The 60,948-nt window shown below is 41.8% G+C and overlaps 1 protein-coding gene across 2 annotated transcripts; it reads right to left on the reverse strand.

The window, feature by feature from the left end:
• Window positions 1-32,853: 32,853 nt before the first annotated feature.
• On the reverse strand, window positions 32,854-59,683 carry mmp23bb (matrix metallopeptidase 23bb). Of its 2 annotated transcripts, XM_060834597.1 has the most exons (8): window positions 59,336-59,683; window positions 56,412-56,554; window positions 50,907-51,043; window positions 49,232-49,399; window positions 41,899-42,063; window positions 39,847-39,957; window positions 36,974-37,103; window positions 32,854-34,938 (listed from the first exon to the last, which is right to left on the reverse strand). In XM_060834597.1, the coding sequence occupies exons 1-8, from the start codon at window positions 59,483-59,485 to the stop codon at window positions 34,719-34,721; spliced, it is 1,224 nt and encodes a 407-aa protein (XP_060690580.1). In that variant the 5' UTR covers window positions 59,486-59,683; the 3' UTR covers window positions 32,854-34,718. The 2 variants fall into 2 exon arrangements, with proteins under 2 accessions (XP_060690580.1, XP_060690582.1); XM_060834599.1 differs by lacking the exon at window positions 39,847-39,957.
• Window positions 59,684-60,948: the final 1,265 nt, after the last annotated feature.

Raw genomic sequence — 60,948 nt, forward strand, 5'->3', positions numbered from 1 at the left:
TATCTTTCCCCTCTCACCCTAAACCTATGCCCTCTAGTTCTGCACTCCATGACCCCAGGGAAAAGACTCTGCTTATTTACCCTATCCATGCCCCTCATAATTTTGTAAACCTCTATGAGGTCACCCCTCAGCCTCCGACACTCCAAGGAAAACAGCCCCAGCCTGTTCAGCCTCTCCCTTTAGCTCAAATCCTCCAACTCTGGCAACATCCTTGTAATTCTTTTCTGAACCCTTTCAAGTTTCACAACGTCTTTCTGATAGGAAGGAGACCAGAATTGCACACAATATTCCAACAGTGGCCTAACCAATGTCCTATACAGTCTCAACATGACCTCCCAGTTCCTGTACTCAATACTCTGACCAATAAAAGAAAGCATACCAAACACCTTCTTCATATCCTATCTACCTGCGACTCCACTTTCAAGGAGCTATGAACCTGCACTCCCAAGTGCCTTTGTTCAGCAACACTCCCCAGGACTTTACCATTATGTGTATAAGTCCTGCTAAGATTTGCTTTCCCAAAATGCAGCACCTCGCATGAATCTGAATTAAACTCCATCTGCCACTTCTCAACCCATTGGGCCATCTGGTCAAGATCTTGTTGTAATCTGAGGTAACCCTCTTCACCTCCAATTTTGGTATCATCTGCAAATGTACTAACTGCACCTTTTATGCTTGCATCCAAATCATTTATGTAAATGATAAAAAATAGTGGACCCAGCACTGATCCTTGTGGCACTCCACTAGTCACAGGCCTCCAGTCTGAAAAACAACCCTCCACCACCACCCTCTGTCTTCTACATTTGAGCCAGTTCTGTATCCAAATGGCTAGTTCTCCCTGTATTCCGTGAGATCTAACCTTGCTAATCTGTCTCCCATGGGAAATCTTGTTGAATGCCTTACTGAAGTCCATATAGATCACATCTACCGCTCTGCCCCCATCAATCCTCTTCGGTACTTCTTCAAAAAACTCAATCAAGTTTTTGAGGCACAAAGCCATGTTGACTATCCCTGATCAGCCCTTGTCTTTCCAAATACATGTACTTCCTGTCCCTCAGGATTCCCTCCAACAACTTGCCCAGCACCGACATCAGGCTCACCAGTCTATAGTTCCCTGGCTTGTCCTTACCACCCTTCTTAAACAGTGGCACCATGTTAGCCAACCTCCAGTCTTCCAGCACCTCACCTGTGACTATCGATGATACAAATATTTCAGCAAGAGGCCCAGCAATCACTTCACTAACTTCCCACAGAAGTTTGAGAAAGGACCTTCTCTGACATGTCCCAAATGTAAAATCAGCAAAAGGCACCCTCATATGTTGCTTTTGATCCTGCAACAAGATTCGCAGATACTGGGGTGCCATAGTGAATCAGCTGGAGAGGATCCTGGGAATTGAAGTTAAGGAGGATCCGATATCCTTTCATTTGGGATTACCGAATCCGCCCTCTTTGGGTGAGCACGGGTAGAGGTTATTTAACATTCTAACATACTGTGCCAGGAAGAACATTCTGATGAACTGGATATCAGAAATACCTCCAGATCTTATGGGGTGGCACAGACTTGTGATGGAGCACATCCCCCAAGATTATCTGACAAGTATGGTGCACTACGGAACAGAGCAATTTTATAAGATATTGCAGTTCTTCCTAAATTACATAGATATGGACCTATCGGCGGTACTGGTTAGGGCCATTATATAGCCACGAGGTGGCTGGGGACTCCAGGGGAGGAGGCCTGGTAAATACGGATATAATTACTGTTACTCCTGTGGATGTGAGCTTCGGTGGAGGTGCGGCAAGTGGAATAATGTAATATAGTGTAATGTAATTTAATTTTATTGGATTGTAATTTAATTTGATACTATTTTATTTAATTTGAGTTTATTTTAATTTGAGTTAAGTAAAGTAAATATGAGACGATTGTATCTTGAAGAGTAGTAGGCAGTTTATTGTTCATGTTACTGTAATATAATAATGTAATATTATTTCTACTTTTCTGTATTTCTGTACTTTTATAACTTTTCATTTTCTTTTGTAAAAGAAAAAAACATTTTTCAATAAATATTTTTATGAAGAAAGGTGCTGTTTTCATTCCAAACAACAACAGCATTTATAAAGTTCATTCAATGTTACATAAGCTGATGATTTTCTATTCATTCAGGATATGTGGGTGTCACTGGCTGGATTTGGAACTTCAGGAGCCATTCATAAAAGTTTGTAACAATTCTCAGATGATGGACCATTGCCATTCCTCATTAACTGGTGTTTGGGTTACTTTGGACACTTCAACTAATTTATGTATTAAAAACATTTTATCCAAGCGCTGTTGTTAGTAAAGGGACACAGAATTTGGCTACAACTCAATTTGATTTTGTTAGTAAAACATTCCTTATTAAAAACACTGTGTGAGCAGTTCCCAAATTCCCGCAATATTTACTCTGTATCTAGCTCCATCAGGCTGCGAAAGGATATTACCTGCAATGATTCGTGTTTAAACCAGGAATCCCCTTCCTCTCCGAGGTAGAGCTGATTCTTTTCCATAAAGGTGGGTCTCAAGGTCAGAATGGGTCTTCTCCTGCATCATCCTGGTTTGCAGCATGGTTTCTCACCATGAAAATCTTCACTGAGAGGTTGGCTTCCAGGTATGTTTTTATCCCCCTCGCCTCAAATAGGAGTGGATCAGATTGGGGTATCTAATCAATATGGATGAGTTGGACTGAAGAGTCTGTTTCCACACTGTGTCACTCTTGGGGTGACATGGTTACTCAATGGTTAGCACTGCTGCCTCACAGCACATGGGGCCTGAGTTTTATTCCACTTTTGGGTAACTGTCTGTGTGGAGTTTGCACATTCTCCCTGTATCTGCATGGGTGTGCTCCAGTTCCCACCCACAGTTCATAGATGTGTAAGTTAGGTGGATTGGCCACGGGAAATGTAGGGTTATAGGGAGGGTTGGTGTGCATTCAATGGGCCGGATGACCTACTTCCACACTGCAGGAATTTGTCTTCTATGACTCTATTTATTGATGATTTCATTCATGGGATATATGCATTGCTAGCCCACATAACAACAATCAACATGCTTTCTTTGCATGTGCTAGAGCATTTAGGTAAGATGTAAAAAGATGCTGTACAAATTGGCATGTATTTCTGGGACTGTCATAGACTGACTGATTGATTCATCAACAATTTTGTTACTTTTGGAAAGAAAAATAAGACTTGCATTTATATAAAGTTTATTATGCCCGCAGGTGTCCTAGACATTTTTTTGTTATGCAGTCATTGTCACCACAGAAGTCCCCTCACATATTATAATCTTTCTGTGTCTGTGAAATGTAGCAAACAATAGCAGCCAATTTGCATATAGCAAAGCCCCACAAATTACTAAGTGATAATATAGAAAACAATGAATGTAGGAACAGGAGTAGGCCATTCGATCTCTTGTGGCTGCTATATCATTCATTATAACTTTGGCTGAACACTGAGCTCAAAACCCTAATTGTGCCCTGCCCCCCATATCCCTTAATCCCTTTAGTCATAAGAGTTATATGCTACTTGAAATCATGTAAGGTTTTGGCCTCAGTCACTTTCTGTGATAGTGAATTCCACAGGATCATCACTCTTTGGGTGAATGCATTTCTCCTGATCTCAGTTCTAAAAGGTTTATCCCCCTTCTCCTTAAACTACCAACTCCAGTTCTGGACCTGCTCACCGTCAGAAACATCCTCCCTACATCTAACCAGATCCGTCCTGTTAGAATTTTATTAGTTTCTATGAGATCCCCCTTCATTCTTCTACATTCCAGTGAATAAAATAACCAACTCAATCTCTTCTCATATGTCAGCCCTGCCATCCCAGGAATCAATCTGATCAATCTTCACTGCACTCCCTCTTTAACAAGATCATTCTTCTTCTGATTAGGAGACCAAAATGATTCACAATATTCCAGATGTGTGGCCTCACCAATGTCACAGTCTGTATAAATGCAGCAAAACAATCCTGTTTTTGAACTCAAACTCTTTCGCTAAGAAGGCCACCATACAGTTTGCCTGCTGCACCTGTGCATTTACTTTCAGCAACTGGTGCACAAGGATATCGAACATTCTTGAACATTCCCCTCCCTCAATTTGCACTCATTCAAATAATAATCAGCCTTTCTATCTTGCTACCAAAGTGAATAACCTCACATTTATCTACAGTGCAATTTTCCCATTCATTCAGTCTGTCCAAATCATATTGCACATCTCTGCATCCTACTCACAGCTTACACTTCCACCCAGCTTTGTGTCATCTGCAACGTTTGTGATGTAAAGTATTTTGTTCCCGCATTTAAATCAGTAACATATATTGTGCCTAGCTGGGATTCTAGTACCAATGATTGCAGTACCCCACAAGTCACTGCCTGCCATTCAGAAAAGACCCATTTATTCCTACTCTTTGTTTCCTGTCTGCTAACCAACTTTCTATCCATTTCAATACATTATCCCAATCCCATGCACTTTAATTTTACATTTGATTCTATCATTGTTTTCTAACTGCTGTGTTATAAAATCCTCGATAATGGACTCTAAAATCTTCCTTACTACTATACATCAGATTGACTGGTCTCTAATTCTTTGTTTTCTCTCTTTATAAATATTGGGGCTACATTAGCTACCCTCCACTGGTAGGAACTGTACCAGACCATCTCCATTTTGGTAGGAATAGCAGCAAAATGGACTATTATTTGAATGTTGAAAAATGCAGCATGCTGCTGTGCAAATGGACCTGGATGCTATTGTGCATGAATCACAAAAAGTTGGTTTGCAGGTGCAGCAGGTAATTAAAAAGCAAATTGAATTTTGTCCTTCATTGCTTGAGGGATGGAGTTTAAAAACAGGAAGATGATGCTGCAGCTGTACAGGGTGTTGGTGAGGCAAGAGTGCTGTATACAGTTTTGATTTCCTTACTTGAGAAAGGATGTTCTTTCTCTGGAAGGGGTGCAGAGGATGTTTACTGAGTTGATTCCAAAGTTGAGAGTGCTGACGTATGAGGACAGATTGAGTAGATTAGGACAATACTCATTGGAATTTAGAAGAATGAGGGAGGATTTTATAGAAGCACGTAATATTATGAAGGGAATATATAATCTAGAAGTAGAGAGGTTGTTTCCTCTGGCGGATAAAACTAGAACTAGGGGGGCATAGCCTCAAAATAAGGGAGAGCTGTTTTAGGACTGAGTTCAGTAGGAACCTCTTCACCCAAAGGGTTGTGAATCAGTGGAATTCCTTGCCTCAGCGAAGCAGTTGAGGCTATCTTGTTGAATGTTTTTAAGGCAAGGATAGATTTTTTGAAAAGTAAAGGAATTAAGTGTTATGGTGGGCAGGCAGGTGGAGCTGAGTCCATGAGAAGATCAGCCATGATCTTATGGAATGGTAGATAGGCCAGATGGCCTACTCCTGCTCCAGTTTCTGATGTTCTTACGTTCTTGTGATTTTCTTTTCATTAAGTTAATTCAGGGATAAATATTGGTCTGGTAGAACCTCTACTTGTATTTAAAGTAGTGTCATGGGATCTCTTATATTGACCCAAACGAGCAGTGAAGTCTTGATTTAATATCTTATCCAAACGATAGCATCTCTGTCAGTGCAGCATCTTTTCAGTATTGCAACTAAGTATCAATTTTGATTTTTGTACACAAACCTTAGACTTGGACATGAACCCAGAGGCTAATGTTCCCAAATCAGGAAAGGCTACTATGTGTACAATGTGATGCTGAGATTATAGGGAGTGAGATGGACAGTTCTTGTTTGTTTTTGTGCAGCAGTTTCCACACTGTCTGTGACAAAGAGCCACATCTAATCCCCAGTAGCTGCCCCTTTCACCTGGATCCTCTAATCCATGCAAACAACACAGCCTATCCAATGTTTCGACATAGCAATAATTTTCCAGCCCTTAGAAATCTCCTCCGCATTCTCTTCAATTCAATCAAGTCTTTCCTGTAATGTAATAACCAGAACTAGGTCACTACCCAGACTTATTGTAAACAGTATTAAATGCAGTTCATTTAATAACTTTCTTGCTGTTAGGTTTTGTACCTCAGCTAACACAGGAAGTGTGCCATTTGCCTTCTTAACCGTCTTATTGGCTGGTGCTGCTAACTTCTGGAATCTGTCACCCAATATTAAATATCCTCTAATTTATTAGATAATTCCTTGCCTTGTTGCTGCTCCCAAAATGCAGTCCCTCATTTCTTCAGATTGAAATTCATTTTTCACTTTTCTGGCCAATTCATGAGACTATCTATGTTTTTCCTCAGTCGCAAACTTTCTTCCATACACTTAGTTACCTGGCCAACCACTATAGTATCTGAAACCACCTTTATCATGGCTCCCATGTTGGTCACCTGTTAATTTGATGAAAAGACTCATCATTGCAACCTGGCCTCATGATTTAACCTTTTAGCCATGATGGGATTCTGTTGAACCTATATTACAGTCCTGAAGAGTGGTGTTCAAACTGAACACAATTAAGAAATATAGAACCTAATTGAGTATAGGAGTTGGGATGTCATGTTGAGGTTATATAGGATGGTGGTGAGGCCACGATGAAAGTACAGTTCTGGTCGCTCTGAAAAAAGGATATTACTAAATTGAAGAGGGTTTAGAAAGATTTATTGGGATATTGTTGGGACTAGTGGGTTTGAGCTATAAGATTAGATTAGACTTACAGTGTGGAAACAGGCCCTTCGGCCCAACAAGTCCACACCGACCCGCCGAAGCGCAACCCACCCATACCCCTACATTTACCCCTTACCTAACACTACGGGCAATTTAGCTTGGCCAATTCACCTGACCCGCACATCTTTGGACTGTGGGAGGAAACCGGAGCACCCGGAGGAAACCCACGCAGACACGGGGAGAACGTGCAAACTCCACACAGTCAGTCGCCTGAGTCGGGAATTGAACCCGGGTCTACAGGCGCTGTGAGGCAGCAGTGCTAACCACTGTGCCACCGTGCCGCCCAAAGAATAGGCTGGAACTTTTTTCCCCGGAGCATAGGTATATAAAATCATGCAGGGCATAGATAAAGTGAACAGCAAAGGTCTTTTTTCTTTCTGTAGCAGGGAGCTTTGTAAACTAGGGGCATATTTTTATGGTGAAAGGAGAAAGATTTAAAAGGGACCTGAGGGCAACTTTTTTCACACAGAGGATGGTTCACATATGGAATAATCTGCCAGAGGAAGTGGTAGGTCAAGTACAGTTTCAACATTTAAATGACATTTGGATATGCACATGAATAGGAAAGCTTTAGGGGGACATGGGCCAAGTGCAGGCAAGTGAGACTAATTTAGTTTCGGAAACTTGGTCAGTCTGGACAAGTTGGAATGAAAGGTATGTTTCCGTGCTGTATGATTCTATAATCAAAAGTTCATCTCAGTGCAAACAAAAAGTAAAATGCTGGAGGTCTGAAATAAAAGCAGAAGACTTTGGATAATCTCAGCAAGTTAGGCTGCACCCATGGAGAAAGACAGAATCAGTGTCTCAGGTTGATGATGGTCCTTCATCAGAAAGGAAAGCTGATACCTAGAAGGACCACAGGAGAGGTTAAGTGTCAACAGTCTTTATGATAATGTCAAGAAAATGTTTTAAAATTACTTTGGATGAAGTAAAGAGTCAAAAGATGTGTCCAGGAGAGATGTGAATGGCAGGAAATAGCCCATTTAAATGCAAAATGAAGGAATAAATAAAGATACATATGAACTTACAAATTTGGTGAAGGAGTAGGCCACTCAATCCCTCAATCCTCATCCAATATTCAACAAAATCATGACTAACCTGATCATTCTATATTCCCCTCAAATAAAATTCAAGGTCTCTGCTTTCACCACCTTTTGTGTTTCAAATACTCATGACCATGTGTGAATATATTTTTCATAAACTCTATCTTAAATAAGTGACTGGTGATGTTTAAATAGTTACTACTAGTTCTATGTTCTCTCATGAAAGGAAACAGCCTTTCCATGTGCACCCTGTCAAGACATCTCAGGAACTTGAATGTTTCAAACCAGTGAATACAAGCTTAACCTGTCCAACCTTTCACCATAAGACACCTTGCCCCTTCCAGGTGTTAGTCTGATAGACCTTCCCTGAACTTCCAGGAAAGTTATAGTCTATCTTAAAGAAAGAGACTAATACTGTACACAACACACCGGATGTGGTCTCACAAGAAACCCTTTTAACTGAAGCATGACCTCTCTGCTTTTGTATTCAGTTCCTCTTACAATAAACAATAACATTCCAGTAGCTTTCCTAATTACTTGCTACATCTGGATGTCAGCTTTTTTTGATTCATGAATGGGGACACCCAGATGCCTCTGTGCCCCTGATCTCTGCAATATCTCACCATTTAGATAAAATGCTTGTTTTTATTCTACCTGCTAAAATAGACAATTTCCTATTTTCCCACTCGGTATTCCATTTGCCGTATTTTTGTCCAATCACTTAACTTATCAATATTACTTTGTAGGTTCCTTGTGTCTTCTGCATGAATTACTTTGTAATGATCTATGTGTCATCAGCAAATTTAGCAACCATACTTTCCATCTCTTTGTCTAAGTAATTTCTACAATTGAGGTCCTGTTGCTGACCCCTTTAGCACACATCTAGCCAACTAGAAAAGGTCCCATTTATGCCAATTGTCTGTTACCTGTTAGCCAACTAATGTGTATATGTTTAATCCATGTATGTATATATCCATGTCAATATGCCAATCCCTGCAGCATAAGTTTTTATTTTCTGCAATGGCTTTGCGATGGGAACCTTAGCAATTGCTGTTGGATATTGAAACAGCAATAAAAACAGAATAAAATAAGATGGAGGTTGAGGATATGATCTAAAATTGCTAAGTCCAGAAGCCCATGGAGTGCCCAATTGATAGACGTTGTCCTGCTCCTTGAGCTTACATGGTGTTTCAGTGGAAAATAGCAGCAGGCCAAGGACAGACAGGCCAGAGTGGGAGCAAGCTGGAGAATTAAAATGATGGCTGGCTGGAAGCTTGGGATCATTTATTTGTCCTAGGCTGCTCCGGGAAGCGAGAAAGGAGGTTGCTAAGCTGCTGGCGAGGATATTTGTCTCCTCACTCTCCAAGGAGTCGTACCGGAGGATTGGAAGGAGGTGAATGTTGTTTCTCTTTTCAAGAAGGGTAATCGGTAAATCCCTGGCAATTATAGACCTGTCAGTCTTACGTCTGTGGTCAGCAAAGTTTTGGAAAGAATTCTGAGGGATAGGATTTATGACTTTTTGGCAAAGTATAGTGTGATTAAAGGCAGTCAGCATGGCTTTGTGAGGGGCAGGTCATGCCTCACAAATCTTATTGAGTTATTTGAGGAGGTGTCAAGACAGGTCAATGACGGTTGAGCAATGGATGTGGTGTATATGGACTTCGGCAAGACATTTGATAGGGTTCCCCATGGTAGGCTAATTCATAAAGTCAGGAAGTATAGGATACAGGGAGATATCTGGATTCAGAATTGGTTGGCTGACAGAAGGCAGAGAGGGGTTCTAGATGGAAAGTATTCTGCCTGGAGGTCAGTATTGAGTGGGGTCCCACACGGCTCTGTACTTGGGCTTCTGCTCTTTTTTATAAATGACTTGGATGAGGAGGTTGAGGAGTGGGTTAGTAAATTTGCAGATGTCACAAAGATTGGAGGTGTCGTCGATAGTATCGAGGGCTACTGCAGGCTGAAACGTGACATAGACAGAATGCAGAGCTGGGCTGAGAAATGGCAGATGGAGTTCAACCTGGATAAATGCAAAGTGATGCATTTTGGAAGGTCAAACTCGAATGCTGAATATAGGATTAAAGACAGGATTCTTGGCAGTGTGGAGGGACAGAGGGATCTGGTGTGCAAGTACATAGATCCCTCAAAGTTGCCACCGAAGTGGATAGGGCTGTTGAGAAAGCATTTGGTGTTTTGGTTTTCATTAACAGGGGGATCGTGTTTAAGAGTCGCGAGGTTTTGCTACAGCTCTACAAATCCCGGGTGAGACCACACTTGGAATATTGTGTCCAGTTCTGGTCGCCCTACTATAGGAAAGATACAGAGGCTTTGGAGAGGGTGCAAAGAAGGTTTACCAGGATGCTGCCTGGACTGGAAGGCTTGCCTTATGAAGGAGGGTTGAATAGGCTTGGACTTTTCTCTCTAGAGAGAAGGAGGAAGAGAGGAGACCTGATAGAGGTGTACAAAATAATGAGAGGAATAGGTAGAGTCAATAGCCAGAGACTTTTCCCCAGGGCAGGATTGACTGTACGAGAAGTCATATTTTGAAGATATTAGGAGGAAGGTACAAAGGAGATATCAGAGGTAGGTTTTTTACATAGAGAGTTGTGAATGCATGGAATGCATTGCCAGCTGTGGTGGTGGAAGCAGAGTCATTGGGGACATTTAAGCGACTGCTGGACATGCACATGGATAGTAGTGAGTTGAGGGGTGCAGAGGTTGTTACTATATTTTACATTAGGATTAAATCTCGGCACAACATTGTGGGCCAAAGGGCCTGTTCTGTGCTGTAATTTTCTATGTTCTATTTAACTTCAACATGTCTTCCACCTCATGTATTGTGATCTCATTAAGAAAAAGCTCAATATTGCATTCAATTATCGTTTGAAACTTGTCGCAGTCTTTTTACTTAATTCTATAGATGAATTCCTCATAAATCTCTCCAAATGTGCTTGAGATAGGCAATATTTTCTCAAATGATAATGCATCTCTCTTTTCTGAATAGATGCAGTATCCTGTATGAAGTGTCCACTGGAATACTGGCCGAATCAATACAGAAATGAATGCTTACTGAAGGAGATTGAATTCCTTTCCTTTCAAGACGGTATAGGTGTAGCTTTGACTACCTTCACAGGAGGCGGAGCCTGTTTAACAATTGCAATGGCTTTCATTTTCTTTAAGTACAGACACACACCGCTTGTCCGGGCTAATAATTCTGAACTGAGTTTCTCCATGCTGTTATCCTTGTTTCTCTGCTTCCTAAGTGCTCTGACATTTATCGCGCACCCATCCCCCTGGTCTTGTGGACTGCGTTACACAATATTTGGTGTGACCTTTGCTCTATGCCTCTCGAGTATTCTGGGAAAAACAATGGTTGTACTGTTGGCCTTTAAGACTCTAGCTCCCAACAAGCACTTTGTGAAATGGTTCAACCCCAAATGCCAGCGAATATTTGTTTTAATCCTGACCTCGGTCCAGTGTGTAATTTGTATTCTCTGGATCATATTGTCTCCCCCTTATACCTTCAAAAGTTTGAAGTATTATCAAAATGTCATCAGCTTGGAATGTCAAGTAGGATCCATCCCTTATTTTTGTATCGTTTTCACCTACATTTTCTTGTTGGCAGGTGTAACTTTGGTTCTTGCATTTTTGGCTCGAAAACTCCCAGACAGCTTCAACGAAGCGACACACATAACTTTTAGCCTTCTGGTCTTCTTTGCAGTTTGGATCACCTTATTCCCTGTTTATATATGCTCCCCGGAAAAATATGCTGCTGCTGTACATGCATTTGCTATTTTATCATCTAGCTATGGCCTGTTACTGTGTATCTTTGCCCCCAAGTGTTACATTATCCTATTGAAACCCGAAAAGAACACACGAAAGAGGCTCATGACCTTCTCATCTAATTAGGTGGAAATTTTGAAAACTCCTAATATTACAAGAACAATAAAATGTGCAGCACGTGAATTTTCAATGGCATAAATCATTTTGTAGGATCATCCAGCTCAAAAGGAGGCCTTTTTTAAATAGGTAAACATTTCCTTTCCTCATATTTATTCAATTAATATTTGAATGTTATTATTGAATCCGTTTCCATGAGAGCCCAGAACAGAATATTGCTCCCACACCTAGTATTTGGGGATATAGAGGACACACAGGAACCACTCTGAGGGCTGTGATTTCTGTCCTTGCCCCTAGCTTCCACCGTGTCCAGAGAGTGAAATTCAGAAATTTAACTTGATATCTTGACCAATTTCTCCTTGTCATCTTGAGGACTCTTTTGCCAATTATTGTAAATCTGTATCTTCCGCTTATCAACTCACCCAATTTTGTAAACAATTTCCCACTAACTATTTTATATTAAAATTTTTCATCATTTTGAATCTGATTATTGAGTTCCATAAAGGCCTACCCAAAATTATAAATAATTTGGCATAATTTCCTTGTTATTGTAGCCCATGCCTCCATTTTTAAATGGCAAAGACCCTGTATACATTTTTAAGAGCCTTCTCAATTTGCATTGATAAAATATATATTGTGTGTGTGTGTGTGTGTGTGTGTGTGTGTAGATTACGCACATGAATGACAAATTTATATCCTGAATGATTGGTGGTACTCTCCTTCCACACAGACATGGTCTGGCTTCAAGTCTTAAAATAAAAGTTTGAACTTCAGCCCTTAAAGCCCAGAGCTGGCTAAGAGACTAGTTTTGATCTTGGGTTTGTGCATTTTGCCAGGGTTAATCAATCATCTCATTGTTAGGAATACTCTGGAAATGAAGGTTTTCAGTAAATTTGCTTTCATTGAGTACAAGAGTTGGGATGTCTTGTTGTAGCTGTACAAGCATTGATGAGGCCACATTTGGAGTATTGTGTACAGTTATGGTCGCCCTATTATAGAAAGGATATCAGTAAACCAGAAAGGTTGCAGAAAAGATTTCCTACCTGGACTGGAGGTTTTGTGCTATAAGGAGTAGCTGGATAGTCTGGGATCTTTTTCCCTATAGCATAAGAGAATGAGAGTTGATCTTGTAGAGGTCTATAAACACATGAGAGGCACAGGTAAGGTAGGTAGCCAACAGCTTTTCCCCATGGTAGAGATGTCCAAAATTAGAGGGCATAGATTTAAGGTGAGAGGGGAAACATACAAAAGAGTCCGGGGAACAACTTTTTCAAACAGTTGGATGGTGAGTATCTGGAATGACCTGTAGTGTTGCCTGTAAAAGCAAGCAACTTTATTATAATGAAGACTTAAAACTCTGTACTATATTCCAACCATCAAAACACCAATATGATTTTAAACATTTATACCATTATCTTCAACTAGGAGATGGTCAGATAAATCTTAGTTCAATCAAGCAAACAAGAAAAAGAAGCAACTATGTAATCCAATAGGCTCTTAAAAGGTTAGAAAGTACCAGCTTCTCTATTCTATCCTTAGTCCATGGTCATCTGTTGGCATCAGCCCTGTGACTTTTCTCAGAATTGCTTCATGTCTTTGTTAAGAATTATCTGAGGACTATAATTAGATACAGTCTGACCAGGACACTGTACACTAATTAATTACTTACTCAATATTTGATTATCATGCAGTCTTAGTGCAGCATTTTGTTATAGATACCCCTCTTAACAGTTTAAGAGATTCTAACCTGCAAAGAAGGGTCACTCAACCCGAAACATTAACTCTGATTGCTCTCTATAGATGCTACCACACCTGCTGCGCTTTTCCAGCAATTTCCATTGTTGTCATGTTACCTGTGAGATCAGCTCTCTTGCCATTTGAAACATTTTCATAATGATTAGTTGCAAAAACTACCTACTGCCACAAATCTCTTACAATGTTAACAAATTAGTATTTAACATGTCAATGTATTGCTTTAATTACATTGCAGTTATTTGAATTTATGTAAATATTGTCTGCATCCGTATTGTACTAAATAAACTAAACCATTGCATTCTACTGTAGACCTAAATACATTATGATAATTAGCAATCTTTGTGCAACTAATGATAATAAGCAATGTTTGTGCATTTAATAGACAAAATGAAATTAAGAACAAATAAACAGTGAAGTAAGGAAAAGATTTTAAAGATTATAACAATTCACTCCTGCACTATCATTACGATTTTTCTTTCTGCATTAGGCACACCGCACTGCATTGCCATTTTTCAGATGAGACATGAAACCAAGACCTCATTTGTTCTTTCAAGTAGACATAAAAGATACAGTTTTGAAAGGAGGCAAGCCAAGTTCTTTTGGCTGATGTTAATTCATGGGTTATTCATTCTTATTTAAGGATGCTTGTGGGTGCAGTGCCAATCAAGGGGGCTGCTTTGTCTTGGGTAGTATCAAACTTCCTGAGTATTGTTAGAGCTGCACCCATCCAGGCAAGTTGTGAATATTTCATTATACACCTGACTTGTGCATTGTCGATGGTGAACAGACTTTGGGGCATCCAGAAATGAGTTACTCGCTGCAGCATTCCTAGCCTCTGACCTATTCTTGAATTTATATGATGAGTCCAGTTTAGTTTCTGGTAATGGTAACCCTCAGGCATTAATATTAGGGATTCAGCAATGATAATACCATTGAGGTCAAGGGGTGGTGATTTTTTTTCTTAATTGAGATAGTTATGGCCTAGCATTTGTGTGGTGGGAATGTTACTTTCCAACTGTCAGTAGCCCAAGGCTGGATATTGTCCAGATCTTGTTGTATCTGAACATGGACTGCTTCAGTTTCTGATGAGTTGTGAATGCTGCTTAACAATGTGCAAACATCTGCACTTCTGACCTTATGGTAGAGCCATGGGTATTGATGAAGCAACCAAAGATGGTTAGGCCTAGGACACTGCTCTGAGAAACTCCTACACAGACATCCTGGAGCTGAGCTGACTGAGTTCCAACAACCACAACCATCTTCCTTTGTGCCAGGTAACCATCCAACCAGTGGAGAGTTTGCCCCCTTATTCCCATTGACTCCAGTTTTTCTCAGGCTCTGTGATGCCACGCTCAGTCGAATGCAGCCTTGGTGTCAAGGGCCGTCACTCTCACCCCACCTCTGGAACTCAGCTCCTTTGACCATATTTAAATCAAGGTAGAAATGACATCAGTCGCTGAATGGCCCCAAACTGGGCATCATTGAGCAGGTTGTTGCTAAAAAGGTGCTTCTTGATAGCACTGATAACATTTTCCATTACAAATCTTTTCTTCTTTGAACTGAAAACTATAGAATATAGCACATGCAGCAAAATGAAACCTTTCCAATATAAAGCGAGGAATCGACACGGGCCAAGAGACAGGAAACAGGAGGAGCTGTCATTCAGTTGGTCAAAAGTGAGACTTTTGAAAGAGGGAGGCTAGACAGAGGGCTTTAGGGAGACAATACATGGACTGGAACAGTTCAAGAAGGCAGCTCACCACCTTCTCAAAGAGAAATAGGGACGGGCAATAAATGCTGGCCTAGTCAGCAATTTGCATGTCTCATGACTGAATTTTAAAATGTGACTTAAGCCATAGCAGTCAGTAGTACATTAGAAGAAGAAAAAATGCACAAGTGATCAGAGACTGAAAATAAAAAGTTCAGGAGTAGAATTGAAAGAGATTGCGTAATGGGTGAAGAGCAGGAACTTCACAGGACTCAAACCTGAAGAAGATATTTTTAATGTGAAGTATTACTGAGCTGAGGGCCAGTATCAGACAAGCATGGAATTGACTTGTGTGCATCTCTGGATAAAAACAAAGAACCCCTGGCCCCAGAATCAGATGTGTGTGCTTGTCATCTTACGCTAAAACAAACTAAGGAATTTCCAGGGCATGAATAAGGATTGACATTAAGTCTCATTCCAAGATTCAAGTACATTATTGTGGTTGATTCTAAGGAGCATTGCTGTATTGGAGGGCTTGGCCTTCAAATGAAATGGTAAAGCTCTTTCACCGTATTTTTAATGATCTAAAAAAATTATTGGAGTTGCAGTGCCCTGGCCACAATTCTGACTCAGATTTTCATTCTCAGTGTTTTGTCTGGATGAAGGAAGATGCAACCTCAAATTCTGCTGAACCATAGGCTCATATTAAACCAGAGCACTCTCTCTCTCTCTCTCTCTCTCTGTCACACACACGCGCACACACACACAAAATTTCATACTTACTGCCAGTAGCTTACTGCCATTCGTTGATATTCATTCAAGCTTGAAAAATATAAGCGCATTGGTAATAAATACAAGAAGATAAACTAGAAAGATAAGCAGTTCAGACCAGCAATATAGAGTCATTGAGATATACAGCAAGGAAACAGACCCTGCAGTCCAACGCGTCCATGCCGACCACATATCCTAAATAAATATAGTTCCATATGCCATTATTTGGCTCATTTCCCTCTAAGCCCTTCCTATTCTTATACCCATCCAGATGCCTTTTAAATCTTGTAATTGTACCAGCCTTCACCACCTCCTGTAGCAGCTCATTCCATACAAGTACCACCCTCTGCATTAAAAAGTTGCCCCTCAGGTCCCTTTTCAATCCTTCCTCGCTCAACCTAAACCTATGCCCTCTAGTTTTGAACTCCCGCACCCCAAGGAAAAGACCTTGTCTATTTACCCTATCCCTGCCCCTCATGATTTTATAAAACTCTATAAGATCACCCCTCAGCCTCAGATGCTCTAGGGAAAATAGCACCAGCCTATTCAGCCTCTCCCTATAGCTCAAACCCTCCAACCCTGGTAACATCCTTGTAGATCTTTCCTGAACCTTTCAGGATTCACAACATCCTTCCTATAGCAGGGAGACCAGAATTGCACACAATATTCCAAAAGTGGCCTAACTAACATCCAGTACAGCCGCAACATAACCTCCCAACTCCTTTACTCAATGCACTGACCAATAAAGGCAAGCATGCCAAGTGTCTTCTTCACTTTCCTATCCACCTGTGACTCCACTTTCAAGGTCTATAATATTACCAACTTATTGGAGGTTCCCAACTGAATGTCAGTATTAATGTCAACACTACCAATAATGGTGATGTATATTTTGTTCCACAAATTCAGACAACACAAGTTTGTGTACAGCTGGCGAGGGATTCAAAATGTCCCCAAAAGTAATCGTGTGTCTACTTGTGGTGGCACTTCTCCATGAATTTCTGCTTGACACACAAAGGCAGTACCTTTTATAAAGATTAAACAAAAGGTTTATCAGTCACTTGGTCGATTGTCATTACATAGTTTAAGATAGGTAATTATGAATTTACAAAATCCGATCGATATCGATGTCCTGTGATAACGTGTGAATGGACTGCAGGGACTGATTATTGCATTCTTCATGATTATATGTTGATGGGAAGAGATTAAGACAGAAGAGTTTTGCCTGCTCTAAATGGGGGATTCACATACCTATGCTAATATGGAGGGGAAGTGAGACAGTGGGAGCAGGAGATAATTTAACAGAGTTGTGGCCAAAGCTATCAGTCTTGTCTGAGAAGGACAAATACCTCTTTCTGAGGCTACAGGAGAATCCACATGTGTGGCTCCACTTAGGATCCTCTTGGGATACAGTCAGTCTCCTCCCTACTGAGATGTTCTGTCTATATTGCAAGAGGACAGGCTTCCAATTGATACTGCAGTGAGTCTCTTTGATAGTGGAATGATTAATCCTTGAGTCCCAATGTGCCTTGAAGGAGAAGTAAAACATGGAACTGATCCCTTGTGGCTTTCTAACTTCCTCAATAATAGTGGCACTGTCATCAAACTCATTAGCAACATTGCTGACGCTATTAACAGTTTTGCCAGCAACAAATGGCTCTGATACCACAGGCAACATCAGCAACTTCATAAACTCTTGCTACTGCTGAAAAGGTCTTCAAATACTGTCAAAGTAATGGTGCCAGTATTACTGGCTTTTTCTTCTGAAAAAGCACCAATCAGCTGTGTATCTCATTGCTTTGCTGTGCAAAAAATAAGTGTTGTGTCTGTCTCTACATGTGAAGAATTTCCAAAAGGTTTTGGAGAATGTATCTGCACTCATGTCTGAAATCATTTGCTGTAGTATTGTTTACATTAACCATTCCTCTAGCCGCCCACACCCTGTATCTCAGTGAGAAATAGTGAAGGAGCTGTAAATTTGGATGCTCCCAGGCCTGTAATAGAAGCTGGAAGGAACTATGGATAACCCTGATTTGCGTATTGCCCTGCGCCTTTCGGCCTCTGGGGTCAGGAGGTGTGGGAGATTGAAGGGGCAATGCCGGGCTATATGCCTCATTAAGAATCACCTGAAGCTCATGAAAAGAGATTGAATGGACGTTGCAGCTTGCCTCTGGTTTCCCATAGTAGCAGGAGTCAGTATGGGAATGGCAACCCAATGGCAAGTTAGGTTAGAAGCAGTGATCCAGATAGGCCACGATACCCTCCCTATCTGCCTTGACCCTCTGCACTATGGTGTATTGGTTGCAAAGCCGAGTTTAAATGTGAGACTTGCCTCCATCTTGAAGCATCTCTGTCATATTTACTTCTTCACACTTCAACATCTTTCTCTTTCCAAGCTAATTCACCCTCCAGCTTTAACAGTCTACCCTGCCATCTTTAATTGGATGGCAAACCTGTTTCCTGGTCAATTAAAGGTCAGCTCCCATAGTAATCACAGCCAATGACTGTTTCTTTATGGGGCTGAGTTTCAGCAACTTAGAATTGTGGATTGTTTCAAGTTGCTGCCCTTGGAGGGAAAGGTTATCTCAATGTCTCATGTCAATGATCTTTCATCAGATCAAGAGGGAATTTAGTAATATTTGATATTACAGAATGTTACATTTGTTTAACAGCTTTCAACTCTGAAAAACACATTGTGCAAATTCTGATTTGGAAGTGAAGTTTCAGGTTTAATCCTAACATCTGGAAGTTATTTTTTTGTTCAGCATCACTGCAAAGGTCAGCTTTTATTCTCCGTACCTCATTGCCCCAAAGGTAGTTTAGAGTCAGCCACATTGCTGTGGGTCTGGAGCCACATGTAGTCCAGACCAAGTAAGGATGGTGGATTTCTTTCCCTAAAGGGTTGATATTTACAACAAGAGAAAGTGAGATCTGCAGATGCTGGAGATCAGAGCTGAAAATGTGTTGCTGGAAAAGCGCAGCAGGTCAGGCAGCATCCAAGGAACAGGAAATTCGACGTTTCGGGCATAAGCCGAAACATCGAATCTCCTGTTCCTTGGATGCTGCCTGACCTGCTGTGCTTTTCCAGCGACACATTTTCAGCTCTGATATTTACAACAATCAATAATAGTTTCATAGCTGCCATTAGGCAAGCTATTTTACTAAATTCAAATTCCATCTGCCATGTTGGGTTTTAAATGCCTCCAGAACATTCGCCTGAGATCCTGGATTACCAGCTCAGTGATACTACAACTATACCACAACTCTTCATGCCTCCCCCCACTTTGATCATTACTCTTTAGCATAATGGTGGATTAAAAGATATATAGATACAGATGTACATTCACTCCCATTGCCTTGGTGCACTAAACATTTATTAATAACATAGTTAGAGTGTTAACAATTCTCACAGATATGCTTATTTCTAATGGTGTTCTCTGCACTGTCAATGCATTAAAAAAAGTCACTAAAATATATGGATCTCTGCCACTTCATCAGCAAAGATCTCTCCCGAAGGGTATCAGTTGCCTCATTCATTTATTTATAGACATTGTTAATGTTAATTAAACATTCTGCCTCTTAAAGATGTTTCAAACTCTGGAAAGCTTTCTCCTAAAGAGCTTCTTGGTCTCTGGATAGAAATGATTAATCTAACAATTAAAAAGGTACAGGCTCTCATCAGATTGTTCAATGATTCACTATTTTAACTTCAGCATTCTCATATAGAAACTGATTTTTGATGAAGTCATTTTGATATATAAAGTAGGAAAAACAGATGCATTCAAACCTGTAAGCAACTGTAATGAACCTGTAGAAATGATAATATCCATCGCCCATCGATAAGTTGAGCTATATTGGTTATTAATCTTTATTTGTTATCAGTAGTCGGTAACGTGGTGATGTAGTCGACCACCTACCTCTGAACTAGAAGTCCTGCATTTGAGTTCCAATCTGGTACTTAATGGTCAGAGAAGGTGCGTATACAACATGGTGAAACAGGTTGATGAAGATCAACCTATAAATCTTTCCAACATGGCCATGGTGAACAATAAAAGTGAATGTGTTCCCTGGTCAGCCAGAACCCTGTGATAGTAACAGCTACAAAAGCCTCTCCATATCATTAAAAGACTCCATGTACATGAGCTGTACGCCAGGGTGTGTAACCTCCTCAGTTTGAAGCTAGCCAATCATCATTATGACTGGTTGAAGTCAGATACATCATACATGTGGTTTCAACATCAACTCATCATTCCATTAGTGTCTAAATAACACAATATCTGATCAAAATATTAATGTGTAGCTCTCATACCTCTTCAGAGAGATTTAGAGTGGAATTTACTTTGAAACTGTCTCTTCTGAACAGGGATTAAAGTGTAGTGCTGTGACTTGCAACTTTTGGTTTGCTCAACAAATGCATTGTGATGGCTTAATTCTGCCATCCTGTTACATTTCATATTCCCTGTCATTTGATGGGCGGCACGGTGGCTCAGTGGTTAGCACTGCTGTCTCAGGGTTCCAGGTTTGATTCCAGCCTCGGGTGACTGTCTTTGTGGAATTTGCACATACTCCCAGTGTCTGCGTGGGTTTCCTCCCATAGTCCAAAGATATACAATTTAGGTGAATTGGCCATTCTAAATTGCCTGTGGTGTTAGGCGCATTAGTCAGCGGGAAATGGGTCGGTGTGGACTGGTTGGGCCAAAGGGCCTGTTTCCACACTGGCGGGAATCTAATCTAAAATAAAAGAGGAGCTGGTCAGGAAAAAGCTTTATCCATGTTTTAATTGTGCCTTGCTTCATTGTTCTTCATTTTTGTCTTTAGTGACAACCCACAGCTGGATAAACCTTTCCTCAGTTTCACTTCTGGCACAATGGTTCCTCCGTGTAATGTATCAGCATGTTCAACATGAGGTAATTATTGAGTGAGCTTAAGGTGACTGCCTTCAGTGTGGGTGCCACATTGTAGAGGCCACATGACTATGGCAGACTAGAAAGGACATTTGTACATGATTGCCTCTCAGACCAAATAGATTGGGCTCATAATGATGTGGAAAACTCCCCTTAAAATTGTAAGACCATAAACCTATAAGATGTAGGAGCAGGAGCAGGCCATTTGACCCATGGAGTCTACTCCACAATTCAGTGAGATCATGGCTGACCTAATCATTTCAGCATCACTTTCTTGCCTTTGCTACATATCCCTTGATTTCCTACTTGATTAAAAGACTGTCTAACATAGCCTTGAATAATTTTAACACACCAGCCTCAAAAGCTCTCTGCAGTAAAGAATTTCATAGATTCACTATCCTTGAAGAGACACAATTCCTCTATATCTCTGTCTTAAATGAGCAACCCCTTATTCTGAAATCATCCAAGAACACTCTCTGCCTTTTAAACTGACACCATCACAGTCTTTATTCTGACAATTAAAGTTTCTCATTGTAACTTTATAATTCTTGCAACTTTCTGGAATATCCTTGGAAATCTTTGCCTCTACATCATCCCCACTAGTTGGTGTTGAGTAGACAATACTGAACGATGCAATTGCTCAGTTCTTCATCCTTACCTCTATCTCAATTGTTCTCTGTCCTTGTGCCCTCTGGGACATCATTTTCTTGAACAATGGAATGTTCTCCTTAATGAACCACCAACCCCTCTCCCCTTTTTACTCCTTTCATATCTTTCCTAAACAAATTGTATCCAGGAATCTTTAATACCCAGAACTGCAATTCTTTGAAAAAGTGTCCGTGTTAGCCATACACTGTATTTCGACATGGTAGTCTGTCTCTGCAACTCACCAACTTTATTAACCACACTGTGCATTCACATACTTGCACAATCATCCTGATCTTGACTTTATCACTTCCTCCCTTACTCTGACCCCACCTATTAATGACGTGGAGGAGCCGGTGTTGGAACGGGGTGAACAAAGTTAAAAATCACACAACACCAGGTTACACTAGCATTTGGAGTGCTGCTCCTCCACAATCACCTGATGAAGGAGTAATGCTCTGAAAGCTATTGCTTCCAAATAAACTTGTTGGATTATAACCTGGTGTGATTTTTATCTTTGTCCATCTATTAAGTTATTGCAAAATATCAGAGAAACTCACAGATCTGACAACATCTGTGGACAGAAAGCATTGTTAACGTTTCGCATCCAATGATCCTTCGTCAGAAGCATATGCAGTTCTTTGCTTTTTTATTAAGTTATTCCCCTATATTCTAGCGCCACCTATTTCTCACTGTAATCTATGCACCTTTGTATTCCTGTCTGATGGAATTTTCTATTCTCATACCCTTGTGATATGTTACACTCAGACCCCAGTGAGATTGCCCAATTTGTTTTAGAGTCAGACAGGATACCCTAAACCACTAAGCTCCTGTGGGGGGAGGCATGAACTGCCTCCCCCTCTTTATTCACCCATTTCCTGGCTGTAGTGATTGTTCAAATGTCAGTCAGCTGGGCCTCATAGAATATGAGCTCACTGATAGGGGCTGTTAATTTGGTCCAATCAAGGAGACGTGGCTGACATTCAAAATAGCGAAATGTCAGAGATGCTGACATTCTGGTAGCTGAGCTGAAAATGTGTTGCTGGAAAAGCGCAGCAGGTCAGGCAGCATCCAAGGAACAGGAGATTCGACGTTTCGGGCATAATCCCTTCTTCAGGAATCTGAAGGATTCCTAAAGAAGGGCTTATGCCCGAAACATCAAATCTCCTGTTTCTTGGATGCTGCCTGACCTGCTGTGCTTTTCCAGCAACACATTTTCAGCTCTGATCTCCAGCATCTGCAGTCCTCACTTTCTCCTCGAACATTCTGGTAGCTGACTCTGATTGAGACAGTACTGAAGGAAAGGACTGTTCATGTACAAACACAGGGAGACTTGGTGACAGGAGGTCAGCCTCAGTGGAGTTATTTCACTGGGTTTGTCACAATAATAATTTAATGACTTATCTCTTTCCTTATGGATCTCTTTCTCCCAAATTGACTTTGAAAAAGAGCCAACTACTTCAGGCCTTCTTGAGTTTAGAAAGACTGACTTTATTCATTACTAAGCATGATAAGGGTAGTAACACAGCATATATTATCAGATTAGAAATGAGGTGAGTTCAAAGATTTTTTAAAAATAAATCTTTGAATTGTTTGTGAAGAGCAGATATTTGAAAAGTGAAGGTTACCAATAGTATTGACACTGGTGGTTGAACAGTTCATTTCATGATCCTTATTTTTGCAGATTAGTTGAGATTGAGTAGTTGTGGGATGGCTTATGTCTGAGGCTGAATGCCAGCATTCAGGATAGGACAGTGTCCTGATTCATGCTGTTCCCTTCTTAAATGTTTTGCAGCATTCAAATCTATTCAATAACCATCTCATCGTCTTTGAGTAAAATGGCACCACACTGATGTCACTGGTCAAATGGGTTTTAATAACTTGGCACCATAAAACCTGGAGCAGTTGCTGCAATACAGCTTTTGAGCTACCAAAGGCACCCTTTCTTGTATCTGAATGGATGCATTTTGCCTCTCTTTAACAAAATTATCAATGGATCAATAACGCTGAAGTTTGAAACAAACATCTTTCAAAATGCACTCATGCTAACATATTCCAAAATTTTCAATTATGACCTAATCACAGGAAAATCAAAAATGGCTCTTACATTCACTTCTCCAGGTGCTATTTGACCTTGCCTCACAGTGTGGCCCAAATAAGTCATTTTTGCTTTGGCCAATTGCTTTTAGCTAGAATTATAAAAAAGTTTGCACTGTAGCAAATCAGACAGTTCAGCTGAGAATTGTAAATATTCTTCTGAAGTTTGTTTGAATACAACCAAGTCACCAATGTAAGCCATTTAATCCTTTAAAATGGTGCAGTTTAGGGACGACCCATATCATAGTTAGGCCGTATAGCCTTAATTAAAATAAATGTTCTTCCTTGGTTATTATATCTTATGAGGATGCTCCTATTGTTATTACCCAGAAAGGTGCTGCAGAGGTTTGCCGGTCGGCTTGGACCATTTATCTGGTGCCATAGGTGCTCCCTAATTAAACTTACCAAGCTGCAACTTCCACGGGATGTGGGGGAGGGGGGGGGGTGGACCGCCCAAATATGAAGAGATACCAAATAGGCACATTGCTGTCATATGTGGGTGAATGGGTGTGTAAGGACTCAAGGTCAATATGGCTTGATGTTGAGGCCTTACAGACGAAGTGACCCCTCATCAACTTACTGTTTATGGACAAGATGAGATCTGTGGCTGAGCACTGTGAGAGCCTGATTATCGTAAATATGGTGAAATCATGGAAGATAGGGCGAGCAGGGTGTAGCAGGGTGAGCACAATTTGCTTAAGACCTTTCCATTCACCACACTAGTAGAACTCCAGGATTTAGGCCAGGGTCTATGGACTCTGGCTTTAGAGCATGGGAGAATAAGGGAATCTCCTGTTTGGGAGATTTATTCAAGGCAGAGGTCTTGATGTCTTTCAACCAATTAAGTAGAAATACGGGATTCCTAATAGGGACTTTTTCTGATGCTTCCAGGTTCGGGATTATATACAGAGGAAGACCATGCTCTTGTCTCAGCCCTCCAAGTTGGATATAGAGAGAAGAGTGCTCCGATGTGGGGGCACTCTCTCGGTTAGTACCATATATCATCTGCAGAGACGGAATGCCTTGTGGGATATGGAGAGACTCCATGGGATCTGGAATCAGGAGTTATGGGAAGAACTCTCATCAGAAACATGGGAGGATATATGAGGAAATGTAAAGAAAGTCTCAATATGTAATAAAGCACAAGTTATGCAAGGCTCCTATGACACCAGAGAGTCATAGAGATGTACAGCGTGGAAACAGACCCTTTGGTCCAACCCATCCATGCCGAACAGATATCCCAACCCAATCTAGTCCCACCTGCCAGCATCCGGCCCATATCCCTCCAAACCCTTCCTATATCAAATACCCTTCCTATTCAAATGCCTCTTAAATGTTGCAATTGTATCAGCCTCCACCACTTCCTCTGGCAGCTCATTCCATACACGTACCACTCTCTGTCCGGAAAAGTTGCCCCGTAGGTCTCTTTTATATCTTTCCCCTCTCACCCTAAACCTATGCCCTCTAGTTCTGCACTCCATGACCCCAGGGAAAAGACTCTGCTTATTTACCCTATCCATGCCCCTCATAATTTTGTAAACCTCTATGAGGTCACCCCTCAGCCTCCGACACTCCAAGGAAAACAGCCCCAGCCTGTTCAGCCTCTCCCTTTAGCTCAAATCCTCCAACTCTGGCAACATCCTTGTAATTCTTTTCTGAACCCTTTCAAGTTTCACAACGTCTTTCTGATAGGAAGGAGACCAGAATTGCACACAATATTCCAACAGTGGCCTAACCAATGTCCTATACAGTCTCAACATGACCTCCCAGTTCCTGTACTCAATACTCTGACCAATAAAAGAAAGCATACCAAACACCTTCTTCATATCCTATCTACCTGCGACTCCACTTTCAAGGAGCTATGAACCTGCACTCCCAAGTGCCTTTGTTCAGCAACACTCCCCAGGACCTTACCATTATGTGTATAAGTCCTGCTAAGATTTGCTTTCCCAAAATGCAGCACCTCGCATGAATCTGAATTAAACTCCATCTGCCACTTCTCAACCCATTGGGCCATCTGGTCAAGATCTTGTTGTAATCTGAGGTAACCCTCTTCACCTCCAATTTTGGTATCATCTGCAAATGTACTAACTGCACCTTTTATGCTTGCATCCAAATCATTTATGTAAATGATAAAAAATAGTGGACCCAGCACTGATCCTTGTGGCACTCCACTAGTCACAGGCCTCCAGTCTGAAAAACAACCCTCCACCACCACCCTCTGTCTTCTACATTTGAGCCAGTTCTGTATCCAAATGGCTAGTTCTCCCTGTATTCCGTGAGATCTAACCTTGCTAATCTGTCTCCCATGGGAAATCTTGTTGAATGCCTTACTGAAGTCCATATAGATCACATCTACCGCTCTGCCCCCATCAATCCTCTTCGGTACTTCTTCAAAAAACTCAATCAAGTTTTTGAGGCACAAAGCCATGTTGACTATCCCTGATCAGCCCTTGTCTTTCCAAATACATGTACTTCCTGTCCCTCAGGATTCCCTCCAACAACTTGCCCAGCACCGACATCAGGCTCACCAGTCTATAGTTCCCTGGCTTGTCCTTACCACCCTTCTTAAACAGTGGCACCATGTTAGCCAACCTCCAGTCTTCCAGCACCTCACCTGTGACTATCGATGATACAAATATTTCAGCAAGAGGCCCAGCAATCACTTCACTAACTTCCCACAGAAGTTTGAGAAAGGACCTTCTCTGACATGTCCCAAATGTAAAATCAGCAAAAGGCACCCTCATATGTTGCTTTTGATCCTGCAACAAGATTCGCAGATACTGGGGTGCCATAGTGAATCAGCTGGAGAGGATCCTGGGAATTGAAGTTAAGGAGGATCCGATATCCTTTCATTTGGGATTACCGAATCCGCCCTCTTTGGGTGAGCACGGGTAGAGGTTATTTAACATTCTAACATACTGTGCCAGGAAGAACATTCTGATGAACTGGATATCAGAAATACCTCCAGATCTTATGGGGTGGCACAGACTTGTGATGGAGCACATCCCCCAAGATTATCTGACAAGTATGGTGCACTACGGAACAGAGCAATTTTATAAGATATTGCAGTTCTTCCTAAATTACATAGATATGGACCTATCGGCGGTACTGGTTAGGGCCATTATATAGCCACGAGGTGGCTGGGGACTCCAGGGGAGGAGGCCTGGTAAATACGGATATAATTACTGTTACTCCTGTGGATGTGAGCTTCGGTGGAGGTGCGGCAAGTGGAATAATGTAATATAGTGTAATGTAATTTAATTTTATTGGATTGTAATTTAATTTGATACTATTTTATTTAATTTGAGTTTATTTTAATTTGAGTTAAGTAAAGTAAATATGAGACGATTGTATCTTGAAGAGTAGTAGGCAGTTTATTGTTCATGTTACTGTAATATAATAATGTAATATTATTTCTACTTTTCTGTATTTCTGTACTTTTATAACTTTTCATTTTCTTTTGTAAAAGAAAAAAACATTTTTCAATAAATATTTTTATGAAGAAAGGTGCTGTTTTCATTCCAAACAACAACAGCATTTATAAAGTTCATTCAATGTTACATAAGCTGATGATTTTCTATTCATTCAGGATATGTGGGTGTCACTGGCTGGATTTGGAACTTCAGGAGCCATTCATAAAAGTTTGTAACAATTCTCAGATGATGGACCATTGCCATTCCTCATTAACTGGTGTTTGGGTTACTTTGGACACTTCAACTAATTTATGTATTAAAAACATTTTATCCAAGCGCTGTTGTTAGTAAAGGGACACAGAATTTGGCTACAACTCAATTTGATTTTGTTAGTAAAACATTCCTTATTAAAAACACTGTGTGAGCAGTTCCCAAATTCCCGCAATATTTACTCTGTATCTAGCTCCATCAGGCTGCGAAAGGATATTACCTGCAATGATTCGTGTTTAAACCAGGAATCCCCTTCCTCTCCGAGGTAGAGCTGATTCTTTTCCATAAAGGTGGGTCTCAAGGTCAGAATGGGTCTTCTCCTGCATCATCCTGGTTTGCAGCATGGTTTCTCACCATGAAAATCTTCACTGAGAGGTTGGCTTCCAGGTATGTTTTTATCCCCCTCGCCTCAAATAGGAGTGGATCAGATTGGGGTATCTAATCAATATGGATGAGTTGGACTGAAGAGTCTGTTTCCACACTGTGTCACTCTTGGGGTGACATGGTTACTCAATGGTTAGCACTGCTGCCTCACAGCACATGGGGCCTGAGTTTTATTCCACTTTTGGGTAACTGTCTGTGTGGAGTTTGCACATTCTCCCTGTATCTGCATGGGTGTGCTCCAGTTCCCACCCACAGTTCATAGATGTGTAAGTTAGGTGGATTGGCCACGGGAAATGTAGGGTTATAGGGAGGGTTGGTGTGCATTCAATGGGCCGGATGACCTACTTCCACACTGCAGGAATTTGTCTTCTATGACTCTATTTATTGATGATTTCATTCATGGGATATATGCATTGCTAGCCCACATAACAACAATCAACATGCTTTCTTTGCATGTGCTAGAGCATTTAGGTAAGATGTAAAAAGATGCTGTACAAATTGGCATGTATTTCTGGGACTGTCATAGACTGACTGATTGATTCATCAACAATTTTGTTACTTTTGGAAAGAAAAATAAGACTTGCATTTATATAAAGTTTATTATGCCCGCAGGTGTCCTAGACATTTTTTTGTTATGCAGTCATTGTCACCACAGAAGTCCCCTCACATATTATAATCTTTCTGTGTCTGTGAAATGTAGCAAACAATAGCAGCCAATTTGCATATAGCAAAGCCCCACAAATTACTAAGTGATAATATAGAAAACAATGAATGTAGGAACAGGAGTAGGCCATTCGATCTCTTGTGGCTGCTATATCATTCATTATAACTTTGGCTGAACACTGAGCTCAAAACCCTAATTGTGCCCTGCCCCCCATATCCCTTAATCCCTTTAGTCATAAGAGTTATATGCTACTTGAAATCATGTAAGGTTTTGGCCTCAGTCACTTTCTGTGATAGTGAATTCCACAGGATCATCACTCTTTGGGTGAATGCATTTCTCCTGATCTCAGTTCTAAAAGGTTTATCCCCCTTCTCCTTAAACTACCAACTCCAGTTCTGGACCTGCTCACCGTCAGAAACATCCTCCCTACATCTAACCAGATCCGTCCTGTTAGAATTTTATTAGTTTCTATGAGATCCCCCTTCATTCTTCTACATTCCAGTGAATAAAATAACCAACTCAATCTCTTCTCATATGTCAGCCCTGCCATCCCAGGAATCAATCTGATCAATCTTCACTGCACTCCCTCTTTAACAAGATCATTCTTCTTCTGATTAGGAGACCAAAATGATTCACAATATTCCAGATGTGTGGCCTCACCAATGTCACAGTCTGTATAAATGCAGCAAAACAATCCTGTTTTTGAACTCAAACTCTTTCGCTAAGAAGGCCACCATACAGTTTGCCTGCTGCACCTGTGCATTTACTTTCAGCAACTGGTGCACAAGGATATCGAACATTCTTGAACATTCCCCTCCCTCAATTTGCACTCATTCAAATAATAATCAGCCTTTCTATCTTGCTACCAAAGTGAATAACCTCACATTTATCTACAGTGCAATTTTCCCATTCATTCAGTCTGTCCAAATCATATTGCACATCTCTGCATCCTACTCACAGCTTACACTTCCACCCAGCTTTGTGTCATCTGCAACGTTTGTGATGTAAAGTATTTTGTTCCCGCATTTAAATCAGTAACATATATTGTGCCTAGCTGGGATTCTAGTACCAATGATTGCAGTACCCCACAAGTCACTGCCTGCCATTCAGAAAAGACCCATTTATTCCTACTCTTTGTTTCCTGTCTGCTAACCAACTTTCTATCCATTTCAATACATTATCCCAATCCCATGCACTTTAATTTTACATTTGATTCTATCATTGTTTTCTAACTGCTGTGTTATAAAATCCTCGATAATGGACTCTAAAATCTTCCTTACTACTATACATCAGATTGACTGGTCTCTAATTCTTTGTTTTCTCTCTTTATAAATATTGGGGCTACATTAGCTACCCTCCACTGGTAGGAACTGTACCAGACCATCTCCATTTTGGTAGGAATAGCAGCAAAATGGACTATTATTTGAATGTTGAAAAATGCAGCATGCTGCTGTGCAAATGGACCTGGATGCTATTGTGCATGAATCACAAAAAGTTGGTTTGCAGGTGCAGCAGGTAATTAAAAAGCAAATTGAATTTTGTCCTTCATTGCTTGAGGGATGGAGTTTAAAAACAGGAAGATGATGCTGCAGCTGTACAGGGTGTTGGTGAGGCAAGAGTGCTGTATACAGTTTTGATTTCCTTACTTGAGAAAGGATGTTCTTTCTCTGGAAGGGGTGCAGAGGATGTTTACTGAGTTGATTCCAAAGTTGAGAGTGCTGACGTATGAGGACAGATTGAGTAGATTAGGACAATACTCATTGGAATTTAGAAGAATGAGGGAGGATTTTATAGAAGCACGTAATATTATGAAGGGAATATATAATCTAGAAGTAGAGAGGTTGTTTCCTCTGGCGGATAAAACTAGAACTAGGGGGGCATAGCCTCAAAATAAGGGAGAGCTGTTTTAGGACTGAGTTCAGTAGGAACCTCTTCACCCAAAGGGTTGTGAATCAGTGGAATTCCTTGCCTCAGCGAAGCAGTTGAGGCTATCTTGTTGAATGTTTTTAAGGCAAGGATAGATTTTTTGAAAAGTAAAGGAATTAAGTGTTATGGTGGGCAGGCAGGTGGAGCTGAGTCCATGAGAAGATCAGCCATGATCTTATGGAATGGTAGATAGGCCAGATGGCCTACTCCTGCTCCAGTTTCTGATGTTCTTACGTTCTTGTGATTTTCTTTTCATTAAGTTAATTCAGGGATAAATATTGGTCTGGTAGAACCTCTACTTGTATTTAAAGTAGTGTCATGGGATCTCTTATATTGACCCAAACGAGCAGTGAAGTCTTGATTTAATATCTTATCCAAACGATAGCATCTCTGTCAGTGCAGCATCTTTTCAGTATTGCAACTAAGTATCAATTTTGATTTTTGTACACAAACCTTAGACTTGGACATGAACCCAGAGGCTAATGTTCCCAAATCAGGAAAGGCTACTATGTGTACAATGTGATGCTGAGATTATAGGGAGTGAGATGGACAGTTCTTGTTTGTTTTTGTGCAGCAGTTTCCACACTGTCTGTGACAAAGAGCCACATCTAATCCCCAGTAGCTGCCCCTTTCACCTGGAGAAAATGAGACGAGTTAAAGAAAAAGTCGTGTAAAGTAAGAATGAGCTCAGCCAGGCGAAGAGGGTAGTGTTGGATGGGAACTGTTCAGGCCTCTTTTCATTGATATTTTTGCACTTACATGGTGTACAGGAGGTGACTAGGGCCCAAAAAACTCCTTCCTCACTGTGCAAGCCCTTATTCACACCTTCCAGGTGAAACAGCATTTTGCTTGTACTTTCTTCAACCTAATCTATTGTATTTGCTGCTCTCCTTTGCATTGGCAAGACCAAATGCAGACTAGATGACCACTTTGCAGAATGCCTTCACTCTGTAAGGATGACCCTGCCCTTCCAGTTCCTTGTCATTTCAATAAACCACATTTTGGTGGCATGGTGGCTCAGTGGTTAGCACTGCTGCCTCACAGCGCCAGGGACCCGGGTTCAATTCGAGCCTTGGGTGACTGTGTGGAGTTTGCACATTCTTTCCTTGTGTGCGTGGGTTTCCTCCAAGTGCTCCGGTTTCTTCCCACATTCCAAAAAGATGTGCAGGTCAGGTGAACAGGCTAAATTGCTCATACTGTTAGGTGCATTAGTAAGGAAATGAGTCTGGGTGCGTTACTCTTCAGAGCTTCAGTGTGGACTTGTTTGGCAGAAGGGTTTGTTTCCACACTGTAGGGAATTTTATCTTCTCTCATGCTCCATTTCCCTCCTGGGCCTGCTACAATGTTCCAATGAAGCTCAACACAAGTTGGTGGAACAACACCTCATTTTCCACTTAAGCACTTTGCAGCATCTAGGACGCAACATTGAGTTTCATAACTTCAGAGCATGACCTCTGTCCTTCATTTTTGTTACACTGCTTCCCCCTCCAATCGCTCCCATGCTGGTAATGTGTTATTTGTTTCTTGTCTTGTTGTCTTTGCCCTCAGCAGAGTAGACCCATCTTCTCCTTTTCACAACTTCATTTGCCCCCGTATATATCTTTCACTACCATTAGCAATGCCTTTGTCTTTTGTCCTGGGCACCCTCACAATCTGTTACACTTGTTCTGTGATCAGATCTTTACTTTAGCCTGTCAGTTGTCTTCTTCTTATCCTTAATCATTACCCCATGCTATTGAGCAGAAATGACTAACTAATATGGTTCAGTGACACTGCTTTAGCCATATGCATTATTTTAGTAACTTTATGTGCACAACATAACACAGGCAAACTACCTGTCCATGTGCATGCCAACATGACAAACATCTACCAGGTTTATAGTTTCTCGAAAGTGGAGTCGCAAGTAGGCAGAGTGGTGAAGAAGGCATTTGACACGCTTGCCTTCCTTGATCAGAACGAGTTATAAGAGTTGGGATATCATGTTATGGCTATACAGGACATTAGTGAGGCTACTTTTAGAATACTTTCTATAGGAAGAATGTTGTTAAACTTGAAAGGGTTCAGAAAAGACTTACAGAGATGGAGGGTTTGAGTTATAGGGAGAACCTGAAAAGGCTAGGGTTTTATTTCCCCTGGGGCGTTGGAGGCTGATCTCATACAGGTTTACAAAATCCTAAGGGGCATGAATAGAGTGAATAACCACGTTCTTTTCCTACGGTGGGGGAGCTCAAAACTGGACAGCATAGGTTTAAGGTGAGAGGGGAAACAGTTAAAAAGTGGTAACTGCTGTACACAGATGGCAGTGTACATACAGAACAAGTTACCAGAGGAGGTGGTAGAGGCAGGTACAATTACAACATTTAAAATGCATCGGGATGGGTTTATGGATAAGAAGGCTTTACAGGGACGTTGGCCAAACACTGAAAACTGGAACTAGCTCAAATTGGGATGTCTGATCAGCACAGACAAGTTGAACTGAAGGGTCTATTTCTGTGCTGTATGACTCTTTGACACTGTCCAGTCACCAAGTGACCAAAAATCTCAACACAAGCCAAAAACATTTGACCAGTGCTTTCTAACTCATTTACCAAACAAATGTACAAGAATTCACATGCAAACACGGTGAGCCATCAGATCATAGCCCTGAGCCAGGGTCAGTTAGTCATTGTTTTTATTTATGAATGAGAAATACAATTTGTCACCTGTGGTTGGTGGCTAAAACATTACAGGATTACAAACTCGTTAGGGAATATCAGTGAAGGGACCATTGCTGGCAAAGATCCTTTATCAGGGAGAGAAAAAGTCACAAATCTATTGATTTCCCCCATTCAACCAGTTCGGACACATTGGCTACATCATTGACTCAAAAATCAGAAGGGTTTGTTTTCAAATGTCACTCCAGCGACTGAAACCCATAACCTAGGCTGACATTCTTGTATAACGTTGAAATGCTTTATCCTTGAATGAGACTCTAAACCTATCTCCCTTTCTTTCCACAGCATTTACCTATGAAACAATGGGTCATTTGACTGGACAGATGTTAGGGTTGGGATTCTTGAACATGGCTGCGAGCACACCCAAGTGATTACCAGTATCTTCTGTACTTACTTTTGTTAATTTTTTTTCATGTGAAATGGTGTGGCGAACATTCATTATCCATGTCTAAATGCCCTTCCACAAATGATTTATTGTTTCAGTGCAAGTTGATGTTTATTAATGAAATGGCACAGTTACACGAGTGACCACACTCATTCTGCATTGCTGCTTATCTGTGGTGATATGGCTGACTGGGGAAACAAACAAAGAGGTGTTGGAACCGTCCTCCCACTTCACCTCTGAACACATGGGTCATATTTCTCACAGTATATTGTGCGATTAAAGTGTAGAAATAAAGGTGGACATCTATAATGGAACTGTAAAAGTTTTCCCGTCATTTAGGGCAGAAAAGTGAGCCAGATCCATCATTTAAACTTGTCATCTAATTTAATCTTGCAGTCTCCGAAGGAATATGAGAGTTTGCTGATTCTTCATTTGCTCAATAGCTAAAAGGGTCTGTTCTATGCTGTGTGACTCTATGAGACTAATTCTTGTGTGATAACATACGAAAAAGTGTAATAACCTGAAAAATTCCCTTTTTCACATTCCTATTTCACAGAATCTTCTATTCTCCCTTTCCCAGTTCAAGAGAAGGTAATTGAGGTCAGGATACATCAATCTTCACGAGGATTGACTGTGCACCAGACTGATTCCTAGAATGGCAGGACATATGAGGAAAGACTGGATCGATTTGGCTTGTATTCACTGGAATTCAGAAGAATGAGGGGGGATTGTGTAGAAACACAAAATCCTGATGGGACAGGACAGGCTAGATGAGGGAAGAATATTCCCGATGTTGCGCAAGTCCAGAACAAGGGATTCACAGTCTAAGAATAAGAGGTAAGCTATTCAGGATGGAGATGAAGAAGAAGTTCTTAAATCAAAGTTGTGAACCTGTGGAATTCTCTCCTGCAGGAAGCTGGTGGTGCCAGTTCATTAGATATATTCACGAGGGAGCTGGAGGTGGTGCTTGCGGTTTAAGGGAACAAAGGATATGGAGGGAAAGTGGGAATGGGATACTGAGATTGCGTGATCAGCCATGGTCATACTGAATGGTGATGCAGGCTCGAAGGGCCAAATGGCCTACTCCTGCAGCTATTTTCTATGTTTCTTTGACTTGGCTTTGCACTCACTTACCCCATTGCAAAGCAGACAGAATGTGTTGTTCTCCCCTTCCCAAATGGGAATGTTTTCCCCATACACAGTGCTCACCAACAATCTCAGGGAATTCATATGAAGCTGATTAAATGTACAGTTTCAGTTAACAGCATGACTCAAATCCATGACCATCTGGTTGGGTAGTGGCTGATGTTGGGTGAGTGACCGTCCAATGACATTGTCAAGCAATTGATCATAACTAGGTCATTGGCCTCCTTGATCATCTTTACATTTTTACAATGGTTTGGATCAATTTCGCTCTCACTCATCCCGAGTGGGAGTTGAGACCTTGTGGCTTATCAATATCGTTGTCTTCCTTGACTCTGATCCACCAAGAATTGGCCTGAATCGTTAATGTTTTCTGTCGGATTTGGCATGTGTACAGCCCCTCATTAAACTCGTTTGCTACAATGCTGAGATCCTGGTTTTTCACAATGAAGTATCCAGGCACTGAATTGGCCAATAATTCTCCATCCTTGTACCAACTGAAACAAACAAGCCAAACACTAATTATTGTAGCAGCATGAGGAAAACCCACATTTATTTAGCACAATATTCCAAAAGAGAAATTCTGGGAGAAGTCTCAAGCGAAACATAATATTCATTTTACACATTACATCCGCAAACAATAGTGAGATGAATGGATAGTATAATTTTGTTTTTAAAAGCTAAAAACTTCTGTGGATTGTAATGAGGCATCCTAACCAGGATACAAGAAGAATAATACAGCAGGTTGCTCAATAATCATATGAGCCTCATGTCATAGAAACTGTCCTGGATATAGTATCAATAAGGAGGTTTTGTGGGCAGTGTCCTTGCCTCACAGGCTCAAGATCTAGGCTCAAGTCTCACTCCAGGACCTTTTGGTCAAGGAAGGTGTGTTCAGAACCCAGCCTAAGTCGTCAATGTCAAACAGGAAACTGAATCAAAGCAGGACAGGGGCAGCAAGTCCAGTGAATCCTAGATGTCAAGGAACATTGAGAGTTTGCTCAGAAAAAAAAAGGAAATTTAGTGCATTACAAACAGGGGAAGCCCTTCCAAAGTATAGAGTTTAGGAGATTGTCTAAAAAGGAAACCAAGAGAGCAAAGAGGTGCCATGAAATATCCTTAGCAAATGGAAAACCCCAAGGCTGTTTGTAAGTACATCAAGAGTAAGATGACTACCAGGAAAAGAGCAGGACATTACAGACCAAATGGGCAACCTGTGTATGGAGCCTGAGAACATGGGTGAGGTCTTCAATAAGTACTTCTCATCTGTGTTCACAGAGAAGACATGCTAGCTAGGGATTTCAGTTGAGATGGTGAGGTTCTAGAACACATTAAGATTAATAAGGGAGAGGTATTAGATGTTTTAGCAGGCATTCAAATGCATTAAATCCTGGTGCCTAATGAAATTTATCCTAGGCTGCTATGGGAAGCAAGGCAGGAGATTGCTGGGTTCCTGGTGGAGATATTTAATATTTCACTGGCTACAGTCAAAGAGCCAGACGACTGGAGGATAACTAATGTAGCTCCTCTTTTTCACCCAGACGGTGGTAGATAAATGGAACATGCCGCTGAGAGGGTGATGATGGAGGCAGGTACTCTTGCAACATTTAAGAAGCATCTGGATAAGCAGTTAAATTGCCAGGGCATAGCAGGCTAAGGACCCAGGGCAGGTTAATGGGATTAGTTAGTTTTGTGTTGGTGGGTTAAAGGGCCTGTTTCTATGCTGTACGACTCTGACTGTATGAGAAAGAAAGCCCAGGAGAGATTCGCGATTGGTTAAATGATGGAAAGAACTTTGGAATCTCAATCGTCACTATGCATTGTCTGCAACATGCAAATAAAAGTGCATGTTGTGATAGCAACTTCGACTCCCTGAAAGATCCACAACATGTCGAAATGATCTGCTGCCGATAGCTTTGCAGTTCTGCTTTCAATTGGGTGTTAGAAAAAATGTTAGATGTGTACTTATTTCGTATTTGTGGTTTTAGGACATTCCAAAGTGCTTTACAGACAATGAAGTGCTTTCTGAAATGTTGTAGTACTGTTGTAATGTCAGAAACACAGCAGGTCATTTGCATAAGAGATCCTACAAGTGGCAACCTGATTATGGCCAGGCTTCTGTGTTAGTGATATTGGTTGACAGGTAAGGCATTTTTTCTTCATCCATACCGCTGTTAGATCTCTTATATCCGTTTGACGGCTCATATGACCTTGATTCAATGCCTCATCCAAAAGCCAGTATCTCTGACAATATAGTGTTCCGACAGTGCTACACTCAGACATCAGTCTGTGACCTGTGCTTAGGTCTCTGGTGTGTGTTTTAAACTGACAATGAATTGCACTGGAAAACATTAAAACTGCTATGTGCGCCCATGTTGCTGTTGTTGTGCTGCATTACTATTGGCAGAGGGAGAAATGGTCATCAGGATACTGGGACAATTCTCTGCTACTCTTTGAATAATGGTTTACAATATAGCAGGATTCCACAGCATTAATGCACAATTACAATACACTTGATTCAATGAAACTCACCTGACATTGAGAGGAGTCACATGTGAGAGAGTTTTTCCACATCTGAAGGTCACTATACGACCTTTGGACACATATTTCATCCTGATATTCCGAGGGAGAGCAGTGGTCGTAACTGCTGTATCTGGTGGTTCTGAATGCAAATAGTCATAAAGTCATAGAGATGTACAGCATGAAAACAGAGCCTTCAGTCTAACTCATCCATGCCGACCAAATGTTCTAATCTAATCCAGTCTCATTTGCCAGCATTTGGCCCAGATCCCTCTGAACACTTCCTATTCATATAGCTATCCAGCCTATTAAATGTTGTAATTGTACCAGAGTCCACCATTTCCTTTGGCAGCTCATTCCAAACAGGCACCACCCTATGCATGAAAAAGTTGCCCCTTAGGTCCCTTTCAAATCTTTCCCCTCTCACCGTAAACCTACGCCCTCGAGGTCTGGATTCCGCCATCCCAGGAAAAAGGCCTTGCCTAAAGTCTGTTATGAAGTCAGGATTGCGTACTTCTCCAGCAACAAGATATCTATCCATGGATCTATTGTTCAGTTTACTTGAAGTTGGACCTGTTTTCTAATCTGGTCATGGAATGTGGGGTCATTGGCATTCTTTGTCCATCACTAGTTGTACTGGAGACCGTGAGCAGACTTGTTAAACCTCTGCAATCTGCAGTGCCACTAGGAAATAAGTTTAAAGATCTTCACCCAGCAGTAAAGGAACTGTAAAATAGTTCCAAATCAGGATGTGAAGGAACTTGATGGGGACCCTACAGGTTTTCCCATACACCTGCTGTCCTTATCCTTCTTTGTGATGAAGGAAGTGAATGCTGAAGGTGGTGGATACGGTTACAATCAAGCCGGCTACTTTGTCCTAGATGCTGTTGAGCTTGAGGGTTGTTGGAGCTGCATTTATCCAAGCGCGTAGGGAGTACTCCATTACATTCCTGACTTGTGCACTTGAAATGGTGGGCAGGCATTGGAAAGTCAGAAGGTGAGTTACTGAGTACTGAGTTCCTAGCCTCTGACCGCCTCTTGTAGCCACAGTATTTATATGGCTGATGCAGTTTAGCATCTGGTCAGTGGTAACACCCAAGTCTTCGATAGTAGGAGATTCTATGATGGAAATGCCATGGAAAAGACAGGCACTCTCACCTCACTTCTGGAGTTTTGTTCAAATTTTGACTAAAGTTGTGAAGAGTTCAGGAGCCAAGTGGCCCCGATGGGCACCAAATTGAAAGTGGAACTGAAATTATCAAACATAAAATAAACAAAAGGAACCCCAAAACCAAAGATTTTATAAATTGAAAATTGACCATGAATTCTCCTTAATGATTATTTAAAAGAATTTTTTTTGGTTTGCCTTTAATCTTTCATTAATATTTTAACAGTTCTGACTCCTACTTGGAATGCCAGGTGTAGGTGATGGGACACAAAACGAATTAAATTAAATTCTGTCCAGTTCTGACGAAGGGTCACAAGACACAGAATGTTCACTCTGACTTCTCTCCACAAATGCTGCCCGACTTGCTGAACTTTTCCAGCAATTTCTGTATTTGTTTCTGATTTCAGCACTCAAAGCTCTTTCGGTCTTTGTTTCAACAAGTTGAATTCTCTTCCAAAATTGTCCTACAGGTCTCCAAGAATTGAAGATTAACCACGTGGGACACTGTTATAAGCAAAATGCAGGAGAAAACTCACAGGAAACTTGAGAAGTAATTGATTTTTCTTTGATGGATTACTAGTTCGGAAAGTACTGAAGATTGGGAGCAAATGTTTAACAGACAGTCATGAATTATTCACCAAGAGACATCACTGTTGGTACAACTGCATTGCAAGCTCGGCATGTCAAGCCATCCATGGCAGGAGTGGGACAGTTGGAGGTGGATGATCATGTGGGGAAAATTCCAGGAATATATGGGACCACAGTTGGAAATTCCAAGTAGCAGCTTTTACACAAGAAAGATCAATCGAAATAATAGCTTTCTAAATGTGAAGAAGCCGTCAAGAGATTTAGGAGCCCAAGTGCCAGTGACTAAAAGCTAGTGGGCAACTGCAAAAGACAATTGAAAAGACTAATTCAATATTGGCTTTATCTGAAGGAGGCTGTAATTTATTCAAGGGTCTAATTGAAAGGGTTTGTCTGAGCTGGGCACTGCCTTTCCATATGGAGCAATTGGCTTTGGAATGTGTACTGCATGGATTCATTGGAATGACACTGGGACTAAAAACAATTAAGTTATGAAAAAAGGTTGCAAAGACTAGGACTGTATTCACCAGTGCATGGAAGGTTAAAGCTTGATCTAATTAAAACATTCTGATCATTAAAAAATGTTATCGAGTAGTTGGATAGAAACTATTTCCTTTGGATGGGAGACTTCAGCATAAGGAGCCATGAACTTGGAAATCATACCAGGCTATTCAGGGGCAGTGTCAGGAAACACTTGCAGATATTGGGAACGCTGCCAAACATTACCGAGACCTTCTTAAAGTGATTAAATTTTCAAAACTGAGACTGTTAGAAGAGGCTATTAAGAAGCAAGTTGGTGACATGGAGCCAACACACCTGTCAGTCATGATTGAATTGAAAACAGAATGGTTTTGTGGGGCTGAATGGCCTCCTGCAGATGTGCATTGAAAGCACCATGCAAAAGGTAGGTACCATCATAGACTCTAATCAAACAGCTGGTAGGTCTGGGTTTCCATTGTGCACGTGGATATCTAGCATCCACTTGTTTTCTCACCCTCTCCACCTGCAAAAGCAGGCACTTGGGTAGTTGCAATAAAGAATGCTTCCATGATGCAGAATTTCAGACCCCACAATATTTGCTCTGACTGAAAGATCATTGTCATTGCAGATCTCAGGCTGAATTGAAACTCACCAAAACACAGGTCACACACTTTGGGGCAATGCTTCTTCATGAAAGAGCGTCGTTTTTCACAGAATCCAAGACGAGCCCAGGGATCGCATAGCCTCTTTTTATCAATGCATCCTGTCGGGGATGGAGAAAGAGTATTACTGGAGGATGGCATGTTGCAGATAACATACCAGAATCAGAGAGTGAAAAAATCACCCAGGTTAATGTCATGTGACCATCTCATAACCTAGTTAGGCATGTACTGTAACTGAGCATTTGTTTGGAAGCAAATCACACTCCTGTGTCGGGTCATCTTTAGCTACTCCATCAATGACCTTCTTCCAATATAAGGCCAGAATTGGAATGCTCGTTGATGATTGCGCAATATTCAGTAGCATTTGTAGCCCCTCAGATACTGAAGCAGCTCATGTCCCGGACAGTATCCAGGTTTAGGCTGAGAAGTAGGAGAACATGAGGACTGCAGATGCTAGAGATCAGAATAGAGAGTGTAGTGCTGGAAAAGCACAGCAGGTCAGGCAGCATCCGTGGAGCAGGAGAATCGACATTTCGAACAAATAACATTCACATCTCATGAGTATCTAGTAATGACTGTGACCAGCAAGAGAGAATCCAATAATTGTCCCTTGACATTTAATGACATTACCATTTCCTAATCCTCCTTTATCAGCAACCTTGGAATTACCATTGGCCAGAAGCTGAATTGGATTAGCCATGTAAAAATTGTGGCCACACGAGCAGGTTAGAGGTTAGGGATTCTGTGGAGAATACTCGCTTCTCTTCTCCCCCAGTGCCTGTCCACCATCTGTAAGGCATTAGTCAAAAGTGTGATGGAATTCCCCCACTTGCCTGGATGAGTGCAGCTCTAACAACACTCAAAACACCATTCAGGACAAAGCAGCCCAATTAATCAGCAACCCATTAAACACTTTCAACATTAACTCCCACCACCAACACACACAAAGACAGCAGTATGTATCATTTAGAGAATGCATGGCAATAACCCATCAAGGATCCTTAGACATCATGTTCCAAACTTGTAAATTGCACCACCTGCAGGTTGCCCTCCAAGCCATTCCCCATCCTGACTTGGAAACATATCACCATTCCCTCAGTGGCCCTAACTGCATTGTGGGTAACACTACCTAACACTGGGTGTATCAGAAGGCATCTTACTCTGGGGCAATGCTTCTTCATGAAAGAGCGCCATTTTTCACAGAATCCAAGACGATTAATTATGGACAGGCAATAAATGCTAGCCTTGCCAACAACATTCACATCCTATGAGTGAATAAAAATAAATAAATATGTGGTGAACAGTGACCTGGGCAAGGACCTCAGCTGTCAACCCCTGGCATAGGAAGGAGTCACATTTGCAGGAGTAAAGAATGAGAGAAAAATAGCGATAGACGATGTACATGAAATTCACATCTTTCCACTTCATTTTTAAAAAAATTAGAAGGAAAAAATTGTCATATGGTGTGGAAACAATACTGATTGGATAGCTTCAGGGAGCCAACTCACTTGATGGGCCAAATGGCTTCCTTCACTTTAGTACAATACTGTGGAAATGAAAATACTAGTATTTGAATAATATTCATAGCCCTGATATTTGCATAATCAGCAACATTCTATATGGAACAGACAGTTATAAATATAGACATCATTAATCTAACTCATCACATGAGCATCTGCAATTCTCAGCAAGCCATATAGATGAGCAGGTAACTGGCAGCTGCTACATTAAACAGGGCATAACTCCAGGTGTTGCAATATTATAATATGATTCTCAAAATCTTTCTAATCTGAGAGACTGAAGCTAGTTCATTTCTTCCTTTGTAAAATATATCATTATTTGACCCATAAATACAGAGTTTTCTCAGACAGAAGATGATCACTTAGTCCATTCCCTCTATGCTGGCTATCTGTCCAAGTACTTCCCACTATCCCTTTGCTCCTTTTTAAAGTACTTACCCAGTTCCCTTTTGAATGTTATCCTTGAATCATTTTCCCTTTTCAGGTTGCACCCCCCCCAGTTGGAGTAAATAATAATCATACCGTACAATCTCTGGATTCCCCAGATGTCATCCTGTGTGATCCTTCGCTGTCCTGTAAAGGTTGCATTGGGATGCATCAATGCACTCGCATTGCGGGAGTGCATCAGCCCAAGTGCATGCCCAATTTCGTGAGCCGCTACCTGCACCAAATCATTGAGCCAAACACCTGTCAAAAGAGCAGAGTGCAGCCAGTCAGAGTCCAGCAGGACAGAGAGGGCCAAGAAGCACAAATTTGTTCCTCTGAGACAGGTAAGAAGGGGTAAGTTTAAGGAACCTTGGATGACGAGAACAGAGGAGCTTCTCATCAAAAGAAAGAAGGCAGCTTACGTAAGGTGGAGGAAGCAAGAATCTAGCCCAGCTTTAGAGGATTACAGGCTTGCTAGAAAGGAGCTCGGAAATGGACTGAGGAGAGCCAGGAGGGGGCACAATAAAGGCATGGCAAGAAGGATTAGGGAGAACCCAAAGGTATTTTACTCATACGTGTGGAATAAGAGAATGATCAGGGAGAAGGTAGGGCCGATCAGGGATAGCGGAGGGAACTTCTGTGTGGAGTCTGAACAGATAGGGGAAGCCCTGAATGAATATTTTGCTTCAGTTTTCTCTCAGGAAAGGGATCTTGTTGTGAATGAAAACTTTGAGGAGCTGGGATACAGGCTTGACCAGATCAAGATTGATGAAGTTCAAAGTTTGGGAGAAGATTTGTAGCTCGGGTGCTCGTTGTTGTGGTTCTGTTCACCGAGCTGGGAATTTGTGTTGCGGACGTTTTGTCCCCTGTCTAGGTGACATCCTCAATGCTTGGGAGCCTCCTGTGAAGCGCTTCTGTGATGTTTCCTCCGGCATTTGTAGTGGTTTGTCTCTGCCGCTTCCAGTTGTGGTCAGTATATTGGGTCCAGGTCAATGTGTTTATTGATAGAATCTGTGGATGAGTGCCATGCCTCTAGGAATTCCCTGGCTGTTCTCTGTTTGGCTTGCCCTACAATAGTAGTGTTGTCCCAGTCGAACTCATGTTGCTTGTCATCCGAGTGTGTGGCTACTAAGGATAGTTGGTCATGTCGTTTCGTGGTTAGTTGGTGTTCATGTATACGGATCGTTAGCTGTCTTCCTGTTTGTCCAATATAGTGTTTTGTGCAGTCCTTGCATGGGATTTTGTACACTACATTGGTTTTCCTCATGCTGGGTATTGGGTCCTTCGTCCTGGTGAGTTGTTGGCTGAGAGTGGCTGTTGGTTTGTGTGCTGTTATGAGTCCTAGTGGTCGCAGTAGTCTGGCTGTCAGTTCAGAAATGTTTTTGATGTATGGTAGTGTGGCCAGTCCTTTGGGTTGTGGTATGCCCTCATTCCGTTGTCTTTCCCTTAGGCATCTCTTGATGAAATTGCGGGCGTATCCGTTTTTGGCAAATACATTGTATAGGTGTTCTGCTTCCTCTTTTTGCAGTTCTGGTGTACTGCAGTGTGTTGTGGCCCTTTTGAACAGTGTTTTGATGCAACTTCGTTTGTGTGGTGGGGTGGTTGCTTTCATAGTTCAGGACTTGGTCTGTGTGTGTGTGGTTTTCCTGTATACCTTTGTGGTGAATTCTCCATTCGGTGTTCTCTGTACCATCACGTCTAGGAATGGGAGTTGGTTGTCCTTTTCTTCCTTTCTAGTGAATCGGATTCCTGTGAGTGTAGCGTTGATTCAAACTACTGGACCTGTGCCTCACAACACACTTCACATTCAACAACCAAATATATGAACAAATCAACGGCACACCCATGGGCTCACCCATCCCTGGACTCATAGCAGAATGAAAAGGTTAGAACAAACAGTCTTACCACAAATTCAGCCCAAACTCTGGGTCAGATATGTAGATGATACCTTTGTAATCATTAAAAACAGAGAAATAGAGAACACACACCGGATCATCAACGCCACACTCACAGGAATCCGATTCACTAGAGAGGAAGAAAAGGACAACCAACTCCCATTCCTAGACGTGATGGTACAGAGAACACCGAATGGAGAATTCACCACAAAGGTATACAGGAAAGCCACACACACAGACCAAGTCCTGAACTATGAAAGCAACCACCCCAACACACACAAAAGAAGTTGCATCAAGACACTGTTCAAAAGGGCCACAACACACTGCAGTACACCAGAACTGCAAAAAGAGGAAGAAGAACAATGTGTTCGCCGAAAACGGATACCACCGCATTTTCATCAACAGATGCCTAAGGGAAATACAACGGAACAAGGACATGCCACAACCCAAAGGACTAGCCACACTACCAAACATCAAAAACATTTCTGAACTGACAGCCAGACTACTGCGACCACTAGGACTCATAACAGCACACAAACCAACAGCCACTCTCAGACAACAACTCACCAGAACGAAGGACCCGATACCCAGCATGAGCAAAACGAATGTAGTGTACAAAGTCTCATGCAAGGACTGCACAAAACACTACATAGGACAAACAGGAAGACAGCTAATGATCCGTATCCATGAACACCAACTAGCCACGAAACGACATGGCCAGCTATCCTTAGTAGCCACACACTCTGATGACAAGTAACATGAGTTCGACGGGACAACATTATTATTATCGGACAAGCCAAACAGAGAACAGCCAGGGAATATCTAGAGGCATGGCACTGATCTACAGATACAATCAACAAGCCCATCGACCTGGACCCAATATATCGGCCACTGCAGCGGACAGCTGGAACTGACAACCGGAAGCGGCAGAGACAAACTACTACAAATGCCAGAGGAAACATCACAGAAACGCTTCACAGGAGGCTCCCAAGCACTGAGGATGTCACCTAGACAGGGGACGAAGCGTCTGCAACACAAATTCCCAGCTTGGTGAACAGAACCACAACATTGATGAAGGTGATGAGCTGAAAATTTTGGAAAAAATTTAAGGTTGATAAGTCCATAGGGGGCCAGACCAGATTTATCCCAGGCTGCTCCGCGAAGCAAGAATGGAGGTTGCTAAGCTACTGGAGAGGATCTTTGCCTCCTCACTCTCCACAGGAGTCGTACTGGAAGATTGGAAGGAGGTGAATGTCGTTCCTCTTTTCAAGAAGGGTAATAGGGAAATCCCTGGCAATTACAGACCAGTCTTATGTCTGTGGTCAGCAAAGTTTTGGAAAGAATTCTGAGAGATAGGATTTATGATTATTTTGCAAAGCATAGTGTGATTAAAGGCAGTCGGCATGGCTTTGTGAGGGGCAGGTCATGCCTCACAAATCTTATTGAGTTCTTTGAGGAGTGTCAAGACAGGTCGATGAAGGTCGAGCAGTGGATGTGGTGTATGTGGCCTTCAACAAGACATTTGATAAGGTTCCTCATGGTAGGCTCATTCATAACGTCAGGAAGTATGGGATACAGGGAGATTTGGCTATCTGGATTCAGAATTAGTTGACTGACAGAGGGCAGAGAGTGGTTGTCGATGGAACATATTCTGCCTGGAGCTCAGTGTTGAGTGGGGTCCCGCAAGGCTCTGTTCTTGGGCCTCTGTTCTTTGTAGTTTTTATAAATGACTTAGATGAGGAGGTTGAGGGGTGGGTTAGTAAATTTGCAGATGACACAAAGGTTGGAGGTGCCATCAATAGTATTGAGGACTATTGCAGGCTGCAGCGTGACATAGACAGGATGCAGAGCTGGGCTGAGAAATGGCAGAAGGAGTTCAACTTGGATAAATGCGAAGTGAAGCATTTTGGAAGGTCGAACTGAAATGCTGAATATAGGATTAAAGACAGGATTCTTGGCAGTGTGAAGTAACAGAGGGATCTGGATGTGCAAGTACATAGGTCCCTCAAAGTTGCCACCCAAGTGGATAGGATTGTTAAGAAAACATATGGTGTTTTGGCTTTCATTAACAGGGGGATCGAGTTTGAGAGCTGTGAGGTTTTTGCTACAGCTCTACAAGTCCCTGGTGAGACCACACTTGGAATATTGTGTCCAGTTCTGGTCGCCCTACTATAGGAAAGATACAGAGGCTTTGGAGAGGGTAGAAAGAAGGTTTACCAGGATGTTGCCTGAACTGGAGGGCTTGCCTTACGCAGAGAAGTTGAAAAAGCTCAAACTTTTCTCTCTGGAGAGAAGGAAGATGAGAGGAGACCTGATTGTGGTATACAAGGTAATGAGAGGAATAGATAGAGTCAATAGCCAGAGACTTTTCCCCAGGGCAGGATTGACTGGTATGTGGGATCATAGTTTGAAGATATTAGGAGAAAGGCAGTCAACTCTGCCAGAGAGTTGTGAATGTATGGAATGTGTTGCCAGTGGTGGTATTGGAAGCAGAGACATTAGGGACACTTAAGCAACTGCTGGACATGCACATGGATAGCAGTGAGTTGAGAGGTGCATAAGGTTAAGTTATTATATTTTACATTAGGATTAAACCTCGGCACAATATCATGGGCCAAAGGGCCTATTCTGTGCTGTAATTTTCTATGTTCTATGAATGGATAGTGACTAAACATTCTGTAAGAGCAGGCGGAGCCCTTATATCCAGCACCTCAGTGTGTCAATCCCAGTAACTCAGCTTCTAGAGCCAATCTTCGCTCAGTGGCACCTATCTCACCTCAGAGTCCATAGGTTAAGGATTCAAGTCCTAATCCAGAGACAAGACAATTGAGGTTGGCATCCCAGTGAAATACTGTATTTGGGACAGTATACTCACAGTGGCCTCATTATCAGAGGGAATGTTTCTCAGTTAAACGAAGGCCCAGTTTCTGACAGAGGAGTGGGGAATCAACATTCTCCTTCCTTGCTGCTGTACCTGGTGGTGCTAGCATAAAGGATTGTCTTGGGACTTTACCGAACCACCTAGCTCAGGAAAATCCACATTTTGTAGAATGGTCAAGTGGCTTCATCCAGTATGTCCTTCAAGACTCTGGTCCATCACTTTCACAACAACAGAATATTGATTCAATATCTTTAATATCTTAGTCAACAAAAACACTGCAAGCTCATTCTTGACACTTTCAATTAATCCCCAACAGAGCAGCTATTTGAGAGAGAGCTTCTGATTTTCATGTGTAATGAAATCAGACATCGTGAACAAGCACAGTGCTGGAGAAACTCAGCAGATCTGACAACATCTGCAGAGAGAGAAACAGAGTTAATGTTTTGAGTCCAATGTGACTATCCTTCAAAACATCCTGACATAATCCCTGACAACCTAACTCTCACTTTAATGTCATTCCCTACTTCTAAAGCCATTATAGTGCAAATTACTCTAATACTTCCTGTTAATTACAACTTCAAATACTGGAAGAGAGTGGCTGATCTCATCTTTCTTACATTCCTGATAAATTTATGCGCAGATTTCAAGATTCCACTGATTGCAAAACATGAGAAAACAATGTTTTTTGTCTGATTAGGAGCTGGACCTCCTCAGGGAGCATCTTTTTCCCAATTCGACAACTTGGCTGTATCATCAGTGCTGGAGAAGAGCAGTTAGATTACTTACTTACAGTGTGGAAATAGGCCCTCGGCCCAACAAGTCCACACCGACCCTCCGAAGAGCACCCCACCCAAATCCATTCTGCCTACGTTTACCCCTTCACCTAACACTACGGGCAATTTAGCATGGTGAATTCACCTAACCTGCACATCTTTATGTGCTGTGGGAGGAAATCGGAGCAAACTCATGCAGACACGGGGAGAAAATGCAAACTCCACACAGACAGTTGCACCGAGGCATGAATTGAACCCTGGTCTCTGTGAACCCAAGGCTAACCACTGTGGCACCGTGCTGCCGGGGGATAGCATGTAAATTCCACACAGACAGTTACTCAAGGCTGGAATTGAACACTGTTCCCTGGTGCTGGGAACTGCAGGTCAAGCAGTTGAAACTGGCACACATCAAACGTGATGGTAGAATGCTACTGTGGGTCATTCTGAACTGCTCTGCACCTCAGAATGACAGATGATTGTTGTCTATTGAAAATGGCAATGCATATTTTGTTACCTGAAGTGACACTCCATCTAGGTGACTCAGTAGCTCATTGGTGAGCACTGCTGCCTTCCAGTGCCAGGGAACAGGGTTCAATTCCAGCCTTGAGTAACTGTCTGTATGGAATTTACATACTGTCCCTCTGTCTGCATGGCATTCCTCAGGGTGCTCTAGTTTCCTTCCACGGTTAAAAGACATGCAGGTTAAGTTGATTGGCCATGCTAAACTGTACTGTAGTCTCCATGGATATGCAGGCAAATGTGAGAACTGCAGATGCTAGAAACCAGAGTTTAGATTAGAGTGGTGCTGGAAAAGCACAGCAGGTCAGGCAGCATCCGAGGAGCAGGAAAATTGACGTTTCGGGGGAAAACCCTTAAGTTAGGAATGGAGGCAGGAAGCCGTCAGGATGGAGAGATAAATGGAGGGTGGGGGGAAGCTGAGAAGAAGGTAGCAAAGAGTTCAATAGGTGAATGGGGGTGGGGATGAAGGTGATAGGTCAGAGAGGAGGGTGAAATGGATAGATGGGAAGGGAGATTGGCAGGTAGGAAAGGTCATGAGGACGGTGCTGAGCTGGAAGTTTGGAACTGGGGTAAGGTGGGAGGAGGGAAAATGAAGAAACTGGTGAAATCTACACTGATGCCCTGGGATTGAAGTGTTCCAAGGCGGAGGATGAAGTGTCAGGTGGTGAGGGAGCGGCAGTGGAGGGGGCCCAGGACCTGCATGTCCTCGGCAGAGTGGGAGGGGGAGTTGAAATGTTGGGCCACGGGGCGGTGGGGTTGATTGGTGCGGATGTCCCGGAGATGTTCCCTTTTTGTCTCTCCACCCCGGAGGCTCCTGCCTCCGTTCCTGATGAAGGGCTTTTGCCCGAAATGTTGATTTTCCTGCACCTCGGATGCTGAGTGACCTGCTGTGCTTTTCCAGCACCACTCTAATCTAAAATCCATGAATATGCAGACTAGGTGGGATCACCTTGGTAACTGTGCGGTTATGGGGATCGGATGGGATGCTCTTCTGCGGGTCAGTGCAGATTGAAAAAGCTGAATGGCCTCTTTCCACACTGTGGTGATTCAATATTTTTACAGCAACTCAGTTTCTAACCAACTGTGGTAGAATCTTACTGTTTCTACCAAAGAATTTCACAAGAATACGTAATGATCAGTTGAGCATCTCAGCAGGGATTTGAATTAGTGCTTTAAATTACCCTGGTCCCCACCACAAAGGGGAGATGTGGGTCACCAGTGCCTGACAGCACTTCCTCAGTACTGCAGTGAGACTCTGAACCTGGATTCTGAGTTCAGGTTTCGGCAGCAGCATTAATACCCATGACCTCTCAATGCAGAGGAAAGAGTGCTACTTGATACAAAACATTTACTGTCAATACCTTGTTTCCAGCTGAACCGGGACTTCCCCAGGATCCAGAACTCATGGTTGTCAAAGTGAATCTCTCCAAGTGGTGGCAGGAAAGCGTGACCAAGCTCACCATTGAGGCCATCGAAGCAAGGGTGAAGTGGAGCGAACCAGCAGTCAGTGTGATTAAACGTGTAAAACCCTGGAAAGCATTTAAAGACCGCTTGAACTTAAAAAAAAGTTGTTTTGAGCTTCATTCTATCCACAAATGGTTTTGTGGAGTGCATTTCTTATTATTTGTTGGGATACCTATTGTGGCTTCTTCATCCTCTCATTGGTCACAGATGCTATTGGCAAAGCCAGCATTTGTTACCCAACCCTAATAGTCCTTGAACTGAACAGTTTGTTCAGCCATTTCAGAGAGAGCAGTTAAGCATTGCTGTAGGTCTGGGGTCACGAATGTACACCAGACTGAGTAAGGACAGTGGATTTCCTTTCCTAAAGGAAATTTGCGAAGCAAATGGATTTTTACGACCATTGACCTTAGTTTTGTGTTCACCACAGAGACGAGCATTTCAAACCCAGATTGCAACACCCATGTTCCCCAGGCCTCTATTTTCAAGAGTTTTGAAGAATGAGAGGTGATCTCATTGAAAATGAGATCTCATGGGGCACTCTAGGACGAGAGGGCAGTTTTGCAGAAAACAAAAAGGTGCCAATTTAAGACTGAGAAGAGAAAGAATTTCTTCTGATATGGAGAGTCTTTGGAACTCCATGTCACAGACAGCTGTGGGGGCATTGTATATATTTAAGACGGAGAGATTTTTGATGGGTAGAGGAATCAAGGGTTACAGGGAAAGGGCAAGAAAGTGGACATGTGGAATATTGTGTCATCCATGACCCTTTTGAATGGCAGAGCAGGCTTGAGGAGCCAAATGGCCTGCTCCTGTTCTTATTTTATTACGGTGTTATGATGAAAAAGCCTTCGTCAAGACAGAGAAGAGGAGAATTCTTTCCTCTTACACTTTGGTAGTTGATTGAAACTGTTCCCCAGGGAATGGTGGAAGCAAGGTTATGGAATACTTTCAAGGCAGAGGCAAAGAGATTCTTGATGAATAGGGGAGCAAAGATTACCCTGGAAGGTGTGGTAGAATGTGGAGTTGAGACCACAACCAGACCAGCTGTACTCTTATTGAATGATGGAGCAGGATTGAGCTTTCCAAAATGGCCTCCTCTTACTCTTCATGGAATTTGTGAAAAAGTTGCATTTTTACAATATTCCAGCAGCTCCTTTATTGGAAATCTAACATCTACATGTGGAATTTGAACCCATATGTTTTAGGATCATTTGTCCACAGCAGCAAGATTGTTAGTTTCAGAAACATAACAACTACAGCGCTAACGTTAGAAACTGACACTGGTTCAGAATCCTGTCTGGCTAAAAGAATGATTTGCATTTTCATAACCACCTTATATCAGAGAGGTTTTTTTTTAAAACAGCCAAATAGGTACTTTAAAGTATTTGTAACATAGGAAACATGGCAACCAAGTACAAACAAAAATCCCACTTAAAATATCTGCAGTAATAACTAAATAACATGCCATTTTGTGATACTAAGTAAGAGAATATGCCATATTGCAAAGTCAATACACAAAGGGCAACAGCCTCAGAAGAAATGGAAAGAAACTGCATTGAAATCAGAGCCCACCGATTTTGATATCTGCATCCTTCTTTGGTGGCACCTCTGTGAAAGTCAAAGGTGACACATCACTCCACATTACAAACGCTATGGCAATGGCCTTCCTGGTGTCATGTTTATTCAGAGTGCTTGGAAACTGCACAATCCTGTGGAGAAATACAAGAGTTTCAGCTTGGAAAAGGCTTTGTCTCTAACCCATTGGTCTACAATGGTCTTATGATGGTATTTCTGTCTCAGTGAGAGTGACACTGACTTTGGACACAAGTGTAATGGTCTGGCAGGAGCCATCTGCTGCCTATCTCTCCCATCTGCTCAATGGCTCAGACTTACTTACCTTTAACTTTATTGGCTAAAAAACATAATTTCAAAGCAGTTGAGGATTTCAATCAAACCTGTGGGAGATGGTCAAACTAAAACTGATTTTCAAAATTCACTATTCTCGATAGTGTTGCCATCTTTTCAGGATGGTCCTGGAGTCTTCAAGAATTGGAATGACAGAATGATCACAGCATAGCTGAGAGCAGTGTTGACCCTCTATAAAGAGCAATTTAGCATTTCCCACCCATCATTCCATCCCTCCCTACTACCTAACCTATCTCCGGTTTTCCAACTCTTCAGTTCATTTTTTTGAAAGTCAATTAGTTCTTCTTTCGTGATCTGGCATGGGAAAATGTTCAGAACTACTTGAAAATGGCAGGGGAGTGGCACAAGGGGGATTACAGAGATGGCAGGTCAAATGGTCTCATTTTGTGCATGAGCCAATCTATGACGCAACAAATAAATTCAGTTCTGAGGAAGAGTCACCGCACCTAAAACATTAACTCTGATTTCTCTTCACAGATGCTGTCAGACCCACTGAGCATTTTTGACTATTTCTGTTTTTTGTTTCTAAATTACAGCACCCACAGTTCTTTTGGTTTTTATTTTGTTAGTAACCTCAGTTGATATCATGGCCTGATGCTCCCCTGTGTGGTCATGATCTAGGGAGAAATAGGAGGAGGTATCTGAGTGCTGGTACTCCGCCTCTGCAATGTAGAGGTCAGGACACTGGAAAAAAAAGGGAATAAACAAAGTTTCTTCATGCTTTTGTTACGACATGGCGATGAACCCCTCTGTTAATTCAACCAAACACCCAAAAAAGTTCCCCTTTCTCTTAACTGCTTATTACCTGCCTCCAACTCAATAACAATATACTCTTCCAATAAAACACTTATTAAAATTGCATCAACTTAATTTCAAAACCATACAGTGGTTGGTGTCTTTTGGTGTCTTTCCTTTTCCAGCTGAGATCTCCCTGGGTTGTCTTCTTTCGTTTTACTGTGAATATGTTTCATATGAAAAGGTACCTTTGATAGAGAATGATTTGGAGATGCCGGTGTTGGACTGGGATGTTCAAAGTTAAAAATCACACAACACCAGGTTATAGTCCAACAGGTTTAATTGGAAGCACGCTAGCTTTCGGAGCAACGCTCCTTCATCAGGTGATAGTCACCTGATGGAAGGAGCATCGCTCCGTAAGCTAGTGTGCTTCCAATTAAACCTGTTGGACTATAACCTGGTGTTGTGTGATTTTTAACTTTGATAGAGAATGTTTTGATGGCAGTTACTCTGTCTGACTTTCAAACTGCCTGCCTTCTTTTTAACCCCAATTCTTAGAGCCTCATAGCTCTTATCTATTTTTAAGGCCCACACCTATCTATCAAAATTAGTATGCTTAATTCTTTCAAACTCAACATAAGTCTGACCTGGTTCCTCCTTTATGTTTCTGAACCATTGTCTAAACACTTTTGGTACAAATTTATAAGCGCTCAAAATAGCCTGTTTGATAATCTGCATAACCACTTGACCCCTCATCTGACAGCATTGCAAATACCTCACTAGCTCTGCCTACCAGGTTAATCTGAACTAGCATTACCCACAAGTCCTCCGACCACTCCATCTGCCTAGCCAATCTTTCAAATGAAACAAAGAAGGCTTCGACATCTGTCTCATCCATATGTGGCAATATTTTAACATATTTGTATATATCACTACCTTCTCTCTTCATCTACATCTGTTAACTGGACTTTCCTGACTAACACACACAACTTCTGAAGTTCAAATTCTCTCTTCTTTTCTTTTTCCTCTCTATCTTTTTCTTCTCTCTCTTTCTCTCTCACGGCTCTTTTTTCACTTTCTTTATCTTCTAACTCTATTTTCCTCAAATGTAATTTAAGTTTTTTTTAACTCTATTGAACTTGGCTGTTTCTCTGACACACCTAAGTGCTTGACCAACTCCCTTACAACTTAAGCTTTCCTTTTGTCCCTGGTAAGACCCAATTCTAATCTATTTGTTAATTCTAAAAGTATAGCCTTTCTCTGCCTTTCGTGGCAAATTTGGGAATTATCTTCAAACAGAACCTCTATCAATCTTAAGAACCATTTCTCTTACTTTTAATTTAACAACTGCAAGTAACTAAAATTAAACAAATTGTCTCACCTACATTTTATTTAAAGATCTGGGACACTAACTGGCAAGTGTTTAAATCTGCTGGGAGTTTTTATACCCCAAATCTGTTCAAATTTGTCCAAATTTCACACAGGATCTGTCTAAACCTTTACAAATCACGGATCGGAGCCACCAAACTGTTATGACATGATGGTGAACCCCTCTGTTAATTAAGCCCAACACCCAGAAAAGCTCACCTCACCTCATATTCTGTTAAAACATGAATGACAGAGAATTACCAACTTCCACTATTTAAACAAAATAAGATTGATTTATTCTTTAACTCTAAAAGTGAACATTAAACAATGATTATTCACAACTCTAAGCCCCTCTTTCTCTTAACTGCTTATTATCTGCCTCCAACTCTAACAATATACTGTTCCAATAAAACACTTATTAAAATTACATCAATTTAATTTCAAAACTATACAGTGGCTGTCATCTTCGGTGTCTTTCTTCTTCCGCCTGAAGATTTCCCTGGGTCATTTTTTTTTACTATGAATATGTTTCATACAGAAGGGTACCTTTGATATAGTGTGTTTCAATGGCAGTTACTTTGTCATTGGCAGTCACTCTGTCAATGGCAGCTACTCAGTGGAAGTTTCTCTGTCTGACTTTCAAGCTGCCTGCCTTTTTTGAATTCTAATGGATTTTAGTACCCTGGATCATAATTTAAACCGATCGGTTAAACTCGAATTGTTGTCAAAACAGCAACCATCTCAGGTATCTATTTCTCGGCCAAATATTACATATTTTCAACTTTCCAGTACACTCTGGGACTGCTAGTTAGTCATATGACAGGTGCTTATGACACATGCAAAACAGCATTCACTCTCTCTTAAAGGCACAGTACACACCTTCAACTTCATAACTCTCTGCCTGGAGTCCTTATGATCTTGAATATCTGTATCTCTTCCATGCACACACTTACACGCACACACACACACTCAAAAGTTAAATGTTGGATTTGAATATATGAAGCACTGGACACACTGCCCTCTCCAGGTGGTGTGTGTGCTGAGTTGGAAATGGGTGGCCCCACAGCCATGGAAAGGCTAATTAGAGACGTGAGTCAAGAGTTCAATCCCTCCTCATCTGGAAGCCATGCCTCAAAGAGCAGCCAGCCAACCACTACATCACAGCAGTGCACTAGCACTTAGCATCAGTGGGGCTGTAGCACTGGATCAATGTTTGGTGAGCTCACTGGGTGCCAAGCTGGTTGTCCTTAGAGAAAGTGATGAAGAGACTGGAGCTTGAGAGGTCATGGTGAGATAGCAACCTGTGTGGGTGAGGAGGATGGAGGTAACAACCCCCTCATGCAGCCCCTTGCTTGCCATCACCCTTGCAGGGGTACTATGTTGGTTGTCTATTGGATCTGATCCTCCCTCAGCCAGTTAACTATTGGTGGTGACAGCAGGATGAAGCCGTTCAGAAGATAACAATTGACAATGTCATTGATGGACTGAAAGACAGACCACCCGATACAGCTCCCATTACGGGTATTGTGTGTGTGTGTATGTGAAATATTGGAGATGACACAAAGAAACCCTTTGATTGAATAGGGCAGGGGACAGTGTGATGGAATTTCTAGGAGTGTGATAACTCGAACTGGCAGGCCAAACTCTTGCGGGGTGTCGGCAGAGTGCGAAGGCTCAAGAGTGATGCTCACATTTGGGCACAACAGCAAAATCAAGCATTTGTTGCCTGGGATTATCTGTGCATCCATTAGGGTAGGTACAAATCCTAAAATCCTCATCTGTCAGCTCATGAAGCAGCTCAAAAGTAGTACATTCTGATAATCAACAGAGATAAAAGCAGTCAAACCATGAGGTTTAACTTCCTTTCAAGCTGGGTTGCTCTGCAAAATACGTTTGAGCTGCTTGAGCAATGGTGGTAGAATATTTATTTTTTTATGCACTTGTGAGACATGGGCTGGCTAGCATCTATTGCCTGCCCTCAGTTACCTTTGAGAAGGTGGTAGTGAGCTGGTTCTAACCACTGCAGTCCATGTGCTGTAGGTTGATCAACAATGTCCTTAGGGAGAGAATTTCAGGATTTTGAATCAATTGATAGGGCACTGTCTTTTACTGTATAACATTAGGTTACAGTGTTGGTGGGGACTGGTCTGTCTCTGTGTAACACTGGGGTACAATAGTGGGGAGGACCAGTCTATCATTGTACAATGCTGCTCAGTATTGCACTTTGGAGTGGGATTAATTTGAGGATATTTAATCAATGGAATTATGGAAGAACAGAACATAGAACAATCCAGATCCTTCAGCCCTCGATGTTGTGCTGGCCATCTATCGTGCTCTAAGATCAGACTAACTCACATATCCTTCATTGTTCAAACTTCCTTGTACCTATCCAAGAGTCACTTAAATGTCCCTAATGTATCTGACAAATAGTTGGCATATTTTTATTCATCTGCTTAATATTGGATTTTGCCTAAATTATTCATGTGTCAATTTGCTGCACTGACTCCAGGAGAAAATTGATTGGTATCACTGAAAGTAAACCCATCAGGACTGGCTCACAAGAATACAATATCTCAAAGGAAACTCCAACAAATCCTCCATGCAAAGAGATGCTGATTGGCTGACAAGTGGTACAAATGATGCCATGGAGAATGCACCAAGCAACATTTAACTCCGAAATTTTTGTTTAAATTCAAACTGGGCAAGGCAGCTCTGATTGGTGAAGGAAAGAATGCAGTGGGATTTAAGGGATACAATGTGTGGACGTGTTCTCACCATAGCCTGAGATAGGAGGACACGTCAGATTCTTAAAATGTGATCTTGAGGCCCTCAGCGGGTCTTCTACATCTAGGTGTGGTCAGGGTTGCTGGTCTAGGTCAGCAGCAGTATTGGGGTTCCTGACTTAAATTGCTGGCCCTCATCCTCACTCTTTACAAAAGGACAGATTCATTCCAGGTCACGTAACATATGTTACTAAAATATATAAGTTAATCACATCATATATCTGCATCTGTGGCAAGATTTGGCTACTCTCTTATGCTCACTCACTTGTAGGTGATGTTGAAGTGGTCCCATTTGTGCAGTAAAGGGTTAATGGCATAACGTCTCTGACGCCGTAGAAATGTGTTGGGTAGCTCTTCTGGTGAGGTAGGTATCTGATATGATTTTCTTAACGCTGTTCTTCCTGTTTGCTGGAAACACAATAGGAAGGACTCTGTTAAACAACAGCTAAAGGTGGTGAAGAAAGGATCGAGGCAAACTGATGATCGATAACAGGAAAAGATGGAAATCTTAGATTTTCTCCAGGACTGACCAGCTACCATTGGCGTGCAATGGAAGGATATACAACTTGGTAATAAACCTGTTTAGCCACATTATTAATGCCTTGTCCTTGACCTTGACCCAAATCTATAACTTCTGATTCAGTTGATGTAGTCAGGTAGCAGGAGCAGGCTGCCAACTCATGTAAAAGTTAATAGAGCAGCATTAGTAACCAAATGGCTAAGCCTTTCTCATGACAGCCTATTAAGCAGACACATTTATCCATTTTAAACAAATACTCTATAACAGTTGATATCATAGATATCAGAGTGCCCAGTGAAGGATCTCAGTGATCCTTGGCTCCCATTCATCCTTCTCTATGCATCTCCAGACTTGCTGTTTGATAGTATAAGGCTTCTAGGGTAAAATGGCTGGGATGCAAGACAGATGCTAACACATTTTATAACAATTTACCCCTCCAATGTTAACACCAACAGACCCATCAATATAGTTATTCACAACTGGTGAACTTTCAGAAGAATATTACTTTTAGAATATTGAATTCCAAGCCAGTGATATGGACCCTCCCTGTGTGGACATCACATTAAAATATTAACATTGAGACATCATTGGAGTTTAACAAGGTCTTGTCATCAGATCAGTGGTAGGATTACTAATTCTAGATTCTTGCAGATTCCAATATTTAAGCTCCTGACTCCAACTGCTCTGTCTACATCCACTTATCACTGGTCACCCAATATTACACTGTTCTACCTAACCAGTAAAGTGAAAGTGAACAGATATGTCACTACCCAGTTGATTGTCAAGAATTGGTCAGTAGGTATATTTCTCCAATCCCTTGACCTGAAGGCTGCAGGTTTAAATCTGGCTTCAGGATAACAAGTACAAAACTCTGTGAATCCGGATGGGGAATTGTACATTCAAAGGCATCATCTTCTAGGTGCTGAACTGAGGCCTCCACCTGCTCATGCAAATGGAGGTAAAAGATTGCATGCCTCCAGTTTTGAAGCATAAAAGGGAGTTTGCCCAATGTTCTCAACAAGGCAAGCATGCAGGTACAGCAGGTAGTGAAGAAAGCTAATAGCATGTTGGCCTTTGTAACAAGAGGGATTGAGTATAGAAGCAAAGAGGTTCTTCTGCAGCTGTACAGGGCCCTGGTGAGACCACACCTGGAATATTGTGTGCAGTTCTGGTCTCCAAATTTGAGGAAAGACATTCTGGCTATTGAAGGAGTGCAGCATAGGTTCACGAGGTCAATTCCTGGAATGGTGGAACTATCTTATGTTGAAAGATTGGAGCAACTTGGCTTGTAAACCCTTGAGTTTAGAAGACTGAGAGGGGATCTGATTGAGACAAATAAGATTATGAAAGGATTGGACACTCTGGAGGCAGGAAACATGTTTCTGCTGATGGGTGAGTGCCGAACCAGAGGACACAGCTTAAAAATACAGGGTAGGCCATTTAGGACAGAGATGAGGAGAAACTTCTTCACCCAGAGAGTGGTGGCTGTGTGGAATGCTCTGCCCCAGAGGGCAGTGGAGGCCTAGTCTCTGGATTTGTTTAAGAAAGAGTTGGATAGAACTCTCAAGGATAGTGGAATCAAGGGTTATGGAGATAAGGCAGGAACAGGATACTGATTGAGGATGATCAGCCATGATCATAATGAATGGTGGTGCAGGCTTGAAGGGCAGAATGGCCTACTCCTGCACCTATTGTTTATTGTCTATTGTCTAAAAGGTTTATCCCCAATCAAAATCACAAAAACAGGTAATCTGAACATTACCCATAGCAAATGCTGAGGGTTTGCTATATGCAAGTCAGCTGCCGAGCATGCGGTGCTTGGAAAAGCACAGCCGGTCAGGCAGCTTCTGAGGAGGAGAATGGACATTTTGGGCTTGTGGGATTGATGAAGGGCTTATGCCCGAAACGTCGATTTTCCTGCTCCTCGGATGCTGCCTGACCGGCTGTACTTTTCCAGCACCACACTCTCGACTCTGATCTCTAGCATCTGCAACCCTCACTTTCTGCAAGTCAGCTGCCTCCTGTTCTTTATTACAAAAGTGACTATATTTCAAAGACACTTCGCCTGTTCTAAAGCGTAGTTTGTGAAAAGTACTGTGTAAATGTAAATCTTCTTTTCAACCATCAGTATTTACACAACTCCAACAAAATAATTTTAAGCTAATTGAAAACAAGGATTGAAATGCCCCTACAATTCTGGGCTTCACTCACAGCTGGGTTCAGGAGATTTACTGTTATCTCCTGGACCTTCCAGCCCAGTTGTGAAAGATTGGCAATACCAGTTGCTGACAAACGTTGACAGCAATAATGTAAACAGGAAGAGGGAGAGATTTACTCTGGTCGGTATTGGGGCCAAAATCTAAATATCTCTGCAAACGTTTACCCTATTTGCTACCTTAAATGAATACAAGTTAAAGGTGCACTGGGAAACATATGGGAGCATATGTTTCATGAAATAGCATAACCAAGAAATAACAACAAGTATTGTTTGAAAACTAATTCCTGCAGATAGACAGAAATATGTCAAATTATTTTTAAAATCTCTGGAAAGCAATTTAATCTCAAGATGGCTGTTTTCTCTCGGTAAGATTTCTCTCCCTCGATAATTTTGTTTTACTCTGGGTGAACAAAGAGTCGCCTTTGTGAACGTTTGTAAAATCCATTCTTACCAGTTCAATATTCCACGGTGGAAAAGCTTCGGCAAGACCAAGAAACTTCCCAGACAACCAGAGCAACAAGAAAAAAGAGAAACTCCAAGGAAATATTTCGAAATTAGATCCTTTACACCTACAACTTCCTCTTCGAAATTGTCTGCACATTCCCTTTCTCTTTATATCTAATTCAGCGGGCAACTGGACTGTGACTCTTCAGCAAGAGAAAGGCTTCACGGTCGCTGACACTGTGCTCCACTTGCAGTGAGTTAGGGGCAAGTTCTTGCACATTTCTGCTACAATGGGATAACACTCACAAAATATCAGGAGTGGATGAAAAGCCCTGAGAGGCAGGCTCCCTCTCAGACTCACCTCCCCAGATTGAAAGCAGCTGTGAGAAACTGGAGAGAATGCCAAGTGAGACTCTGCCAGCGTAGCACTCCGGCCTCCTTATTTTATATGGTTATTATTGGTCCCTGTGCTATATTCCGACCAGCAAAACACACCGTCAGCGACTCTCCTCATAAAAGTTTCACTGTGACTGAATAAAGCGCATTTTCCTTTCAGTCTGTCAGACTCTGGGTCATAATCTGCGTTTACATTGAGTTCTCCCGGAAACCCAGGCGCTGCAGAGCAAGCAGCAATCTTGCCGGAGGGTCGTAGGTTCAATCCTCGAGACTAGAAGCCAGGCTGACACTGGGTTCAGTCCAGCCCGCAGGGAGCAGCATACTGTTGAAGGTGCTGCTTTCTTTTGAATGGGACGATAAGTTGCGGCAGCATGAAGTGGCTCTCGATATCTTCCTAATCAAGCGGTCCAGAGATAATATTACACACCTCTGGAGCTGATGGGACTTGAACCTGGGCCTCCTGGGCTCAGATATAGGAACACTACCACCGCATCACAAGAGCCCTTTCTCTCAGGTCCTAAATCTTATACATTTAACCCATTTTTAAATATTTCAGAAATATCCTTGGAGCAGGGGGCGGCTTGAATGTGGGCCTCTGGCTCAGAGGTGCCACCGCCGCATGATCCCTATATGCAGAGAAGTTTCACCTGGTCAGTGTAAATGCCTAAACTGTCGCAATAACATTTTATCTGGTGGTAACTCTCACTGTGCGTTTTTGTTATGTAGAAGTTGAATGCTCCGGGCTTCTCTGGTGCAGTAGTACAGTCCCTCCTCTGGCCTAGAAGTGCTACTTCCCCCATTCAAACATCTATAAATTGAATCGTGCAATGACTTTATTGATAAGTTTTTTTTGTTATGTGGGTGAGACATCAATTCAAGGTCTAGAGCGCTGCTGAGGTGAATGTTAAAAAATAAATTGCCCAAGTGGTGCATAAAACATCCTAAATTCGTCCTATTTGTATTCGAGTCTCCTCATCAACCTGAGTCACGGGACTAAAGAAATAAAATTCGTTTTACTTATATCTGAAAGATGAAAGCAAACAGTAATATTATTGTTAAAAGTCATCCAGGGAAATGTATACATTTTAATGAAACTTGAGGCTTGTTATTCCTATGTGACAATCTGAAACACATTTTAGCTTTCTGTAAATATGTTATTATGAATCAATGTCAGAAAAGGGAGGACAAAAATCCAATGGGGTAGATGTCTGCAGAGTTTTCTCC

This window comes from Hemiscyllium ocellatum, chromosome 13 (genome assembly GCF_020745735.1).
Source record: "Hemiscyllium ocellatum isolate sHemOce1 chromosome 13, sHemOce1.pat.X.cur, whole genome shotgun sequence".
Classification (NCBI taxonomy): domain Eukaryota; kingdom Metazoa; phylum Chordata; class Chondrichthyes; order Orectolobiformes; family Hemiscylliidae; genus Hemiscyllium; species Hemiscyllium ocellatum.

Excerpts from the sequence above, each read along its gene's own strand:
- mmp23bb (XM_060834597.1), bottom strand. The coding sequence starts at position 59,485 with ATGTGCAGACAATTTCGAAGAGGAAGTTGTAGGTGTAAAGGATCTAAT. Across the intron at positions 51,044-56,411 it reads CACTTCAACATCACCTACAA|GATTGTGCAGTTTCCAAGCA; the intron begins GTGAGTGAGCAT and ends ATTTCTCCACAG. Across the intron at positions 42,064-49,231 it reads CCGGTTCAGCTGGAAACAAG|GTGTTTGGCTCAATGATTTG; the intron begins GTATTGACAGTA and ends CTCTTTTGACAG.